The sequence below is a fragment of the Gossypium hirsutum genome, chromosome D12 (assembly GCF_007990345.1).
Source record: "Gossypium hirsutum isolate 1008001.06 chromosome D12, Gossypium_hirsutum_v2.1, whole genome shotgun sequence".
In the NCBI taxonomy this organism is placed as follows: domain Eukaryota; kingdom Viridiplantae; phylum Streptophyta; class Magnoliopsida; order Malvales; family Malvaceae; genus Gossypium; species Gossypium hirsutum.
This window is the reverse complement of record NC_053448.1, coordinates 1,486,491-1,558,579: the sequence shown is the minus strand read 5'-3', so window position 1 is coordinate 1,558,579 and position 72,089 is coordinate 1,486,491. Positions and strand designations below refer to the sequence as shown.

The following is a 72,089-nucleotide window of genomic DNA, read 5'->3' as shown; positions in this document are numbered from 1 at the left end:
ATAACAATGTCTCTAGTTTGATTACTATGTCAAGTTTTATATAGAAGTGTCCATCTAATCATATGTGAAATCCTGTATGAATTTGGTACGTGCTTCTCAAATTTTGTGAAAGAAGGGCTGGTCAACATAAAAATTAACTCAAGCACCTGTTATTTTACTGTTCTCAGAACTTCCTTTAGCTTCGTTTCACATTATTTTATTTCTCATTATCTTTTATTTATTATATGAAACTTTAGTTAAATGTATTAATGTCTAATGAAAATCATTTGTTAAATTGTATATAATTTGAAACCTTTTGCAAAAAATTGCAAAAAGCAGGTCAATGTAGTAATTAGTTATTGACCAAAAAGAACACAGGAATTAACTTGAGCACCAGTCATGTGTGATGTTCTCAGAGATTTCTTTAGCTTCTTTCCTAGTTTATATATTTTTTAAATTTCTCATTATCTTTCATTTCTTAATGTGTGCTTTAGTAAAATGTATTAAAACTCTTATAATTCCATCAGATATTTGCAGGATTGTCAATGGCCTTCTGAAAACTGCTTTAGGGCCTCCATCTGGTTCAACCACAACTTTGTCTGCAGTTCAGGATGTTACTTTTCGGCATGAATCAGTGAAGTGTTTAGTTGGCATCATTAAGTCAATGGGAGCTTGGATGGATGGACAGCTGAAGATAGGTCATTCTGACTCACCTAAGAGCTTTGAGAATGACACTTCAGCTGAGAGCCATTCAACTTCAACTGCTGAAGATGGAACTCTTGCTGATTGTGAGTTGCATCCAGAAATGAATTCTGAATATCAGATGCTGCTACAGTTGAGCAACGCCGAGCTTACAAGATTGAACTCCTGGTTAGTTATTGCTTTAAGTTTCTCAAATAGCAGAAGACTTGTTTGGTACCCAAATTGTCACAGAGAGGGCTGCCTTATAATTTAATTTGTCATATTTTTTATTGAATTCTATTCTTTTATGTATTTTTAGGCAGATAAATTAAATCTAGTTTTCTCCTTCTTCACAAGCTTAGTTTTAGTGATTATTTTACCGGGTTATATGCAGAAAGGCGTCTCATTGTTTAACAGGAAGCCATCCAAAGGCATCGAGTTTCTTATAAACACCAGGAAGGTTGGCAACACTCCAGAGGAAGTGGCATCTTTTCTAAAGAAAAACACTACTGGGCTGAATGAAACCATGATCGGCGATTATTTGGGTGAAAGGGAAAATTTGCTTTGAAAGTCATGCATGCTTATGTAGATTCTTTCAATTTCAAATCTATGGATTTTGGTGAAGCAATTAGGTTCTTCCTACGTGGCTTTAGGTTGCCAGGCGAGGCACAGAAAATTGACCGCATCATGGAAAGTTTGCTGAGCGCTATTGTAAATGCAATCCGAACTCATTTACTAGTGCAGATACTGCCTATGTACTGGCATACTCTGTCATAATGCTCAACACTGATGCTCATAATAACATGGTCAAAGATAAGGTTTGTTTGTCAAACCTATTTTGTTTCTTCAGTACATCGCTGAGTTATGAACTTTTGCTTTGCATGCTTTCTTAATATGTACTTGTCTTTTGAGGGACCTTTCTGATCTATTCTGGGGCTTGTAAGCCTTTCAGGTGCTTTTAATTTTCCTATCAATAATGGAAAATTTTCTTGTACAATTGTGATTAGGGTTTTAGTTGTACATAGATAATCTCACAATTGTTATATGTTGCTTCCACATTCAGATGACTAAGTCTGATTTCATCCGAAACAACCGAGGAATAAATGACGGCAAGGATTTACCTGAGGAGTATCTTGGTGCTCTTTATGATCAGATTGTGAAAAATGAAATTAAGATGAATGCTGATTCTTCTGTTCCTCAAAGCAAGCAAGAAAACAGCTTAAATAAGTTATTGGGTTTGGACGGTATACTGAATCTGGTTAGTTGGAAGCAAGCTGAAGATAAGCCATTGGGTGCAAATGGTCTTCTTATAAGACATATTCAAGAGCAGTTTAAGGCAAAGTCTGGAAAATCAGAGTAAGTTTTTTAATCTAAAATGTTTTGCTCTGTCGAAGATGACTGGTTGGGCAAGGAATTAGAATTATGGCTCTTGTTTGGGTTATATATTGGTTGTCTTGAATCATAATTTTCCTTCATACCATTACTGAGTGCCAGATAATTTCTTTTACATATTTTTGTATATGTTTGGAAAGTAAGTCTTTTGATCTGAGTTGATGCTAACATAAATACTTCAAAGTGAACTTGCATAATTAAACAAAGAGAATTAAGTTCTTGTACGCTTCTCTATATATGTTCTTGCCAGATTGCTTCTGTTTTAAATAGATCTTTGTTCTTTTATCATCCTAATATCCCAGAGGACCTACATAATATTTGTTAATAGAGCCTTTTTTCATTCTCTCTTGCAGGTCTGTTTATCATGTTGTTTCAGATGTATCAATCTTGAGGTTTATGGTGGAGGTCTGCTGGGGACCCATGCTGGCTGCATTTAGTGTCACTCTTGACCAAAGTGATGATAGACTTGCTACCACTCATTGCTTACTGGGCTTTCGACATGCTGTGCATGTAACTGCAGTATTGGGCATGCAGACGCAGAGAGATGCTTTTGTCACATCTGTGGCAAAGTTCACTTTTCTCCATTGCGCTGCAGATATGAAACAAAAGAATGTTGATGCTGTAAAGGTAAGTAGTATTTGTTCGCACATGATAAAAAAGAAATGGAATCTTACCCCTGGTATTCTCATATGCTACATCACAGGAAGAGTTGTAATTGCTGTATCAGCCAATCTGAATGTTTGCCCTTATGGACTCCTCCACAGATGATAAAGTTCATTTGTGTGGACTAGTCTTTTATGCATTTTAGTTCCTTTTTCTGGGTATTAACTTGTTTATGGAGCATTGATAATCTAGTAGTTTTGAAATCAAGTTCAAGGATGCCTAATGATGTTCGGTTTTTTATTGCTCTTGTGGTTTTTGTTTGACTTTATGTGTTATAATTTTTAGCTATTTGAAATCATAAGCATTACTTTTTTGTACAGTTAATATTAACCATGAGTAAATTTATCGGTCATATGCCTGATATTAGTTTTATCATTGATAAACAATAAGTTGAAGCAGGCAACTGTTGTGGCCATGGGTTAGTCATGGTATTGATTGAAAAAGGCAACCTTTTGAGGGCTGTGTTATACACGCTTATGAGACTATGCATGCAAAATAACCATTTAGCCTAAACTGTGATGGATGGATGATAGTTCCTTTTTTTCTTTTTGTTCGGCAAAATAGGTGAAAAAGAATTAATGCATTAAATTTTGTAGCCTGTTGCCTGCGTATAATATAATTTTCTTTCTGTGAAATGTTCTTTTTATATCTCACTTGTTGAAACATTTTACTTGATACAGGCAATAATCTATTGCCATTGAAGATGGTAACCATCTTCAGGAGGCCTGGGAGCATATATTGACATGCCTGTCCAGAATTGAGCATTTGCAACTGTTGGGAGAAGGTGCCCCAACTGATGCATCTTTTTTATCTGTGTCAAACACTGAAACAGATGAAAAGATGGCAAAATCTGCTGGTCTTCAATCTCTGAAGAACAAAGGAACCCTCCAGAATCTAGCTGTAATGGCAGTTGTCCGAGGAGGTTCTTATGATAGCGCCTCTGTTGGAGTCAATAATTCTGGGTTGGTATCTCCTGAGCAGATTAATCACTTCATTGCAAACTTGAATTTATTGGAGCAGATTGGAAGTTTTGAGTTGAATCATGTGTTCGCACATAGTCAAAGGTTAAACAGTGAAGCAATAGTGGCATTTGTGAAAGCCCTTTGCAAGGTTTCTATATCGGAGTTGCAGTCTCCAACAGATCCCCGTGTTTTTAGCCTGACAAAACTAGTTGAAATTGCGTAAGATTCTTACCTTTTTCTTTTAGAAATTTCCTATAATATTAGCTCCATTAAGACCATGTGTTTACCCTTACAGATAAGGTTGCTCTAGATTTCTCCTGCACATATATCTCCCTTATTCTACAATGTGCTATTGCAGGCATTACAATATGAACCGCATCAGATTAGTTTGGAGTCGCATGTGGAATGTTCTCTCTGATTTCTTTGTTTCGGTTGGATTGTCTGAGAATTTATCTGTAGCAATTTTTGTAATGGATTCATTGCGGCAACTTGCTATGAAATTCTTAGAACGTGAGGAGCTCGCAAATTACAATTTCCAGAATGAATTTTTGAGACCATTTGTGATTATTATGTGGAAAAGCAACTCTACAGAAATAAGGGAATTAATAGTTCGGTGTATTTCTCAGATGGTCCTCAGCCGCGTCAGAAACGTGAAATCAGGATGGAAAAGTGTTTTTTCGGTATGCTAGTGGCTCATCTAACATTTCTATTGTCATGCAGCTCCAATATTCTTTTCACACAATTCTGTTCTCTCAGGTGTTCACAGCTGCTGCTGCTGATGAGCATAAGAATGTTGTCTTGCTGGCTTTTGAGACAATGGAAAAAATAGTGCGAGAATACTTTCCTTATATAACTGAGACAGAGGCTGCTACATTTACTGATTGTGTTAGATGCCTCATCAAGTTCACAAATAGCAGGTTTAACAGTGATGTTAGCCTTAATGCTATTGCATTTCTGCGGTTCTGTGCCTTTAAACTTTCCGAGGGAGGACTTGTTTGCACTGATAAGAGCTCTGATGATGGTTCATCTGTTTCAACTGTAATTAAGGATAATTCAGGTGTACAAAGTTTCACGGATATTGATGATCCTGGTTCTTATTGGGGCCCTCTGCTAACAGGTAATTGGCTAGTTTAGTTCCTTGCAAATCCTCAAAAATTGTTACTACGTTATGCAGTATGGATGGAATGATAGGCTATTTGTATATCGAATTCTTAGGATCAAAACTAAGTGATATAGGTTCACATGGCTGTTGATGGAGGATACTGTTCTCTTATTACTAGCATGTTGTCACTTCTTGTTTAAGTCCATGTCAAAGATGCATTTTTGTGTTTAAATCATTGGACAATTTCTAATTTTCAGTGTTAGTCATAACCACTTCCCATTTAGGTTAGGCTCTATTGACCAGTTAAATGCAAAAGCAATTTTTAGCTGCTTTGCAATTGTTCTTTTGAAGGCAACTAATGCTATCACTGCTAGTTTTTTGACATTGCAGAAAAGCGCGGGTTGGTGTTGAAGTTATAGAATTTTTTATGTTGTTTCAGGTTTACAAAACTAACATCTCACTCGAGATTAGCTATTCGAAGAGTTCGTTGAAGTGCTTTTCACATCCTGAATGACATGTCATCTTTTCTCACAGACATTCTGGCTTGGTGTTTTGAGTTGTTTCCCATATTTGATGGGTTGTGAAAGAAGAAAGGTCTACAATGAGCAGGATTCCACTGCAGATCTCCTCATGCGATGCATACATGACTGAAATTTGCGTGCATTAAGGTTTAGTAGATTTATTATTTCTATGATGTATTGAGGCCGCTTCAATTGGTATGCATTACAGATACTTAAGAAGTTCTAGGTCCTGCAAGCACTGGGGTTGCAGCATTGTCTCATTTGACAGGAGAGTTAGGAAGCAGACTTTCAGAAGATGAATGGCAAGAAATTACTAGCATTAAAAGAAGCAGCCATGTCTACTTTGCCAGGGTTTAAGAAGCTTTTGACAACCATGGATGACATCAAGGTGCCACACAATTCTCAATCCTATTCTAATACTGAAACTAGTTCTGATCATGGATTGACCAATGATGATCTTGAGGATGATAATCTACAAAATGTGGCTTATGTGGTTTCGAGGACGAGAGTCATATTTCCGTCCAGCTATCATTTAGAGGTTCTTTACACACTATATTCTTGCATGCTAATAATAATTCATTACAATGCTATATTTATGACATAATCGTATTTGTTTTGGCTTAATCATTTCAGGTCGTGACTGATATGTACAGAACACACCTACAATTCTTGTCAGCTGCCAACATAAATATCATTGTTGAGATATTTTCCTCCATTTCATCACATGCTCTGCAACTGAACTCCGAGACAACAATGCAAAAGAAAATACAGATAGCGTGCTCAATCTTGGAGCTCTCAGAACCTCCCATGATTCACTTTGAGAAGGAGGCTTATCAAAATTACCTCGACTTCCTCCAATATTTAGTCAAAAAGAATCTGTCCATTTCCAAGGAGATGAACCTAGAATTACTGCTTGTAGCAGTGTGTGAAAAAATAATGCAAATATACCTCAACTGTACTACTGTGAACCATAATGTGCAACAGAATCGGGGGACAAGGTGGTAGTGGTGACTCATTGGACTCTTCCATTAAGTTCAGCCAAGAAGGAAGAATTGGCAGCTAGAACTCCATTACTTGTGTCAGCATTGAGGGCATTGAGTGGGTTGGAAAGAGATTCCTTTAGAAAATACATATCGAATGTCTTTCTTCTGTTGGTAGATCTTGTCCAGAGTGAGCATAGCTCGGGCGAAGTTCAACGGGTTCTGAGCAACATATTCCAGTCATGTATAGGTACAATAATAATGCAATGATTTAAGATTATATGTTTCAGAATATATAACATTTAGATATGTCACAGTTTTGATCATAGAGTTGGCTTGATGATTAGCCAAGATATATATATAAATATATATAAATATATAAATAGCTTATTCTGAGTTGTTTTCTTTTCTTCTTATAGAAAAGGAGTGTACATGTTAATGAACATCTTGATTGATCTGAATTGAGATTCCCTTCACTTACTCATCTTGGATGGTAGATATTTGTTTGTTTGTGCATCATGAATTAGGCTTAATTTAATTGCAGCAGCGGCCAATATTGCTGGCTGCGGCAGCCTTCATTTCCTTTAAATTTCTTACTTTGAATTTGAAATCCTGATATTATTATAATATAAAATTCATCTTGGTAGGCATGCCCCTGCGATCTTATACCATCTCTCATCCTTTTCCCTATGATACAAACAAATTACTATACGAAACAGGCCTATAGCTTCGAAATTATTACTTATTCGACGGAGCTTCCCGTGCTATAAATTAAACCTCATTCAAACTTTGATTAATATTAAAATGTTACAAATGATCAATGAATTATTTGAAAGATTACATTTTAGTCACTCAATTTTAAGTAGTTACAACATGATCATTAACTATTCGAAAGTTTGTGAAATCTTTAATGGATGACTAATGTGGCAGTTAAATAATTCTTTATCACCATATATATTAGCTATGTATTTTTCACTAGGCTTTTAAAAAGACTAATTCTGCTATTAATCTTTATACTTTGTGAAAGTTATGGATTTAGTCCTTATACTTTAATTTAGTCATTTTTTAGTCTTTGTATTTTTCAAATTTCAGAACTTTAGTCCCCGCCAAACAATAGTTGTTAAATTCATTCAGTTAGATTCTTTTATTTCCAAATTTGATGTGGCAAACATATTAACATATGTGTAATAACATGTCAACTTTTTATTTCCACATATTAATGGCTTAACGATAGTTCTTGTTCATCGGGACAAAAATTTCAAAATTAAAAAGTATAAGGACTTAGAATGATCCAATTAGAGATCACGAACTAAATCTACAACTGTATGCATAGTACATGTCTAGTAATTGAATTTAACAGAACATATTTAACTCCCATAGTTTGGATCGGGACTAAAATTTCAACTTTAAAAAAGTACAAAGACTAAAATTTATCATTTCAAAAAATACTAAGACCAAAATTAATCAAATTAAAGAATAGAGACTAAATTCACATTTATATAGTACAAAATTTAATCTTAAAAAAGCGTTTTAAGTGTTTTTTTATCCTTTAATGATTACATAACCTAAATTGGTATGTTTCAGATTTTCCTAGTAACATGCTTTAAGTTTAGTTTAATATTTCTAGAAAATAATAGGTTAAACATAACTGCGGAAAAACTTAAATGAAAATTTTAATAATTTAATAATTTTTTGATAATTTTTAAAATTGAATTATAAAATTTAGTTTACGTGAAATAAATTATTTGAGTGAAAGAATGAAAATTCAAGCTATATTATCTCTTCTTTTCATGCTTTCAACTTTCAATTCAAGCTTAATTTTTAACGGGGAAAGATTCAAGATTTTATTTTATGAGATGAAACTTCTAAATTTAAAGAAATTAAATATTTCTTTTAATATGTAAAAAAGAATAACTAATATTATACTAAAAATTTCATAAATATTATTATAAATCTAAAAAATTAAATTAAAAAAACTTGACCTTAGTCTTATTTCTCAATACTAAGCATCTTAAATTGCACCCTCAGCTCTTTCATAAGATCGAACTCATCAATGCTGGAATATGTTGAAAATTCTCGAGCTATCTCTTTTTTGGTGTATGCCACCAAGTAACTTGAAAGAAATCATCCTCCATTATGTTGCGAAGCCTTGTCTTCACAATTTTATTTCCTAAGATGCTCGTTCGATTGTTGCAGTAGACACAGGAAGAGTTAGCACAAGACGAATAATTCTATCGAAAAGAGGATAAATACTTGACTTATTTGTCTTAACTAGCACTTGACACAACTCGGCAACTGTAGAAGCTTTCTATAACTCCATGCTTTGATGAGCATCAAGTTGAAAATGCTCCAATTGGATAAATTGTCCAGATAAAAATAATTCATAAGCTCGCAGGTATCTTCCACCCGTGAAGCTTTGTAATTATTGCGTGGATTCAAAACAGAACTATGAACAAGTCAAATAAACAAAGAATATAATTTATGCAAAATATTTACCGAGAGGTCTTCTGCGTAATGAGCTGAGAGGAAGATAATTTGTATTTTTTTACTCCGTGCTCTCAGTCTCGACATCAATTCTTTCCTTTTTCTCTCGGCAGTGTCAGCACCTTACCAGAGAAAGATAATTCTTAAGCAAGACATATAAATCGAAATACAAGAAAGTTACTAACCTAATATGTATGGGTATAAGCCAAATAAATTAATTCAAGAATTCGGCTTTAAAGTCCGTATTGGACCTCTAAATTTAGTCTTTTAAGGCCCATCATACATTAAAGTTATATAATTAAAAACTGAAAAATATTTTGTTAATATAAAGTATAACCTTATGGCTTAAGAAGCGAATTATATAAAATACAATTTAACTAAAGGAACGGATATTATACAAGGTGAATACAAAATCTAAAATACATAATAATTTATATATAAAATTAAAATATCTGAAAATATGATCTTCTTTCTTGAATTTAATATCATGTTAGATGTCCATTTTATTTGAAAATGGGGTTTAGGGAAATCATTCTAAACGTTTTTAATTGAGTTAATAATAAAATCATTGATGTCTCTTTGTCAAAATTTATGACTAATCAAATTACTTTATTTTTTAATGAACCCTAATTGTCCTTAGTGCCTCATATAATTAATGCATTAAATATGAGAAGGAACTTTCAACTTATTGCTTCTTAATTCATTCTAATCTAAACAAAAACCTAGCATACCAAAACAAAACTAATTAATTTTTACTTTATTTTTCATTTATGAATTCTGAAGGATTGAAGTTCAGCTTAATGTGACAGTCAAGCTTACAGATTTTTAAAGTGCCTCCTCATGTTGTGTCTATGATTCTTCAACAAGACAAAACTTTTAGTGCTTATTAGCATTTGATTTGATGTATCTTTGTTCTATTTTTCATCCAAAAAAAAATGTTTCACTACTCTTTCTAGATTTAAAATATAATCTATTTTTTATTTTTAAGAATTTAGCTCATTTTATCGAATTTCAAAATTGAAGTTCAATTTGTAACATTGCTAAATTCACCGGTATGACATCTGGAAATTAAAAAAAACTTACTCGGTAATCATGTAACATAAAACAACATTGTACTGAACAAGAATTTAACAGAAGAATTTTAATACTGTTAATAATTAATCTTACATTTTTAATTCCAAAAAGTAGGAAGACCAATTCCTTGAAATAGAAGTAAAGGAACTAAATTTCAAATGTATGAAAAGTACATGGACCTAAAACATATCTTACCATTTTTAAAATCAAGTTATTTTTATTTGAAACATCACCTCGTAAAAGGGTTTCTCTATATTTGACGTACATGCATGTAGGATGTAACTATAAACCAATGTCTAGTTAAGTGTGAAAAGAAGATATTATTTGGACGGTTAAAATAATATGTTGAACAAGAGCAATCGCAAGTGAAGAATGTAAGAACATGAACACTAATAATGGTTACACAATTCAATAAACCATTTACAATTATAGAATCTTGTCCAAAGAAGGAACTATCAACTCATAATACAACCTCTAATTCGAGGATTATTTCTTACTCAACCTTTCCTACTAAAGGTTTTTATCAACTTTCACAGGAGAGGATTAAATCTTTAATGCACAAATGATAAATCCCTCTCAATGTGCGCTGAAGATGAGGATGAAAAGCTCTTTGAATAAATTCTTCAATGCAGCTTCAAATGACGATAAATCATCCTTATGAAAATAGAGATTGGTTGACTTAAATTGTCCATTGCATTATGGCCTCAATCCCCTCAATCATCTTAATCTTATATCTTTCATAATAAAAAAGTATAAACCCCACAAAATTTGGACTTTATAATATCTAGCTTCCTATAACATAAAAGCCTATCTTTATTGTTACTAAAAAACATAAATGAATCAAGATAAGTACCAAGTTAAAATTGTCAACATAGATATAAGTACCAAGTTAAAATTGTCAACATAGATACAACACCTATAATGTTACTCATAATATTGTTCAAATTGTTTCAACATTCTAATTACCAGTTTCTTTAATTTGTTCCTCTTCAAGATTTGATTCAACTAGACTATTGATCTTCTCCTTTATATCAATTGTTTGAGCATCAACAACTCTAGATTTTCTCAAGGAGTCTAAAGCTTAAGATGCTATTTCTTGAGCGCTAAAATCTTTCTCGATGACATATATTCATTCTATTATTGTATTCTCCCCAAAATTTGGTTATTTACCAAGTTTTTCAAACTCATAAATAATGTGTTTCTCGGGTTTGTTAAGAGGATTAAAACCAAATGAAGGAAACTTTAGTCTTTTATGAGTTAGAGAGAGCACTAGGATCTTGTTTCTTATGCTCTCTTTGGGATTGAGTCATTCATCAAGATCAAGATAAACTTTATTCCTCGATTCATCAATTGCAATAATAGGAGGAAAATTGACCTTTCATCATCAGACTTATCAATCTCCATTAGATTTTTGCTTGAAAAGACAATCTTTTTCAAAGAAGTTTAAGCTATTCTAGTAGATTGTTTAGAGCTAAAAGGTGTAGGTGTAAATGAATGTCTTGGACTTGGTGTTGGAGAAGGATTGGAAGTTGAAGCTTAGGTTGGAACAACAATTGTTCTCCTCTTGTTTCACTATTATAGCAAATAGAATAAAATATTGGTAGTAGACAATTTAAAGAACCTTTAAAAAACAAATTAGGTTTTTTTTTTCAAAAGTCGAGTGAATATAAAGATTTGTAGAATTAGAAATATACCCCGATTTTTAGGAATCGCATAATGTAATAAATACCAACCCAAAATTGAACACAAATTTGAATAAAATTAAGGAAAGATTAGAAGAAAAAATGATACTATTTTATTCACATCAAAGTCCCCCTTACTTTTTCCAAGCCTTATTAAACTTGACAAACCTTAAGAGCACTTCTTAGACTTTCGAACTTGTGCGTATCAAAGCTCTTGAAAATATAAAAAAGTTGTCTTTCTATTGAAACATATTCTAATACCACATTGTTAGATTCCACTAACTCCCAAATGAAGTGGTGTCTTTGTTAATGTGCTTTTTGTGAGAACAAAGCATTAGGCTTTTGAAGATATTTATAGCACTGGTGCTGCCACAAAATATTGTTGTAACATCTGTTTTAACACCATAATCTTCCAACATTTCTTATCCAAAAGAGTTGTGCACAACATCCTCTAGCAACAATATAATTGACTTTTAGAAATTGATGAGGATTAGACTTTTGCTTTTTGCTATACCAAGAAACCAAATTGTTGCCAAGATAAAAGCATGCACCTGGCTTACTCTTTCAATAATCTATTTTCCTAGCCTAGTAAACATTGGTATATCCTACTAGATTTAGATCATTTTCTTTGAAAACCAAATACCAAGACTTGGTCTCAAGAAAGACCTCCTATGTTTTCCAATTTTAGCTTCGATGTTTTCATGTCTTGAGACAAGAACCTCTTGTCTTAAGACCTGGAGCAGGGCAAAAGTTATTTAGCTTTGATGTGCCTTTGTTCAAGACATAGGCCAGTAATCTTGAGACCTAGATGAGTTTGTCCGAGACCAAATTAACATGTCTTGAGACATTAACAAATTGAATGGATAATATGGTAAGTTTTTTTCCTGACGGTCTCGAGACATGCTCTCACTGTCTCGAGACTTAATGGTCAAATGGCCTAAAATGCACATTTTCAAACATTCAAACCTCACCTAATTGTACCTAAAACATAACGCAATATTACACTAATGCAAAATCACCAATTTAACATAACACAATCAAATATCATTAAACCATAGTATCCAAAGTATTAAGATTTAATCTACCAGCTAACACATTCAGACTTATATAAACAAACATAGATAATCACATTTCAAATGATAAAACTTAACATTTCATACTTTATAGGTTACAATGCCATAAGTACTAAATATTAACTTAAGAGCATACCAACTAACCTAGGTACATGCCATGAGACTCAAAACACGTATATACATATAAAATATCGAGATGTCTTTTAAGCTGAGTTTGGAGACATTAATGGATGCTTGAGCTTGAGTCTACTAAAGCTCTCGTCCGAGACTTGCGCACGAAACAAACAAAACCGTACGTTAAGCAATTGGGCTTAGTGGTGCTAACCTGATTCAACACAATAATCATTATAACCAAAATAAACTTGTACACTTAATATGAAATTCAACTATAACATAAATCATGTTTACATTTCTTGTCTCATGGTTTTAATATAATTCTCTTATGCTTACTTTTATATCATATATCAATATTTGAATTCATCTATAATGTCATCTCAATTACATATAAATTAAGGCATATCATATGAACAATTTCACTTTCTCATTTTATATTTGAATAAATTGATTCGTTTTATAACCGTATGAGCCCTCAAGACTAGTAACAATCGTATCGCTGGTCTTTCACATGCTATTATCTATGCTATAATGCTTATATACAGATTCAAATTCAAATTCATCATTCAATATTCAATATAATTTATGTGACCACACTATAAACCACCATTCACATTGCAATATTTTCACGCATAATTAGCAATCAAACCGTGAAAGATAATCATACCAATCTTATAAAGCATGCTTATCTAACAAAATTATTCAAAAATGGCAAAACTATCATTTTGCATTCATCATACGAATCACTCAAATAAAAATTCTAGAATTACATTTCAAATCTAGACTTATGTTAAAAACAATATTGAAAGAATCACTTTAAACTGATTAGTAATCCTCAATTAATTTAAAAAAAATAAAGGTTTTAGGAACCAAATCGTAAAAACATCAAACTGTACGAAGTAACCATTTTACGAAATTGTAAGTAGTATCACAAAATTAACCATCTAAATCTCAATCATGCAAAATTTCAAAGCATTTTATAGCATTTTTGGACTCCAATTTCATTACCTAAAACTTGGGAGTAGATTGCAAAGGAAGTAAAATAAGGCATAATCACTCGATGTGCTATGTCATGACGACATGATCGCCACGCCGTGACGTAATATAGAATAGGCCCCTTGTAACACCCATTACCCGTATCCAACACCGGAATAGGGTACGAGGCATTACCAAAACACATACACTTGTAAACGTATTAAACCGAGTTATAAAATTTCATCTAAATTAAAACTTTCAAAATAATTAACATGCTTCTATAAATTTTCACAATATATCCTCAAAATATTATAATCATAATAATTAGGGCCTACGAGACCCGATACATACTCATGCAATTCAATGCTTCATTTCCATTTCATTCAATTCGCAATTTCTCATGCTCACAATTTAAATCATATCACTAGCAATTTCCATTTAATTCACATACAATTCAATGACATTAAGTTCAACACTAATACGTATTTACCATTTATCTCAATGTTTATCAATTATACCATTCAATAACACATTTATGAAATTCTCAATTTTGCAATGAAAATATCACTTTAGCTTAAATAACAACATCATCCTGTTATAAATACACAACCACTTATCCATTTGCTTTAATTCTTTTGGGCCCATTTGTCACTTACCATCCTTAATCAAATTAGGGAACGGTTACGGAAAATTGAGTACTTCACTTCCTCTTGGCCATAGTATAACTATGGTCTTACGTATGATCACTTATCACTTGTCCCTGATCAGATAAGTGTAGCTAGGCTACCACTTATCACTTTGTCACTTGATCAGATAAGTGTAGCTAAAGCTACCACTTATCACTTTGTCACTTGATCAGATAAGTGTAGCTAAAGCTACCACTTATCACTTTGTCACTTGATCAGATAAGTGTAGCTAAGTTACCACTTATCACTTTGTCACTTGATCAGAAGTACTCAAATCCGGCGTTCCGCTCAATTTGATCATTTATTCAGTTTTCGCATTTTTATTCTATTTTCATTTCAACAATAAATATATATTTCATCATACATTATATAATTCATGAAATTAACATTTAATCATTAAATTTCGGCCATATGAACTTACTATTTCATTATCTTTCCACACTTGTTCCTATGCACATCACACAAGATATAAACATATCATTCAACCATAGTTGCAAGCTAGTGTATTTAAACATAACTCTTTTTGGAACTAACCACATGATAAACCATTCATGACATTATTTCATGCCAAATCATATACCGAATATACCATACGCACATACTATGAAATTTTATTTTCACACATGAGCTTAAACCATGACCAATAATACACAAATATAAGCATCATTCATATTTCATTGTTTATCAGTTATAATCAAACATATGACCAATTATACACAAATCATTCATATATTTCCCAATTTTCCTCCACCTCCTCTCCATTCCTCATCCTTAATGTGTATAACACATTTAAACAACATTATTCGTACTTTCACTATTTTCTTGTATGTAAGATTCAAGTTGTCCGTCTGAGTTAGAGTCACTAAATTATTTTTCCCCAGAGCTACAGAACATAAAATTAAGATCCGTAAATTTTCACCAAAACTAGATTCATATATATTATTACCATAAAAAATTCAGAATTTTTGGTTTAGCCAAATAGTACATTTTATTCTTTAAAGTTTCCCCTGTTTCGCTGTCTGACAGTTCTGACCTCTCTTCACTAAAAATTAATTATCTCATTATACAGAATTCGGATGATGTTTCCATTTATTTATTTTGAAAATAGACTCATTAAGTATTCTAAGCATATAAACTATAACTCATAATTATTTTTGTATAATTTTTAACAATTTTCCAAAGTCAGAACAGGGGATTCCAAACTCATTCTGACTTGGTCTAACTAAACTTCAAATATCTCAAAATTTACAATTCTATTACTTAAACCGTTTCTTCTATGAGAAACTAGACTCAACAAGATTTAATTTCATATTTTATTAATCCTATAATTCAATTCCCACAATTTTTGGTGATTTTTCAAAGTTAGACTACTGCTGCTGTCCAAAACTGCTTTAGTGCAAAATGTTGGTTTCCATTTTACCCCAAATTTCACAGTTTATACAATTCGGTCCTTTCTCAATTAACCCCTCAATTAATCTAATTTTCTGAATTAATACTTTACCTAGACATTATAAGTTGTTACACAACTATTGAAATTCAGAATTTCCACATTTAACTCTATCTTCAAACTCTTTTACTATTAGGTCCCAAACATTCACTTTCTATTCAATTCTTTCAATAAAATCAGCATATGAACAATTTAAAGCTCTAATTCCATGCTAAATCATCATATACTTCCAGCACATATTCATAGCAACTTTCAACTTCTTTCATAGAATCAAAAACTAATGAATTCAACAAGTGGGCCTACTTGTAAAAGTCACAAAAACATAAAATTTTCAAGAAATAATCAAGAATTGAGCTTACCTGCAGTAAAAATGGGAAGAACCAGCTTAAGGAAACCCTTCTATGGTGTTTTTTCTGATGATAATGCAGAAAAATAAAGAGAAATCTAGATAATTCCACATTAGTCCTAACTTTATTAAGTAAATTTTGCAATATTCCAATTTTGTCCTTAATTCTCCTTACTTTGTTGCTGATTTCATGCCTTTTCCGTCCAGCCCAAATAGACCTTGGGTCTATTTTCCTTTTAAGCCCTCTTCCTTTTATCATTTAAGCTATTTAATCATTTCCCATAATTTTGTATTTGTTACAATTTAGTCCTTTTTGTTCAATTAATTATCGGAACTTTAAAATTTCTTAACGAAACTTTAATACTAACTTTTTAACACTACATAAATATTTATAAAAATGTTTATGGCTCAGTTTAAAATCCCCAAGGTCTCGATACCTCATTTTCGATTTTAATTATTTTAATATTTATTTCTAGTGTACTATTCACTATTTCAAAAATTTTCCTAACTTCACATTTAACTTATACTCACTAAATTAATAATATTTTCTACCCATTTGTCGAATTTAGTGATCTTGAATCACCGTTCCGACACCTCTAAAAATTCAGGCCATTACATTTTTTTCCTCGTCGGATTTGTGGTCCCAAAACCACTGTTTCGACTAGACCCAAAATCGGGCTGTTACACCCCTCATCATGATGATGTGACTTTGGACGTCCCAACGTTGATCCCTCGTTGTGACGTCATTCAAACATTGTCGCAACGTCATCTGCAATTTGTGTAGAAACGACCCAACAACTTGCATTTTTCGTTTTGACTCATTACCAAACATACCATTTCATGCGTTGAGGCTTATTTCTCTATTCTAACATGTCATATTGCAAGCATACATCACTCAAAACGTGCTCAAATACATTTTAATACACCTTAGCAAAATTTGGCACCCCAAGTAATTTGTTATGCTAACATACAAGTCCTTAACTTCACACTCAATTATACAACATGCTATAAAAGCAATTCATGCTTTCTTAAAGATTCTAAATGCACATTTTAGACCTATTTGGTCATTCAAAACATACCAAAACTTCCATGATACCGTTCAACCATTTTTATCAAATTTTCATTGAAGATTCATGCAAACTTTTAACAACAAACTTCAATCAACAATCATGCATCATCAAAATCATTATTCACAAGCAATCGAAAGATCAAAAACCAAGTTTAAATTCCTTAACAATAGTCCTTAAAGTCCATTTTACAGTACCAAAATTAAAATAATCTAGTCCCATAAAAACTACCTACATTGCTTTTATTAATGAGTTCAAAATCCTCAACATATACTCGACCAAATTGCCTTGAATGGATCACTTTGCTTGCCCACTTCCCCTCATTAGTTGAGCTATCTCTCTACAAAATATTTAAACACGAGTGTGAGCTTTACAAAGCTCAGTGAGTGCTCAAGGATGCCACAATAAAACAGAATATCTGAGGTTAAAGGAACGCATACTAAGGCAAGCAATCATTGCACTTTTAAGGATAGTTCAATCAATTCATAGTTGATATATTGGCTACTTGTGATTTGAAAAACATATATACAGACACATTTCATTGGATAAACTGATCTCCAACACACTAATGACTTAAAGAATCTAACATGGCCCATATAAGTGTAGCATAAGCTATCACTCTTCAACACATCAACATGTCCCATTGAATGGAGTCAAAGTTCAACATTCCCTTTTGTCTCCAACATATCCCAGGGCCTCAATGCCCATATACAAAACACATGTGTGAGTACTCAAATCCTATGTCATGCCAACTATATTCAATGATATCAAGAGATCAAAAGGCCAACATATCCATTTAAACGCAATCATTTATTGTTTCATGCACATTCTTGTTTGTCCACATCCACAATACATGTAATGTACTATCAAGTGCCAACACAATGCTCTTTGAGCTACAAACACTATAATCTCATATGTGTGCACAAAACCAACAAATCATAAGTCATATATTGACATAAACACATCACATTTTGCTATAAACTCATTACAAATCACATATCGCAACACACAAGCATTATTTGCAAGGTAAAACAAGATCGAGTAAGAAGGCTTACACTCGGAACTTAGGATAGGTGTTTAGGCTAACCTAAGCTCTCGATTAACTCTATGAGTGCTTACATGCAGCACTCCAGATCACTCATCAATTTAGCTTTCACTCGATTACCGAAAGCTCAAACGAGCTTCTCTTTGCCTTTTGCCTTACTCGTAGAGGGCTTTGATGGATCTCGAACTTTGCATACACATTAAACACAAGGTAAAATAATTATTAGCATCCACAATCACATCTAAACATCAACAAAAATGCAGATCCATCTTCTTCCCTCTTAAACTGAAAGTTTGACTAGATTTACCGAAATAATTGATTTCTTTAATCAATTCTTATTTCCATTACTTAAATATGATTCTAAACATCTCATATTAGAATAGATATAAACCATTTTAAATTCCTACAAACTCATATTTCAATATTCCAAAAAAATCCTCATATGTGAGGATTCAAGAGGAAAAATCATCAATTCTCTAAAATCCTTTAACGATATGTTAAATTGAGATTAAAAACCTTTTAAGTACATCAAAATAAGATGAAAATACTTTAGAAACAGAGATTTAACTTAGAAATCCAAATTTCACCATTTTCAAGCTCATTTTTGACTTAAAACTTTATATCTATAAAAATCTCATTATAAGTGATCAAATCTTAATATGTACGCCCGGAGTATAATATGGACTCTGTGCCTGATTGGTATAAATCAAAGTAAAATCCCTTGCACTAATCTTAATGCATGCCAACTATACCTGACTCAATTCAAGACTATTAATAGGGTATTCACTGTTTCAAAGCATAAATATACTCTCATATCAAGAATCATTGTAGAACAATTTCATGTCATCTTCAAATCATTTACATATGAATACTCAACATTTTATATATTCATCATATTCACATGTTCATATATACAAATTTATTCTTTCATCATATTTAGTGATTTAATCATAATATAAGTTTACTTGCCTTTCATCAGATAAGCATATAAACATCACCTTAAGCAATTTAACACTTATCAAACTATGTATTGAAAACAAATCATGAAAACACAAACCGGAATAGGTTACTCGTCTATGGCATTCGCATTTCCTTTATCTTGAAATGGCACGACGTCATCTTTAGTTACATACGAAAAAGTCAATAATAGAAATAATACTAGTTTCACACAAATGCATGAAAACACGACAGTTTAACATAATTTGCATTTTATTCATTTTAGTCTCTATATCTGAAATGCTTGTATCTTTGGATATTTAGCATTGAATCAAAATCCGATTTTATATTTAAGCACTAGGGACCCTAAGCTTTCAATCTATAAAAATAATTCTTAATAGTTTTCACTGCATTCAATTTTATCCCTAATTTCATAAAATTACTATAAGGATTAATTAAATTTCCAATCAAATTCTACACTTTTCACTACTTTCTATTTTAGTCCTAACATAATCTAAGCTTATAATCAATAATCTCACCAAAATCAATCTTAAAGCTTACTAAATCCTTTAATAACAACTTGAATAAAACTTATTGACTTAGAAATCTAAAGAATAGGAATGTAAGATCAAGCTTAGATGATCAAACATTTATAACAATCACAAAGAAAAAGCTTAATTTCCTTACCCAATTTGTTGGTTGGATGTTTGTAAAAACTTAGAAAAATTTTCTTTCTTTTCTTAAGTAAGGGACGACAACACCAAAGAGAAGGATGACCATTTATTCTCTCCCACTCACTTGGTTTTATACATAGATTAAATGTAAAGTTTAAATTTAATTAATCTTAAATTAGCTAATTAACTTAAGGTTATTTTATATATTATAAAGAATATAATAATGATGGAGGATTTACTCATAAAATGCTACTAACTAGTGGTTAAATAACCATTAGGTCCCTAGCATAATTGCTACATAAGCCTTCGTGCATTTTCTAAATTAAAAAGTCAATAGCGATTGCACCTTTGTAGTTTAGACCATATACTATAATTAACTGCTTTCTCGGTTTTATTACTTCACCATCCACTAATATATTTTCAAATTTAATGCATAAATTCTTTTATTCATAATTTCACTAACACGGTTTACAAAATTTGATTTCGAAACTACAATTTTCAACACCGACTAAAATCGGGTCGTTACAATTCTTACTAGTCAAAAGAATTATGAGGTTTTGATTCTACAAGCTTGTGAGATCTAATTGGTTTTTATTTCTTCTCTATTTTTTGGTATTTACATATCCTTTGCTTAAATTACTAAAAAATATATTTGTTTAATATCCATATTTGATATCTTAGAATATTTGCCTTATCAATTAAATTTTTTAAATCCTTAAGTGTTTAATTATTCTAATTATTTGCGAAAAATAACATGATTATGTATGTCAAAGTATGGAATTTATTTTTATGTGGGCAAGTAATATGGTTTGAATGAGAACTACTTGTGTGTGTTCATTGGTTAGAATTGGGTCTCACTAGTTCTTCAAGGTATTAATAAATTAAATATGACATGCTTCACTGTCGACACCGATTTTTGTAAGTTTTAAAAAAAACGGAGATCGACTTTTAAAAATAGAAATGGGAGTCGCCACCGATCTTTTATTAAGGTGTGACCGGGTCACCATTAAAATAAATTTTAGGTCTGCAAATTTTGAGAAAACAGGTCCGGGAGTCGGTTACGCACGAGGAAGGGTTAGCACCCTCGTAACGCCCAAAATTGGTACCGAATTGATTGTTTAGTGTCTTAATGTCGAAATTTTGAAAAGATTTTAAAATACGATCCTTTTCTTTTGGATAAAATGAATTAGACGATGAGATTCACTTATTTCAAAGAAATAAATCGTCACACTCAGTAAGTTAGAGTGCAACATTTTAAATCTTCAAAATTAAATTTATCTCTTGACCTTTAAAACTTATGCATTTTGAGAAGGGTATTTGATTATTTGGGTCAAAAGAGAAGATCAAAACCCAGTAAGTTAGGGTTCGATTTCACCAAATTCCCAAATATCGAAGATTGCCTTTACTTAAAATCCTTGTCTCGAGAAAATAACACGTCATATCCAATGCGTTAGGACACAACGTGTTGAATTCCCGAGAATGGGTTTTTATTTGAAATTTGTATGTTTGAAAATTTTCGATTATTTAGATTCGACGAGGAAAATTGGAACCCAATACATTAGGGCTCAATTCTCTCGAGGATTCCAAACTTCGAATATTTTTGAAAGTTCTTTTGAATGAAATAACTTTGTAATTTGTAATCTTTTAAATGAATAAAAACGATTGTATAATAATGTACCATGCGAATTGATTATTCGTAAATTAAGACGTATACTAATGAATATCAAAGAAACGAGATGTATGAGCAAACAATACAATCTACGTAAGAGCAATTATCTCCCATTACGTATTACAAATATTAACATTAAAAGCAAATGAATTTTAAGGAACATCAAGCAAATCAATACAAACAAAGTATAATAAGTTTTAGAGTAAAATAAAGAAACATGCAAAGGGGACGATTCCAAATTTATCAATGTACAATAAATTATATGCATAGAATTTCGTCATAATAATGTATATACATACGAGTTTGCAATGGATTTAAAGGAAAATAAAAGAAATACTATATAAAGAATATAATAACGAAGCAAATTTAAAGCAAATACATAAGGAAAATATATAATATACCAAATAATATACATACATAATAATATATAGAAAGGTTGAAACAAGTAACATATGAAGTAGGTTTTTTTATTTTATTTTTTAAAAGAAAATAATTATATGTATGTAAAAGAAAATGTTGACTTAAAAATATATTAACATATTTACAAGACAACTTTAAGATAAATAATTATAATTAAAGGAAATCTATCATATGTAGGTGAGGTAAAAATAATTTTAATGAAAGTTATATGTGTAAAATATATATATGTATAGTCTAAAATAAACAATATATCACGTATGTACATATGTATTATGAAACAGTTAAAAAAAATAATAGTATAATAAAATAATATATAAATAGGTACATAGCAGTATAATAATAAATAGTAATAAAAATAATAAAAATAGTAAAAACAATAGAATGGCTAATTTGAAATCAAGGTTGAAATTTAAGGGCCAATTCAAAATAAATATGAGGGCATGAAACACATTGAACACGCGAGCAACAAAGAGGGGTCAAAGGGAAATTAATCCCTACCCCTTAAAATGCTGCGTTTCAATAAGGGTCGAAGTGAAATCAGCAGAAAATTACACGGCCAAGATTAAAAAATAAAAAAACCAGATTGAACTACTGCATGAAATAAGAGGGACCTATCATGAAAATATCCCCTCCCCAACCAAGACGCGCGGATCAAGCCGCATTCGGGTTGGGTCACTGGGTCACAAGCACCAAACGGTGCCGTTTTACGAAGCTTTAAACTTTTAAAAACTAAAAAAACCCCTAAATCTAAGGTCTTCATTCAGTTTGGCAGAAGGAAAGGAGAGCGCCGTTTCTCATTTTCCCTTCTATGCCGTTTCAGATCCTAGCCTCCGCCCGTTCGACTCCTATTCGCAGAGGAGAAGAAGGCGTCATCGGCTCACCCGCGAAGGTAAGCTCTCCTCCCTTTTCCTTCTCTTTTCTTTTATTCAAAAAAATGAATCAAACAAAACCGAAAAGAAAACCCCAAAAGAAAAAAGAAAACAGAAGAAGCAAGAGAACGATTCAAAAATCACCTTTTTTTTGTATTGATTTCGTGTTTTTGATACAATATGCGTGGGTATTCCCCCTTTCAATTTTTCGTAATGGCTTTATATAGCCAAAAAGGAAATACAAAATCCCTATTTTTGTTTTTCTTTTTTCTCTGCTATTACAATTTTCGCTCAATTTGTTGTGCTATTTTTTTTCATCTGTTTCTGCGTGTGCTGTTGTTTTGGTCTGCCTTTGTTGCGTTGTTGCTCTGTTGTTTTGCAGGTACGGATGTGCGCGGGCGTGCGTACGGCGTGGTCCCTGGTGTGAGTACTGCTACGTGCGTGGGGAGTGGCTCGTGCGGCGCTGGAGCTAGGCAGAGGCAGGAGCGGCGGCCAGCAGTAGCTAAGGCTAGGGTTTCTGATTCTTTGTGTTGGGCTGCGGGTATTTGGGCTGATGATTAGATTAATTTTGGGTTGTAAACTGGACTGTTTAATTATTTTTTTGGGTTTTATTTTATTGACGGGCCTGGGCAAATTGGGCCTATTACATTCACTATAAGGTTGTTTGTTAATAAGGAAGATAATTTCAATGAGCTTCCTCTCGGTTATCGAAAAGGAAATGATAGATTGGTTGCTAGGTGTGACATCAGTAACTATAACCAATTTATCAAAGAAATAGAGATTATCTTTGCATTGATGATCAAATTCATGAATCAAAATTGAGATTTTACCTTTAACTAGATTTTAATTATATTGATTTCTCAAACTTTATTTTTAATTTCTCTTTTGGTAATTTTAATTTTAATTTTTTTATTTTTAATTTTAAATTTCAAAAGTCCCATTTTTTTTTATTTTGTTTTGTTTTACTAAAAAATGGCTTTTTTTTTACTAGTCTTTGTGAGTACGATTTCGACATCCTAACTCTGAGTTCCCTTCATCTATATTATTAATGAAACTCTCATATAGGCTTTCTAGTAGTAGTTTGACTTATTTAAAAAGGGTAATCAAGAAACAGAAGTTCCTTCTTTCATTGAATTAATGGCTATTAAACCAAACACAAGATTGCACCAAGTATGTTTGGTGTTAGGCTTTTATACCAGTTGAAAAAAAAAAGTTTGCTTGTGTGAAAATTGAATGTTGCAAAGAAAGAGAAAATAGAACATACAGAATTTTATGTGAAAATCCTTTTAAAAAAAACAAGAGTAGAGGAGAAGAAAATTTATTATGTCGAATTTGAATGATACAAGAGGGGTATAGACTAGGTCTATTTATAGTTTTTTAAACCATATTTTAATCAAAATCTAATAGAAGTAATGCAGTAATGTTAAAACACTTTATTCAAATCAAATATCAAATAGAGGAAGTAAACTTCTATACGGATTCCACTTCAAGCCTCGACCTTTACCCTCGCAGATCTTCCTATCTCGCCACTTGTATTTTATTTTAACAGGAATTTGGGTCACACAACTCTAACATGTTGTATAAGTGTCAAAATGAGATTCACGTATCAGATCATACACATTTAACAAGAGAAACCACAAGTGAAGAATGCAAGCACACGCACACTAGAAATGTTTACTTAGTTACCTATATACATGAGCCTTACCCAAAGAATAAATCTACTATTGATTCCCAATTCAACTTCTAATTACTACTCAATCAATCAAAGAATCATTGTAGCCATTCGTTGAACACTCGCAGGAGTGGAATTAAATCTGATAAATTTCTCTCCCCCTCTCTCTAAAGTTGAGGATGAAAAACTCTTTAAAGAAATTCGTCAATGTAACTTCAAATGACGATAAACCATTCTTAAAATATGGATGAAGTTGACTTAAATCATCCCTTGCATTACTCAATCATCTTGATTGGCAACTTTCACGAAATATGAAGTTATAATATCTTGTTTCTTATAATAAACCAAGTTGAAATTGTCAAAACATAAATACAATGCCTCACAATGTTGTTGAAATTGTTGCAACATATGACTTAACAAAAACAAAAGTAGATGCCTTAAATCAAAAGTTTGCTCACTAAATTAAGAAACCTTACCTTTTTTCTTTTATTTTTTATTTTTACAAGTTTGCTGGTAAACCTTGTATATATAATATACTAAAATTTGGAAGTCTTTAAGATATAGTCACCTTAATTTACCAGCATTAAATAATTGTGATTCAGAATTGACTGAATGGTTGTTTCTTCACGAACACTTCGACTTTGATGCATGGACTTTTGTGGAGGTTTGAATCACTTGAGCTAACTTTGCCCAATTATCGATTATTATATACAAATATATATATATTTTAGGGTTTCAACAAATTCATGTTAAGTTTTTTCAAAGATACATGCTTAAAGTAATAGCCCTTTTTTTCAAAGGATGAAGTGTACAAGAAAACAGTCAAAGTGACCATTTCCAAAATTAGAGCATTCAATAATTAAGTTGAGTAGTTCATGCACACATGTAAATTAGGGTTTTCTTTATTCAAATGGCACAACTTTGTTGAATTCTTCTTAAAATTGAAATAAACCATATGAAGTGTCGAGAAAAAAGAATATTATAGTTAGGGAAATGTTAACTGGTGTATAGTGGTATTGATTAAGTTGATTTATATTTAAAAAAAAGTATATCTAGACAATTTTTTTATTATGCCACTTTTTGATATTTTCAAATTTTGTTTAGGTTTGAAATATTATTGAGTTTAAAATTTAATATTTATTTTAAATAAAAAAAATGAGTACTTAATTATTATGAGTTCTAATAATATATATATTCAGAATAAAATTAATTTTATTCTAAAATTACTTCTATTAACAATATTTTTAAAATTAATAGAAGGCTGAAGGGTGAGAGATAGTAAAATGCATATATTAAGTTTAATAAAAGAGTAATCATAAATATAATATTTACCTTACACTCGCAAAACTCGCAAAGTAACCTTACACTCTGAAAAACACTCGACCTGAGACAAATAATCTCCACTCCAACAATACGAATAGACAATAAATAAAATTCACCACTAGGCTTTAAATAACGAATGTCTCGTTATACCTGCTTTCGCCAGAGCATCAGCCATATCATTATCTTGCCGGTGAAAAAATACGAATTGAACTCAAACCAGCTGGTTAATGCCTCAGTCTATATCAATAAATAGATTCCATAATGTCGGCCTATAATTCCTTTTCAACAATCACTCTAAAGCAACACACAAATTAAATTCAATTATTAATGGGATTTCCACATGCCAACCCAAACCAATAAACAGTTCCAACGCTGCCTTAATGGCTATTATCTCAGTCATTTTCGATCCCCTAGTCACTATCGACCCATAGAACAAAACACAAGCAACTCTTTTATCGTCTCTTAATACCCCACCACAACCCGCTTTGTCCTCTAATGCTACACTTGCCACGTTGAACTTCATCCACCCAGGAGGAGGTGGCTCCCAATGATAAACAATCTTGTTTGTTGTGCTTCTCAGAGAACTACAATTCACTGGCCAACACCACCAATATCCCTCCATAAATCGAATATCTTCATGAACTACCCTTACCCACATCAAAGATCTCATTTTAGAATGGTACAGCATTGTATCAAGAGTCGTCAATGTCTTGTCGAACACTTTATCGTTCCATGCCAACCACACTGTCCAACATGATGCCGAAATCGATATCAACCATAAGCTTTTTTGGAGCCCTGTAAATTTCAAATCACTACATAGCGAAAACAAAATTCGTAACGTAGTTCCATTTAATACCCCATCAACTAAAAATCCTTAACCAAAATCCACCAACAAATTTGCATTGAAAGAAGAGATGATTTGCGCTCTCTTTCTCTCCATCACATCAAGAATAATCATATTTTGACAGATCTAATCGTACACCTCAATTAATCAAGAAATCTCTAATTTAATTAATTATTCGTTAATGTAACTTTTTTATTTAAAAAATATGTATTTCTAATATCTTTTATATAACTATATCATTTTTAACTTTGAAAGAAGTACAAATATATAAATGTCAATCTAGTTGGCTCAAACATTTGAAAATTAAAATTTTTATTTATTTCTATTGAATAATTTAAAAGAATAAAATAAAAAACAAATACCATTGGTAATTATAAAATGAAAAATAAAAACATCCAAATTAGGGGTCGAACATGAAAGTGAGTTAAAATAATAGTGTGGTGATTTTGACCCCAAATGAAACACCCAAGAATCTTGCAACATGCATTGCCCACGTGCCCAATATTGTCTCTTTTCCCTCACGTGCCCCTTTGTCATATTTCATTTTGCTTCACGCGCTCTCACGTCTGCTCTCCACCCATGTTCCACCTTATATATACTCTTTCGCCACCTCTCCTTTCTCCACTCAACTCAGCCTCTTAAAACCGAACCGGAACCGTTTCTCACTCTCGCCGCTCCCCAGCCACAAACACCCATCCAAAATGGAGGCCGGCCGGCGATCATCGACTAAACCGGTTCAATCTCTGAAGCCAACGAAGACGGTTTCAGTAGACGAAGATCTCACCAAAGCCTCCGATGCATTACCGCTTCCTTTGCATCTATCCAATGCTGTCTTCTTCACCCTCTTCTTCTCTGCAGTTTATTTCCTTCTTTCCCATTGGCGTGAAAAGATCCGGACATCCACGCCTCTCAGCGTCGTTACCTTTTCTGAGATCATCGCCATTCTCGCCTTCGTAGCTTCCTTTATTTACCTTCTGGGGTTCTTCGGGATTGACTTTGTTCAGTCTCTGATTCTCCGACCGCAGACTGAAGTTTGGAACTCTGAGGACGATGATGAGGTAGCTGATGTTTTGCTTCGTAAAAAAGACGCCCGTAAAGTCCCTTGCGGCCAAGCTCTTGATTGCTCACTTCCTCCTTTGCCTCCTCCGGCACCGATTGTAACTGTTCAGAAAGTGTTGGATGAAAATCCTGTGACAGTTTTAACCGAGGAAGACGAAGAAATAATTAAATCCGTTGTGGCGGGAACGACCCCTTCGTACTCTTTGGAATCGAAATTAGGTGATTGTAAGAGAGCGGCAGCGATCAGGCGTGAAGCATTGCAGAGACTGACAGGGAAGTCATTAGAAGGATTGCCTTTGGATGGATTTGATTATGAGTCTATTTTAGGGCAGTGTTGCGAGATGCCGGTTGGGTACGTTCAGATTCCCGTGGGAATTGCAGGGCCTTTGTTGATTAATGGAAGAGAGTACTCAGTTCCTATGGCAACCACGGAGGGGTGCTTGGTGGCTAGCACTAATAGGGGTTGTAAAGCTATTCATTTGTCCGGTGGAGCTACAAGTACTCTATTGAGAGATGGGATGACCAGAGCTCCTGTTGTAAGGTTCGGTACAGCTAAAAGGGCAGCTGATCTGAAGTTGTACTTGGAGGATCCTGACAATTTCGACACTTTGGCTGTTGTTTTTAACAGGTTTGTTTGGATTTTATTTTTCTGGATTCCAGAACGTAATATTTAAATCAAGTTAATATTTGTATTTTGTAGTACTAGTTTGTTGAAAAATTTTGGATTTCTGGGTGTCTTGCAGATCGAGTAGATTTGGTAGGCTGCAAGGGATCAAATGTGCAATTGCAGGGAAGAATCTATATTTGAGATTCACTTGCACTACTGGTGATGCTATGGGGATGAACATGGTTTCCAAGGGAGTCCAAAATGTTTTGGATTTCCTTCAAACTGATTTCCCAGACATGGATGTCATGGGCATCTCTGGTGAGCTTACTTTTCGTAGACTTATATAAATACTATTCTTTTTTTTTTTTTTGGAACTAGATCACTGAATTTATGGACTTGTGATGGATATAGGAAACTTTTGTTCCGACAAAAAGCCAGCTGCAGTGAACTGGATTGAAGGGCGAGGCAAATCTGTTGTGTGCGAGGCCATAATTAAGGGTGATGTTGTGAGGAAGGTCTTGAAGACTACTGTTGAATCTCTGGTGGAGCTTAACATGCTTAAGAATCTGACTGGTTCAGCCATGGCTGGAGCTTTGGGTGGATTCAATGCCCATGCCAGCAACATCGTGACTGCAGTCTACATAGCTACTGGCCAAGATCCAGCTCAAAATGTCGAAAGCTCTCACTGCATCACAATGATGGAAGCTGTTAATGATGGCAAGGACCTTCACATCTCTGTCACAATGCCTTCTATTGAGGTAATTGATTGTGTAGCCGTCTGATTATTAAACATATACAAGGGATTTTGATGAGCAATATTGTCTAATTATTATCTGATTTATGTTGTTAGGTTGGTACTGTTGGTGGTGGAACTCAGCTTGCATCACAGTCAGCCTGTTTGAACCTGCTAGGGGTGAAAGGTGCGAGCAAAGAGTCAGCTGGAGCAAACTCTAGAATGCTGGCGGCCGTTGTAGCAGGCGCTGTACTTGCTGGGGAGCTATCACTTATGTCGGCACTTGCAGCTGGGCAACTAGTTAAGAGCCATATGAAGTACAATAGATCCAACAAGGATGTTTCCAAGGCTTCTTCCTAAACAACACATAATTGGACATTCAAGATAGCACAAGGCAGCTTTGTGAAACCTGAATGAAATTAGCATAAAGTTGCAGGTCCCATCAAAGCCAAGGAGACATCATTTCTTATCAATTTTCTTTATTCATTTTGTATCTTCTTTTTCTTTTAAGAAATCCATGTGATCTGAGATTTATGTAACATGATAAATTAAAATTTCTCTTCCATCATATCTTAGTGATTTTTGCAAACATAGATTGAGATCAGTGTCCAACCAGTCCATCTGACCAGTTAAGAATCGGTGTTGTGTCATGGTCTGATTCATTGCACTTGATTGTTCCTTATTACGAATTAAAGGTGTGTCTTGTCTATATTTTCTTTTAAACTATTGAAATTTAATTGAGCTAAAAAACAATATATTATTTATTACCTAAGTTTGGATTTAATTTCCAGATTTTCTTTTTTCTCAAGTTGGTACTTGAGTTTAGTTTCAGTGTTTAATTTAATGTCTAAACCAAATAACGTCATGTGACGTTATTAATATTTACCACTTGTGCTCTAGTAAAAAACCTCAAGTATCAAATTTAAAAAATCCGGGTATCAAAGTGAACATTTAACCTAAACTTAAGTACCAAATGAGGACAAAAATAGCTCAAGTACCAAATAGTATATTAACCCAAAAATAATTATAAAAAATAATAATATTAAAATAAGTAGTATAAAAAATATGTATTATGATATCATTATATTTATAAAAACATATAACTATTTTAAACAATATACAATACATAAAACAATTCTCTACCAAACACTACTACTATGAGGACCTAGTTTAATTTTGAGAAGGCATAATAATTTGTTGGCTGTCCAATTTTACCAAAAAAATGTTATTTTAGTTTTTTATTTAATTTTTTTTATTTTTTTAGTTATTGAATTTATATTTTTTTGTCAAATAACCTTAAAGTAGGTAGAAAAGTTGACGTTTTTAACTTTACTAACATGGCATACACGTGGATTGTCACATAGATGACACGTAATTATTTAATTAATTTTTAAAAATTTTTAAAATTATAAAAATATTTTTTATATATTTTTTAAAATTTTAATTTTTAAAAATAGTTTTTATATTTTTGAATTTTAAAACTTTAAAAATTAATTAAATGCTGACATGTCATCCATGTGGCAGTCATGTGTATGCAACGTCAGCAAAGTTAAGAAATGTTAATTTTCCTATTCATTTTAGGGTGATTTGACAAAAAATACAAGTTTAAGGGTTAAAAAAGGTGAAAAATTAAATGGAAGGCTAACATGACATTTTTTGTAAAGTTGAAGGGCTAAAAAATTATTATGCTTTTAGAAAAAGAAAAGAACACAATTTTTACGAATGAGTTGAAATTTATTAAGTTCACAAAATCTACCAATTTTCAAGTTTAAAAAAAATCAGTTGACACAAGTATTTCTGAATGGGTCCAAACATTTTTAAGTCAATATGTCTTCTGGCCAATTATAGAGTCGTCATTTAATTTTGAATCGCACTATGAATAACCTGATTTTAAGTTTGGGGCCTCAAGTTATGACCATTTTAATTAAGATTGTACGAACAAATTTTTTTAACAGAATTACTATGGAGAATTATGAGTTTCGATTTTAAGACTTAATTTTAAGTATACATGAAACTAATATGGTCTTTATTAATTTTTATGCAAACTCTAAGCATCACAATCATCCCAAATTTATGCAAAGCACATCATATAAGAAAGACACCATCGAAGCACACCGAAGCACAAAACCACCAAACCAAAGGTGATAATAACAATGGCAAGAAACTCCAAAGCTTAAACACCCGACCCATCAGACCATGGAAAACAGCACACGGTGCTCAAGCAAGAGGAGCGCCCATTCAAAGCCAAGCAACGGACACAATCAGATTACAAGATCTGCAGCATTGAAACTCCTATCTTCATGTTTAGAGATACAGCTAACCAACCATCGCAAGCCATATATTTGACACCTTCAGAGTTTGACAAAAGATGTTCTACTGGGAAAAGCAGTCAACTTCGCCGTTGGAAGGTAACGGTATTCCTTAAAGATCAGCTTCCTGCTCAACTTCTAATCTATCAAATTCCTTTTATCACCTCATTCTCATCTCCAATCCTTCTATTGGTGAGTTTGGATGGGTAGTACATTTACTTGCGGTCAGTGTAAAAATAATGGTGACGGTGAGATTAAATACAGTAGCGTGAGACAAAAAATAAGCTAAACGCACCACACCCAATCCTAAGTCCCAACATCTTTTCAATTCTTGTTCAAATACGATTTAGGGTCAGTTTAGTATTGCTTCTAATAAGCACTTTTGAGACAAAAAGTGTTTTTGAGACAAAAAATTATTTTGCAAATTTTTAACCAAAAGCAGAAACAGAAAAATTTAGTTTTTACTCAAAAGTGTTTGTTTAACCCAAAAACTGTGAAGCAATGCTAAATTAAGTCTTATTATCGCTTTCCAACCATTATTATAATGTATTTTGAACAAAATAAATTTACGTAGTATATTTAAATTTTATTCAATCTAATTCTTAGTTTGTATCGTTATTTAAAAATTATTTACACCAATATTTCATATACTTTACAATTAAATTAAATAATTTTTTATATATAAATAATTTGAATGATTTTTTTTTAAAAATTTGTTCAAATGTGAGTTAATATGGATTGACTGAATAGCTCAAACGTTTGAAAACATCTAATTATATTATTAGAGATGTTTATGGGCTAGATTGAGTCAAGGCCCAACCTCAAAAAAATTTTCAACATTGAGCCTTTTTGCGTAAATAACATATTTTACTGTTTAAAAATAATAAGTTATTATATATTTAAATTCATTATTAAAAATATTAATGTACAATGTTATATTTTATTATTATTTTTAAACAATAAAATAAGTCAAGTCAAGCACGGTCTATGAACAGCTCTAATAACCCTTTAAGGCATAAATAATATGTTTTTGAAATTTTTTTCATTATTTTAATTTAAAAAAATGAATTTATACTTTAAATTTTAAAGAGTTTATTTTTTTCATAAATTTTCAAATAATATATTATTTTTAAATTTTTGTTTAAAATATAAAAACTTTTAATTTCAAAATTTTGTATAACTTTTATCAAATTAACAAAAACTGTAAATTTGAAGCTAAAAAATAATTTTGTCGCTTTTTTAACTGCTATACCAAAGAATGTGTATGAGATTGAATATTTGATGGAAGTTTATACTAGAATCACGCCGATAAGTGCGGATATTTTACTTTGTCTAGTTCAGATGAAATCATTGTGGAAAAGTTCTGAGAAGAAATTGAAAATCATGCAGGAAGTGACAGGTGAATTGAAAAAATACAAGAGATGCTGTCATAGATGGTAAATAGTATAAAGAAAGAAAGAAAAATGGAAATTGAATAATTGCTATTTTTGTTGGGTAATTAAGCATCAATGCTGGCTGCTGGCCGCTGGCCGAGAAGTGGACTACACATCAAAAGAATCTCTATTATCATCTAAAATCCTAATCTATTTCCATCGATATTTGGGGTGTTATTAGCATAATTTGATTACAGTTTTTGGTTTAGAACATGAACAGCCACTATTATAATTGTACTTCCAGATGATGCAATTGAAAAATCTCTTGAATTTCAAGTCTGCTAAGTTGAAAGAAGCAACTGGTCGATGTTTGGCACCTCTGAATCACGCTGCTACAACCTAATTTCAACGCATCTATGGCCACAAACTAGTACACAAAATGATAGGAACCTTTTTGTCTTGTGTTGAAAACTAATTGACTGCACCAACCGAATGGCTGCATTAAAAATATTCTAACTCCTGTTTTGGTCAGCACCACTTGTCTTTGTACAAATGTCTTGGCAATTTCGGCTGCTAATGTATCGGTGTCTAACACATATACTAAGATATGGGTATAAATGTGATTTTCAAATATATCAATTTAAAAAAAAAAAAATCTTGACATTTTTTTCGACATGGAATTTTGATTGTTAAAAGCCCATTTTCCTGTTTTAACACCCAAAAGCTCCGGATTGCAACAGCATTAAAACTTCAGACAAATGGCATCTACTTTGATGCTTCATCAACTTATAAACTACAGGTTCCAATTGCTTTGTGATGCCAGACTTGGTTTCATACTTCAACTGTAGTATAACATATCAGGTTTCAACATGTAAACATTGATGAAAATTGCATTTACATTCTTTCATACTACAAACTAGCTTTGCTCAACTGTTTTCTCCATAATTTGGAATATGGCTACTTTCATTCTAAACTCTCAAATTTCGTGTTTCATCTTTCGACTTCACGGCTGCTTATGTCATGGTGTTAGCATCCATTACTATCCATGATTGAGAATTAAAATTAATGAAAGATTCAAACCTGAGAGATTTAGAAGATATGCTTTGAGAGACAAATTTTACACAAAAAGTAGTGGGTTTATATATATTTTTTGGGTCAAAATAATAAAAATCCCTAGGCTTTTATGCTTTTATTTAATTATAGTACTTAAATAAATTTTTAATCTTTAATTTCCATTGAATTGAGTTCAAGTAGTAGACCCTGATATCAAGGTTCGATCTACAAATTCGCCCATGTACTAGTATAGTGTGTAAGTTTTAACTTGTCTTGTATCAAAAAAAACTTTATTGAATTAACTTTAAATATATGAGTATCGGTTATAAGAGTTGAATTAACATAATTTAGTTTGTTTTCATGCTCTCCTGGAAAGACAAAATTGAAACTTGATATACAAGGTAGAAGAAGCTGGTTGAAGGGGGTTCACATAGTGTGAAAAGCCACTAGGTATTAGAGATGGAGCATATATGCTCCATGCATGAGTTTCTAAATCATCTATATACTAGTCTTTATTGTGATTTTCATCCTACCCGTTGTCCTTTAGTTGGTAAATTTGATGAGTCATGATATCTCTTAAAAACCTACTTCTAATGGTTATGGATAATCATGTGATGGGATCGGGTAAAGCTCATGTAATACAAGATTGACGAAGTATGTGGATTACACAATGTTATACATAGCTCTTTAGATAAGTATACCTAGTACGATGAGTATCCGCAATGGGTGAAAGCTAATTCCAAAAAAAAAAAAAAACCTAGAAACTTGTCCTTACCATCCAGGGAAGCTAATTCTTTTCTTTTCGATGCAATATAAATTATACTGTTTCTGTAAAAGAACCTCCTTTAGATTCATTTATAGACATGTGAGCATGATGTTATTTGTCTGAGTATCTCTTGCATATTGTACTGTTTGACCAACATGTGTGGTCATTATTATTACCTTGAATTTCCCAAAAGAATAAAGAGTTTTCTGCTTGCATTCGTCTCAGATGAACCCCATCCCGTGTCTGGTAGCACTCATCTATCTCCCAAATCCCACTGTTGCAAGCACAAACAAGCAAAGGTGTTTAATTCTGTTGGGTATGGGTCCCACTATGTGGGAAACCCATATTTTATGCCATAATGTTTTGTCTCTCTATTATTATTGAGTGTCAAATTCTCAATTTAAAAGAGAGAAAAACAGAGAGTGAGCTAAAAAAAAAATAGAGAGAAAGAGAATAGAAAAATCAGTTTTTCAAGCTTGGTGTAGCAGTGATCAACTCTTCGATCGAAGGTCCATCCGTGGTTCGATTGAGCTGATTTTTGGACAGCAGCTAGGTGATAAGGTGTTCTTGACTTTGTACGGTCGGATTTTTCATCCGAGTCTTGTAGCGTCGGAAATACCCATTTTTCAGCAGCTACGTTTTTTTGGTGATGTTCTCTCATTTTTCTCTCTTTTGCTAAAGATTACATATTGTTAGCCTTGTCGGAGTTGAATGCTTGTTGTAGACTTGATATTGTGATCTTGTAGCCGAACATTTGATGATAGTGGAGCTCTTTATCGGACTCTAAAGTCCCGTGGTTTTTTACCCTTGATTTAAAGGGGTTTTCCACGTAAAAATATCGGTGTCTCTATTTATTTTTGTTGTGGTTGCATTAGTTGATTTGTGGTTGATTAAGGTTGCTAGAGAACATATCTTGTGCTATTGTGCTTGCCATAATTTTTACAGGAGTTATAAGGAGAGAAAGAACACCGGTTGTGCTTTCGCTTTGTTTCGGTTGTTCGGTTTCTTCCCAACAAACTGGTACCAGAGCTTGGTTATTGTGTCAGATAATTATGGAAATTAATACGAGCAAGATGATTATGTTGAATGGCACAAATTATCAACTTTGACGGAATAAAATGAAGGACTTGTTGTTTGTGAAGGCTTTGCATCTTCCGGTCTTTACTACTCAAAAACCCGATTCGAAAAGTGATGAAGAATGGGAATTTGAGCATCAACAAGTGTGTGGCTTTATTCGGCAATTTGTTGAAGAAAATGTTTACAATCACATTGATCAGGAGACACATGCTCGAACATTGTGGGAGAAGCTTGAAAGCTTGTATGCTTCGAGGTCGGGCAATAACAAGTTATTTTTGCTGAAGAAAATGATGGCGCTGAAATATAAAGAAGGAATGTCTATAGCTGACCATGTTAGTGAATTTTAGAGTATGATGAATCAGTTGCTTGGTATGGGTGTCAAATTTGATGACGAGATTTTAGGACTTTGGTTGCTTGCTACTCTACCAGACTCTTGGGAGACCTTTCGAGTCTCACTCATTAATTCTGCCCCACAGGGTATTATTACTTTGGATTTGGCTAAGAGTGGTGTGTTGAATGAAGAGGTTAGAAGAAGATCTCAGGGTTCTACATCACAGTCCGAGGTGTTGGTTATCGAGAACAGGGGGAGAAACAGAGACAAAGATGGAAAGGGTAGAGATAAAAGCCGAAGCAAGTCAAGATCGAGATACAAGAATCTTGAGTGTCATCATTGTGGTAAGAAAGGCCATATCAAGAAATATTGCTTCAAGTGGAAGAAAGAGAAAAAAAGTGGTGTTGATAAACACGACCGGAATGACGATGAAAAATCCGAGCGTGTTACTACTGTTACTCGTGAAGATTTGTTAGTTATTTGTGATCAGAATTTGGTCAACCTAGCATGCGACGAGACTAGTTGGGTGATTGATACTGGTGCATCACTTCATGTCACGTCGAGGAAGGAATTCTTCACATCTTATACTCCTGGTGATTTTGGGGTATTGAAGATGGGTAATGATGGTTTGGTTTCGGTTATTGGTATGGGAGATGTTAGCTTGGTAAGTAACAATGGAACAAAGTTAACTCTCAAGGATGTCAGACATGCACCGGATGTCCGTTTGAATTTGATTTCTGCAGGAAAACTTGATGATGAGGGATTCTGTAACACTTTCAGTGAAGGGCAGTGGAAGCTGACTAAAGGCTCCTTGGTTGTGGCTCGAGGAAAGAAGAGCTCAAATTTGTACTTGATGCAAGCTTTGACTTCTCGAGAGACGGTGAATGTGACACTGAATGACAACTCAACTGAGTTGTGGCATAAACGACTCAGTCACATGAGTGAGAAGGGGCTTAGCTGTTTAGCGAAGAAGAATCAACTTTCGGGTTTAAAGAATGCTACACTGAAGAATTGTGCTCATTGTCTAGCAGGAAAGCAGAAAAGAGTTTCATTTAGAAGCCATCCTCCTCATAGGAAATCAGAGTTGCTAGAGTTGGTCCATTCAGATGTTTGTGGTCCGATAAAAGTAAGATCACATGGTGGTGCACTTTACTTTGTGACTTTCATTGATGATTGTTCAAGAAAGCTATGGGTTTACACTTTGAAGTCTAAAAATCAAGTCTTTGAGGTGTTTAAACAGTTTCAAGCATCAGTTGAAAGGAAAACTGGGAAGAAGTTGAAGTGCATTCGTACTGATAATGGTGGCGAGTACACAGGGTCGTTTCATGAGTATTGTCTGCGACAGGGAATCAGACATCAGAGAACACCACCAAAGACTCCACAGTTAAATGGGTTAGCTGAAAGAATGAACCGAACATTGATTGAGAGAGTCAGATGTTTGTTGTCAGATGCAAAGTTACCAAGATCGTTTTGGGCTGAAGCTTTGAATACAGTGACACATGTGATAAATCTGTCTCCTAGTGTTCCTTTGAAAGGTGATGTGCCAGATAGAGTTTGGTTTGGTAAAGACGTGTCATATGATCACCTACGTGTGTTCGGTTGTAAAGCATTTGTTCATGTTCCAAAGGATGAAAGATCCAAGTTGGATGCCAAGGCTCGACAATGCATTTTTATTGGTTATGGTCTAGATGGTGAGTTTGGTTATAGACTCTATGATCCAGTTCAGAAGAAACTCGTGAGAAGCAGAGATGTTGTCTTCATTGAGGATCAGACCATTGATGACATTGATAAGACGGAGAAAGTGGATTCACAAGGTAGTGGTGACTTGATCGATGTGAATCCGGTTCCCCTAGACTCTTCACCAGATCCTATCCAGGATGATGTGCATGGTGATGTTAGTGGTGACCATCAGACTATAGGTGACTTTGATACTCCCATGGATGATGTTGTGAATGATCAACAACAAGCACCTATAGCTCCACCAGCAGTTCCACTTCGAAGGTCTTCCAGAGATCGACGATCTTCTGTCAGGTATTCTCCTGATGAATATGTTCTTTTGACTGACGGGGGAGAACCTGAATGTTATGAAGAGGCTATGGAGAGTGAATGCAAAGATCAGTGGGTTGAAGCGATGAAAGACGAACTTCAATCCTTGCATGAGAACCATACTTTTGAATTGGTGAAACTGCCTAAAGGCAAAAGAGCTTTGAATAATCGGTGGGTTTACAGGTTGAAGCAAGAAGAGAAGTCTTCATCTCCACGATACAAAGCTAGATTGGTCGTTAAGGGTTATACTCAGAAAAAAGGGGTTGATTTTGAAGAAATATTTTCTCCGGTTGTGAAGATGTCCTCTATCAGAACTATACTGAGTTTGGTAGCTTGTTATGACCTAGAGGTTGAACAAATGGATGTGAAAACTGCTTTTCTTCATGGTGACTTGGAAGAAGAGCTTTACATGGAGCAGCCAGAGGGTTTTGTTGCACAAGGGAAAGAGGACTATGTGTGCAGATTGAAGAAGAGCTTGTATGGTTTGAAGCAAGCTCCAAGGCAATGGTACAAGAAGTTTGAGTCTGTTATGGGGGAGCAAGGCTACAAGAAGACTACTTCTGATCATTGTGTGTTTGTTAAGAGATTCCCTAGTGATGATTTTATTATTCTTTTGCTCTATGTTGATGATATGCTTATTGTTGGTCAGAATGCTTCTAGAATTGAGAAGTTGAAACAAGAGTTGAGTAAATCCTTTGCAATGAAGGATTTGGGGCCAGCAAAGCAAATTCTTGGCATAAGACTGACACGTGATAGAAAGGCCAAGAAATTATGGTTATCACAAGAGAGGTACATTGAGAAAGTACTTCAAAGGTTTAGTATGGACAAAGCTAAAGCGGTGAATACTCCCTTTGCTATGCACTTTAGATTGAGTGTTAAGCATAGTCCTTCTACAGAAAAGGAGAAGGAAGAGATGCAGAAAATTCCTTACTCTTCAGCCGTGGGTAGTTTAATGTACGCAATGGTTTGCACGAGACCAGACTTGGCTTATGCCGTTGGTACAGTTAGTCGGTTTCTTTCTAATCCAGGCAGAGAGCATTGGAATGCAGTGAAGTGGATTATGAGATATCTTCGTGGCACTTCCAACATGAAACTTTGTTTCGGCAATGAGAAACCTGTTCTTGTTGGGTATACAGATTCAGACATGGCCGGAGACATTGACTCGAGGAGATCTACTTCAGGTTACTTAATCACTTATGCAGGGGGAGCTGTGGCATGGCAATCGAGACTGCAAAAGTGTGTTGCATTGTCCACCACCGAATCAGAGTTCATTGCAGCAACCGAAGCGTGTAAGGAGATACTTTGGATGAAGAAGTTTGTGCATGAGCTTGGTTTTACTCAGGAGAAGTATGTCCTGTACTGTGATAGCCAGAGTGCTATTCATCTTGGTAAGAACTCAACTTTTCATGCTAGATCTAAGCATATTGATGTGAGGTACCATTGGATACGAGATGTTCTTGAAGCTAAGCTGTTAGAGCTTGAGAAGATACACACTAATGATAATGGTGCTGATATGTTGACGAAGGCCTTACCAAGAGGAAAGTTTGAAGCATGTTGTTTGACCTCCGGTATGGAGGCATTCCCCACATAGTTGGAGGGGGAGATTTGTTGGGTATGGGTCCCACTATGTGGGAAACCCATATTTTATGCCATAATGTTTTGTCTCTCTATTATTATTGAGTGTTAAATTCTCAATTTAAAAGAAAGAAAAACAGAGAGTGAGCTAAAAAAAAAATAGAGAGAAAGAGAATAGAAAAATCAGTTTTTCAAGCTTGGTGCAGCAGTGATCAACTCTTCGATCGAAGGTCCATCCGTGGTTCGATTGAGCTGATTTTTGGACAGCAGCTAGGTGATAAGGTGTTCTTGACTTTGTACGGTCGGATTTTTCATCCGAGTCTTGTAGCGTCGGAAATACCCATTTTTCAGCAGCTACGTTTTTTTGGTGATGTTCTCTCATTTTTCTCTCTTTTGCTAAAGATTACATATTGTTAGCCTTGTCAGAGTTGAATGCTTGTTGTAGGCTTGATATTGTGATCTTGTAGCCGAACATTTGATGATAGTGGAGCTCTTTATCGGACTCTAAAGTCCCGTGGTTTTTTACCCTTGATTTAAAGGGGTTTTCCACGTAAAAATATCGGTGTCTCTATTTATTTTTGTTGTGGTTGCATTAGTTGATTTGTGGTTGATTAAGGTTGCTAGAGAACATATCTTGTGCTATTGTGCTTGCCATAATTTTTACAGGAGTTATAAGGAGAGAAAGAACACCGGTTGTGCTTTCGCTTTGTTTCGGTTGTTCGGTTTCTTCCCAACAAATTCCTCGTCCATGTTATTAGCTAACAGACTAAAAACACAATAAAAATCCCTACGCATTTCAACAGGCTTAAGTCCCGACTCACCGTCTAAACCTACTCAAGCGTCCAGGTTCTCTACTATTGGTCCTGAATGAATTAGTAGTTATAATACGGAAATTTGGTCATCCTAAAATGTCATCATAATTCTGTTATTGAAAAAGTTTTTAGAATGTAGTAAAAGCAAGATTTAGCATTCGAGGCTCAATTGCCATCTCCATAAATACTCCGCTATTGCTAATATTCATAACCAAAACATTGTCTGCCTTTCTTACATATTTTTTGCACAACAAATTTCTAAAAAAATGGCAGGGTTGGACATAAATGATTTTGTTGGGAAAATTGTTATTGCTCGTTTAATGTATTGTTATAATGAAATTGTTTTTCTACTTAGGGTCATCGACTTGGACCATGAATACATTTCATTTGTGTTGAGTTTGGTCCACTTAAGTGTGGCATAACACCTTTAGCTCGTTTTCGTCACCGAATTAGGGTTACAGAGTATTACGACATTTAACAAATCAAATAACAACACAAACAATTCAAATATTACTTTAAATACCAAATATTCAAAATCAATCATCATTCATAGTATATATACAAATATAGCTTTCTATCGAGCTTACAGAATCTAAAAATCGATTTGAAAACAATTAAGGACTAATTTAAAATAAACAGAAAATGTAGAAAAATTTCAAAACAGGGGTCACATGGTTACATAAAATTTATTTACAAGATTTAGATCTCCCTACCCTATCTCAGTTGGTAGAGCGAAGGACGGTAGTGAGTTGACTCTAAATAACTATGTGTAACTTGTAAACAATACTGGATGATGGCAAATCAAGATGTATTTAAAAGTAATTATGTAATAAATTTATTAAAATTTGATATAAAAATTAAATGTGTTTTAGTTGAACTGATACAGTTAAAGCACAAAAACATTATGTTATCATAGATTCAAACCTTGTCATATGAATATATCATTTTAGATTTATTAAAATATCAAAATAATGTTTGTTGCTTTGTAAAATAAATGGACTCGATTGATGGGTGATACCAACTCAGTCAAACACATTATAATAGTAAGTATAGATTTTATTTTTTTACTTTGTAAAAGAATGGGCTTTTGGTAAATTCACAATTGAATTGAGATTCGATTATTTGATAATATGATAAAATAGTTAATAATATAATGTTTAATAATACAATATTTAAAAATGAAATAATTTTTTATTGGATAAGTCAGTTCTTTAAATAGATATATTAGTGTAGGAATAAAGAATATGATCCTAAAAACTTTGCAAGAATACGTGAGAAATTGGTAAGTCAAATTATAATATCGAAGGACTAAAAAAGTAAATACTTTTAACTTTATTTAAATATAATTATTTTATTTTTCTTTCGAGTTTCGAGTTTTAAGTTTTGGATTTGACGTTTTTATATTTAAATTAAACATAATTAATATTTATTTTTAAACCCTTGAATATTTTTTTACACCAATATGATTATATATCATCTTATTATTAATTGATGGTGTATAAAATCTATATACCAATGATGCATCAAATAATCTTATGATAAATTTTATTTTATTTATTTTTTATCATTTCAATTTATTATTAAATATCGTATTAAATATGATATCATGCAATGCATGGGTTTCTATTTAGTTCAATTTTTAAAAAATATACATCAATTTCTTTTATTTTTTATGAATTTTTAAATCATGATTTTAACTGCATATTTTAAAGATTTTTATGAAATTAAAATGTTTACATTTATAATTAAACATAAATATTGCGCCAACCTATAGCTTTGAATATCACTTTAATGGTTTCTAATGTTATTGGGTTTGAAAGAGAATCGGATGCCCAGCTTGTTTTGTACGTACGAAACACTTCAACAAAGCAAACATCTTCTCTTCTTCTTTGGCGATACTTACATACTTGAAAGAGTATTTGAAAGAGTATTCAAGTATACCTGCCTGGCTGACAGGCCCACCCGAGAATTTTGGAAAAAGTATGGGCCTGAAAAATGGGTTTAGACAAAAAATAAAGCCCGTTTAAACAACTAGCCAGGCCTTGAGTAAGATATTTTTGGCCCGGCCCCGGCCTAAATTCATTAAATAACAAAAAAAATCTGCTTTTTATATTTTTTTGGTTATTTTAACGATATATTCTTGTTGTTTTCTTCTTATTTTACTACAATTTCACTATTATGTTACTACTATTTTGTTGTTATTGTTTGAATATTGTATAACACTTGTTTTATTGTTAGTTTTGTTATTATTGTAGTTAGTATTTTCGTTAAAAAATCAATTTGACTCTTTCTGGAAGGTTGATGGTTAAATTTGACTATTTTAAAAAGTTAAGGGTCAAATTTAACTAAATTGAACAAAAATATAAATATTAAGGACTAAATTTATCACTATACCAAATATACACTAAATTCCTTTGGATTTTTTTTTTGTTTTTAAAGATATTTAAACAAGTTATTCTATATAATTACTAATGAATTTTCATTTATTATGATTTGGTTGACATTATTTAAATATATCGAATAAATCATATATTTATAATTTCGTTTTCATTTTTTTTTTCGTGTTTTATTTTTTTCACAATATTTTTATTGTGTTTTAGTTTATCACAATAATCTGAGTGCAATACTAAATTATATATATATTTCTTGTATATCAATTTATCTGAACTCATTTGAATGTAATTTTAATATTTAAATAAAAACTAGAAATCCTATTAGAGGTGCTCATGGGCCGGGCCGGGCTCGGAAAAATTTTTAGCCCGCGTCCTAGGCCCGGGCCCGGCCCTACCTGAAATATGGGCCTGAAATTTTGTCTAGACCTGGTCTAGAAAAAAAATCCTAAGCCCAAGCCCGGCCCGGCCCATTTTTTAAAAAAACCAAAAATTTATTTTAAAAATAAAAAAATAAAAAAAGTATTTTAAAAATATTTTAAAATTAAAAAAATAAAATATATATTTATTATATTTGGGCCGGGCCGGGCCCAGGCTAAAAAAGTGGTGCCTGAGGCTCGACCTGTTTTCTAAACGGGCCTCATTTTTTTTCCCAAACCTATATTTCGGGCCTATATTTTACCTGAACCCTCTCATATTTCGGGCGGACCATCGGGAAGGGCCAGGCCGCCCGGCCCATGAGCACCTCTAAATCCTATTGCGTATGATGAATTTTTATTAATTTATAAAAAGATAAAAGATAAAAATACTCATATAATTATATAACTTATTTAGCAAATAAAATAATATTTTGATAATTCTCTCGTTGATTTGGACCTGGTTGAGGAATTCAGTAAAAATAATAATAAATAATATAGTTAATTAATATAATTAAAATTAAATTTAATTATAATAAATTTTAAGCCCGGTCATAGCCGGCCGGTAGAAATTTGGCAAGTGTAAATCTAGTCCTAGTAGTCTGACGAAGACACGTATACGAATACGAGTGTGTTTGACTCATGTTCTTTTTAAAATCCTCAATAATCTTTGTCTTCTTACAAGGCAATTTTGGGTTTTTTCCTTCATTTAAACTGTGAAAAGATTACTATATATATTTAAAGAAGGAAAAGGACAAAAAGAAACTAAAGCTAAAGCGAAAAACAAGCTTAAAGAGAAGTGGAATAGAAGGGGTTTCTTAGGGAAGGCTATAGCTATTAGGTGGTGGTGTTGTGAATCAATGAAATTATGATGCACCAACTTGATGGAGATTATAGCTCCATGTCATGCTGATAACACATACATTAGCTTTTTGTCGGTAATCAAGTTCCAAAGAGCTGTGATATGACATCCGAATAATCCACGCTGCTACTTTTTTGTGTTATTATGATGTTGAATTCCTTGTAATCATTAAAGAGAAGAGTGGGGCAATTTACGATACATGAAAATCATTTTGTTGAGGTCAGGGAACAGTCGTCCCCTTTAATCAAAGCTATCATTTCCCAAATTAGAATCTTTTGAATTCATTCATGCTCTAAACCAAAAAAGAAAGAAGAAGAAATCATCATAAACTTACATTTCATCCTTTTCAATTTTGCTTTGTTAACTCGTAATTTTTCAAATTAAGGTCAATACGAAAATCATATTCGAAAGATAGAAAAAAACAGTACGGATGCTAAGATTCAAGCTTCAAAATTATTGTATATTATCCTATAAAGAAAATTAGCCCTAAATGGACCAATTGGATCAGCTTAATGTAGTTATATTCTCAACTAGTGAAACTTAAGCAAAGAATCTACCTATAAGACCGTTCAAAGCCAAGCCAAATCAGCCTATCTGCTCCCTAGTATATAAGCGATGCCTGTCTTCCTTGCACCACAACTCATTCAAGTGAAGTGATAAAACACAATGAAGATCGACGAAGGAACCTCAAACCCCATCCATCCACACCACAAACTTAAGCTCGAATATACAGAGATACCCTTCAATTGTGATGGTTGTAAGGAAGCCGGCATTGGCCTCAAATACAGCTGCCGGCGATGTGAGTTCGACCTACACAAGGCCTGCGCTATGCCATCCCCTACCATCACTCATCCATTTTATAAAAAATGTGAGTTCCAGTTCAATTATAGACCCCCAGGGCAACATATGAGGATATGCGATGCGTGTAGAAACGACGTTCTCGGCTTCGTCTACCACTGCAAACGGTGCGATTTCGATCTTCATCCTTGTTGTGCCAACCTTCCCCAAGTCCTGGACGATGGTGAACATAATCTTTACTTGTGCTTCAAGCTATCGAGCTCGTGCCATCACTGCGGCGGAAAAGGGCCCGGCTGGTCTTACAGGTCTCAATGCAAGAGCTATAATCTTCATGTGGCGTGTGTTAAGGAGTTGCTGGTTGAAAGCTGGCAAGCCATGTACTTGAATGCTGATAAGAACAGGGTTAGAGAGATACAGACCAGGATCCCCAGCCTCAGTGGGAAACTGCGAAACCATCATGGAGGAAGAGGGGGAAAAGTGAAGAAATGTTGTCAAATGGCTGGTGGGGCTGTTCGTCTTATTGTCTCCGCCATTCTTGGCGATCCTACAGCTATAATTGGTGCGGCGGTGGCTGGTTTTATGTCCATGTCCAAATAATATAAAATCCAGAAGACAAAATTAAGCCGTATAGTTACTAATCAAATATAGGAAGTTTTGTCATTTCGATGTTCTACAAATTATAAGCCCAAGTCTGAGTGTCGAGGGTTTTCTTGTTTGGAATTTATAAGTTTGAATCATAATATGGATAATGCATTTTATATGAATGATTTGAAGAATAATAATTTCATATTAAAATTACAAAAGTATAAAACATAAATATATACCTTAAAGAAACATTTATGGATCTCTAGTGGTTCTCCAGGAAATTAGATAGTAGGCTAAAGAAGAAATATCTAAAATTAGCAATTTTCAATCTTACTTTTCATAAATATTTTTGCCCTGTTGGGTTTATTATATAATATGTATAAAACATGTATTTTAATATAAATATAAAAATTTCATCTTCTATACATAAAAAAACATTAAATACCTCCATGTTAACATACCAGCTCACTTAAATTGGGTAAAGTTATCGATAAGCACAGCCTCCTATAGTCCCTCTGAACACTTTATACCAGGCAAAGGATTTCAGCCAAACTGGGATGCTAGTATTTCATTTTTACTTAAATTGTTGAAATAACCCACTATCTCATTTAATAGGATTAAGGGATTTAAAAATAAAATAGGATATGCTTTTTTTTTTATTTCCATAAAATCTATTTTAACCCATTTTATTAAATATAGTAAATCGATTTCTTTTTGGTAAGAAAAAACTAAGGAAATCGGTAAATAGATTTTTTTTATACAATATGTAAATTCATTACGGGTGATTTTAAAATAATGTTGCTATTTTATTTTCTTTAATTTAGTCACTGTAATTAAAATAATTGTTCGAATTAATTATTGTCGTTAAAAGTTCTGTTAATTCACTAATGAATTATCGATGTGGCACATCAACCCATTGCATGATTGACATGTGACAATTTTTAGCTTTGACTAAAGCTAAGGACCTCTCTATAATTATTCCAATTTTTTTTTTTGTTTATTTGCAACATGAAGATTTCAATGATGACAACATGAAATTTTGAATAATCTTTAAGAAGAGGGAATCCGACGACGACGACGACGAACCATAACCTTATCTTCTCTGATTATCCCAACTACTAGCACAACAACACCAGCCACCCTACCACCACCAACGACGACGACTCTGTCTCTACGGTTACTTGTGGGCCAAAACTGTTTATAAGGGCTACTTTTAAGTTTTAATTTTTTAATAATTTCGTTACAGGTTCTGATCATATATATATATATGCTCTTTTTGACACAATGTCTAGAACTACCCATATCCCTCCCCAACCCATAAATAAGAGGATAATGTGGTTCAATGCACTCGAACCCACATCCTCCTACATTGGCAATAATGTCCATACAGATTAAAAGACTCAATCAATACTTTAAAGTATTTTTAAATTTGAGATAATCTTGATTACTAAAATTTAGGGAAAACAAAATAAATTAAATGCCCATGTTATTGGTTTCTTTTCCCTCAAAAGTGCTTATTGCAATTTACGGGAAAGATTGTGGAACCCAAGGGATGCGAAATGGAATATACCGTGGAAATTCCAGGGACCCTAGATAGTTAGATTTTTCATCTGGTTAGTTTTAAAGCAGCGCGTGCTCACTAATGTGGAGCAAGTAAAGCAGGGTATGGGGTATGATAGTTCTTGTGATTTGTATGGGTATCATTTTGAAGATATCTTGAATGTTATCATAAATTGTCCTTCAACTAAAGAAGTTTGGAGGCAGGTCATACCGGATGAACTTTGTGGGCGTTTTTATGCAGGAGATCTCCATAAATGAATAGAGTCCAATTTGCTCAGTTCTTCTAAACCAAGATCTGGCGAGGTTGTTTGGTCGAGCTTGTTCGGATTGCTTGCCAGACGAATTTGGAAGAACCAAAAACATTTTATCTTTCAGGGATTCCATGGAGCGCTGACAAGATAGTAAAACTTTCCTTCTCCTGGGCAAAGCAGTACACTGCCTCTTATAGGAGGATTCCGCCTAAACAACAATTGCTGAGGTCAGTAGTCCTAGAAAATTGGTTTAGTTTATGTTCTGATGGTGCGATCCAGGTAGGTTCTGCAAATGCTATAGGTAAAGGAGTCTTACTAAATGGAAAAGGCAAGTGGATCATGGGCTACATCATATTATTAGGTGAATGTTATGTTTTTTTATACTGAATTGTGGGGCATCCTTGATGGGTTGGCTCTCATCCAAGATAAGCAATTTGCTAGGTGATGATTCAAACAGACTATTTGGAGGCGGTCAAGGCCATTCAAGTTTCTTCCTTCGATGCTTCGAATTATGCTCTGATTAGAAGAGTTCACCAACTTTTAGCCAATATTGGAGTTTGGGGCATGCAACAAATATCTAGGGAGTTCAATAAAATTGCTGATTGTATGGCCAAAATGGTTTTTGATACAGGACAAAACCTGAAGGTTTTTGAAGAGATTCCAAGGGAGGTTCTAGCAATCACTCTTGTTGTTAAAGCAAGCAACAGTTAGAGGTGATCATGGGCCGGGCTAGGCTGGGTTCGGGTCTCGATTCTATTTAAAAACGACTGCAGTGTGTTTTCCAACATCAAGTAGACCATATTTAACCCCCACTTCCATTTCAATAGGTCCCTCAAAAGATGGACTATAATGCATAGAATTCACATTTAGAGTATGGGGAAGAAGGCCCCCCGCTTTTCGCATTTACAACAGCCTTCGAATGTGAACTCCCCCCACAATCCATTTCACCAGCTGCCTTCCCATTCAAAGAATTTGTTTTTCCTCTTTGGATCTTCGTCGGGCCTGAAAAGCCTGTTTTCCTATTACCATGTTCATTCGGCTAGAGGGGTTTTTTTCCCTTGGGCCTTAGTTGACAAAACATTCCCCTCCATAATGTCATGAGCCTGTCCACCATTAAGACCTCTATTTGGCCCAATCGGCCCACAATTTATGCCTTTGTCCAGCATGCCATTGGGTCCCAACTTTAGCCCACCTTTCCTCCCTTTATTAAAAACCCCAGAAACTCCTCCAACCATATCATCTTCCTGCTGTCCTTTTAATTTCTCCCCTACATCTTCAATAATGACATTACCCCTAAGACAGGATTCTAAACCGAGATTGATGATGTGTCTCACATCACTAACTAAAAATACGACTAAGGTAAGTGCACCTATCGTTAAATAATATAGCTATGGTGAGTAGAGATATCGTATCCACGAGGACAAGAGGTGCTCATGGCCGGCCCGACGGCCCGCCCGAAATATGGGAGGGTTTGGGTAAAAATATAGGCCTGAAATATGGGCTTGGGAAAAAACGAGGCCCGTTTAGAAAACGGGCCGGGCCTCGGACACCACTTTTTTGGCCCCGGCTCGGCCCGGCCCGATATAATAAATATATTTATTTTTTAAATTTTTTAATTTTAAAATATTTTTAAAATACTTTTTTTATTATTTTTTAATTTTAAAATATTTTTACTTTTTAAATTTTTTTTAATTTTAAAATATTTTTAAAATACTTTTTTTAATTTCTAAAATAAATTTTTGGTATTTATTAAAAAATGGGACGGGCCGGGCTGGGCCCGGGCTTATGATTTTTTCCCGGGCCGGGACTGGACAAAATTTCAGGCCCATATTTCGGGTCGGACCGAAATTTTTTTATGGGTCCTGCCCGGCCCATGAGCACCTCTAACGAGGACTAAAAGTATTAGTAATTACTATTTTTCTATTATTTAGCCGGCAATTTAGAGTAATAGGTTTTAAACTAAAATTACTAATCTAATTTAACTAAAAACTCAATAGAAAATAAATCAGAAAAATAATCGAATAGTAACCAATGAGAGAGATAATACCCTGGAAAAAAATTCACCTAAACTTCATCTATTATTAAGAATCTGAATTAAACGATTTATTCACTTGGTGTCTTTATCCGTAAAAATCCCTAAATTATGCTAATATCTCTTTCGAGAGTAAGAGCAACTGACTCTATATTGATTAATTGAAATCTCTTTCTAATTAAAACCCCTATCGCCGTATTAACTCGATCTATGGATTCCCTTATTAGATTTGACTCTAATCCAGTATATTTATGTCATCATATTTCTAGTATTGCATGCAACTCCACTCAATTATGCTAGATTTACTCTTAAGTAAGGACTTTTCCTCTACTGAATTAAGCACATTAAACATGAATTACTATCCCGGAAATATTAAAACAAGAAACAAACACATATAATTGAGAACAAAAATTAAGTATTTATTGTGTAAAACAGAAATTAAATAATAAAATTCATCATAGATTTCACCTTCCCTAGGTATCTAGGGAATTAGTTCATAATCCTGAATAAAAACATCTCAAAGTAAATAAATAAATTAAAAAAAAAACCACAAGAAACAAAGAAACTCATAAAAACTTCAAAAGAAGTTGAAAGGAGGTTTTCGATCTTAATGGAAATCTGCTTTAGAGTTGGCTCCAATAGTGTTCTTCAAGTTGTTTCTTTGATTTTCTATGATGGCTCCCCTATCTCGTCTTTTATTTGGTATTTATAGACTTTAGAATAGTCAGAAAGCCTAAACATTATGTTTTTTCGCGTGTTTGGGAAGCAGGTTGTGAAATCGACACGGCTTGGCACATGGTCGTATGTTTAGCCTGTGTGGCTCACACGGTCGTGTGTCCAACCCGTGTGGCTCTGGTAATCTGTTCTTTTTGACCAATTTTCACTCGTTTCTCGCTCCTTTTTCTCCCAAATGCTCACCTAAGTATAGGAACATGAATCCAAAGGATTAGGAGCATTAAATTTACCAATTTGCATAAATAATCATCCAAAAACGCATTAAGAACGAGATTAAAATATGTTAGTTTTATCATTTATCGATCCACTAGATCTATTCCCCCAATTTTCGCTTCTAAAACCTCGATCTTCCTTTGATTTTTTTCTTAAATTTCTTCTCCACCAACATCCAAGGACCGTAGTTCGTCGAGTCAACTCCCCTCTCCATTGACTCTGTTGTCGTGTTGGATTCTCCGACTTCGACTTTAGCAGATTGCTTCTCTTCTTCCACCACAACCATTCTAGCAGTTGGACACAACTCTTTCCCATAGCCATACTGTCCACAAGAAAAGCACACTACCGGCAATGACTCGTACTCAATACATTGGAGGACGTCATTAATCAAGATTTGAGAAATCAGAGGTTTATCTGAGCAAATTTGCCCCTAGCTCTATTGTCGGTATTAAAATCCAATCTCACTACCTTCCCCACCAACTCTCCAATCTCCCATAGTACTTTGTGATTGTATAAATGACCCTGGAGAGCAGGGAGGCGAATCCACGACTTAACCAGGCTTGGGTACAGATTTGCAGGGTCAAAATTCATAGACCAAGGCTGGACCATTAGATACTGGCCAAAAATAATCCAAGCCCCCTAGGATAAAACTCTGTTGTAATCGTCTTTGCTCTAGAATTTAACAAGGTAATATCTATTCTCAGTGTCCATTAGATGGAATAGCATCGTGGGTCTCCATAAATTGGATATCCTATTTTGGAGAGCTGTAAAACCAATATTTCGGCCAAGAAGCTTAATCACAACTTTCAAATCCATACCCTTTTAGAAAAGTCAATTGATGAAATTTCATTAACAGTTGATTTCTTGATATCCCATCAACAGTTATACTTTTAAGTTATTATTTTTTATGTGTAATGCAACAAAATTAGGATATTTATTAGTATTATTTATTAAAGAAAACTAGATTGTATTAGAGTTTACAATTTCAAGGATTAACTTTCCTTATTTGTATCTATAAGCATTTGAAAAAGATATGTGTTTTAATATCACATATATATTATTTTAAGGATAATTTGGAACATCAAAACTTATATTTTGAGGTTGTATTCATGTGTGATAGCTAGTTGGTGATAAAAAAAAGAAGAAGATAAAATTGAATAATTAAATGATCATTTTATAATTTTTTTATAATTAGGTGGCCGAAAAAGAAATTTACGCTAACAGTACAATTTATCTTAAAGTTATTGAAAAGGCCAATATTTTATTTTATTTGTCTAAACATTACCATTTTTAATAGGATTGAAGTTAAATAAGATTATACATAAATGGTTTACTTGTTCTAAACATACACATGCATATTTTAATTAAAATAATTTTCTTTAATATTCAGAGTTCAACTCTTTTTACAACTCTTTACATATGCAAGATCGACTAATAATATTTGAAATTAAATATATTATTTTATTATAACAGAATTATATTAGTTTATAATTATAATATTATATGTAATATTTAAACAAGCTCGAATAATAAGAAGAAATAATTGTTTTCTTGTTATCTAATCCAACTTGTTTAGTCTTTAAAACTGGTTGAGTGTTTGTGCGTCTGTATCATTCAAAATGGTTAAATTCTCTATTTATATGATATTGTTACTGCTTATGAATGTCACATCATAGGTAGGTATCCATACATGTCAACACGTATCTTATTCTATGATTAACATGTGTTCCCTAAGTACGGATTCGCTTGCATGGTGGTGCGATCCTGCCCCATGTGGGATCATGAGAGGATATGAACTCATAGCGTACGAACCCCTAGACACGAACTATGTAAGTTGTGGGTCGGTTTCAATCGGGTAATCGAGTAGCGGGTAGTGAGTCGGTAATAACGAACACCATAACAAAATCGATTTTATATTAACTTTTTATTTTTAAAAAAAAATACATAATATTTAAAATTAAAGAAATTAAAATAGAGTAAAGCGAACACATCGAATATAAAATTATGAATACACTATTTAAAATATAGGGAAAATAATTGTATGAAACAATCACACCACGTTATCTATATCTCTTTCTAATAGAGGATAAAATTCCTCCATTTTAGCATCTTCTACGAAGCATGGGAATTGGAGTCTCCTACGGTAGAAGATTGGTTGTGAGGGGATGCCGTATTTCCCTACCTAACTACTCCGTTCGCATGCTTGGAAGCTTCTTTTTCTTTTTTTTTTTTCTGAAAACCGTTAATCTAGAAGTAAATTGGAATAAAATAACTTCATTTAACCAATGACTTCACATTTATTTATTTATTATTATTCACAGTTGACTTGCAAATTCCAATATTGCAGCATTTCAATTCTTCAAGCCATTACAAAAAGTGATTTAAATTCTTTCTAGAGAGAAAATTAGTGGTGATAAAAATTGGTATTTGATTGATCATAAAATCAGGTCGAAGTCAGTTTTTAGGGGCGGAACGAAATTTTAATTTTTTATAATTTATATCTTTATAATTTTTAAAGGATTAAATCAAATTTTTATAATTTTAAGAAGAGGAACCGGGCCCCTGCCCCTAGATTCGCCTCTGCATAAAATTATGATGCATAAAATATATATAATTATAAAAAGAAATTATTAAATTCTAAACTTTTAATTTTACTAATTACTTTTAACATCAATATCAATGTTTTTGGATGATAGATTTTAAAATTTTGAATAAATTAAAATGTTAGTGTTTTTGGTTACATATTTTTTTAAAAATATTTAGACAACTGGAGTTAAATAATGATAAAAGAATAATATTTGTATTAAAAATAAATAATGGGATATGATTTAGATTTGCAAAAAGAAAAGGCCTTCAAAAAATGGAAATTGGGTTAAGTGTAGAGAACCGGATCAACCAAGGGAAAGTTTACTTGTTTATATATATACGTAAGATATATAGATATCAACTAGATCTGTTGTCTACTTTCCTTCCCGCCTACGAAAACCCTTCTCACTCGTATGAAATAGCTAGCTAAAGCTTAGAAGAAGATGAGGTTGTTATATCATAATTCCATCCCAATCATCGTAATCTTGTTAACCCTTCTACATATAGCCCCTGCAACAGCAGCAGCCTCTTTCATCAAGGAAAGAGTGTTCGATTTTGATAGCTTCCACGACAGCCACCGATCATCCCTCACCCTCTTGGGAACGGATTCATCCAGCATCCATGGCGGAGCTCTTCAGCTAACCCCCGATACCACCAACGACGACATGCTCGAAATCCACTACAACAAGTCTGGTCGTATTATGTACAATAAACCCTTCAGGCTTTGGTCCAACGACGACACTTTGGGTTCTTTCTCCACTGCCTTTCTCATCAATATCTTCAGGGAGAAAAGCTGGACCCCCGGTCATGGCCTTGCTTTTCTCATTGCTCCCAATATTTCAGCCATGCCGCGCAACAGTTTTGGTCAATGGCTTGGTCTCACAAATGCCTCCACCGATGGTAGTCGAGACAACCACATCGTGGCCATCGAGTTTGATACCCTAAGACAGCCAGATTTCGAAACAGATGGCAACCATATCGGGCTCGACATCAACTCCGTGGAGTCCAAGAAAGTCGCTTCTCTCGATGAATATAATATTACATTATCACCGAATGAAGGCACCAGTTACTCAGTCTGGGTTGACTACAATGGTACCTCGAAGATGATGGAGGTTTTCATGGTGAAACAAGGGGAAGATAAACCCTCCGATCCCATTCTCAGTGACATCATCGACCTGAAAGAATACGTGAAACAAGATTCCTACTTCGGTTTCTCTGGTTCAACAGGTTATCCACAGATCCAGCTGAATTGCGTGTTGAAATGGAGCTTGGACATAGATATCCTGCCCAAGGATGAAGGAGGGAATTGGTTGAACATTGGTCTCGCCATAGGCGTCCCTTTGGTGACAATCACGATCTCGGTACTGGCCATAGGCATCGTATGTATTGTTAAGCACAGGAGGAGAAGAAGAAAAGGATCGATTGAAGGCGGGGATGATCGGTTCGGGAAGTTGAAATGGTTGCCTGGGATGCCGAGGGAGTTCAAGTACAAGGAACTGAAGAAGGCGACCAATAAGTTTGATGAGAGCATGAAGCTTGGGGAAGGTGGGTTTGGAATAGTCTACAAAGGCGTCCTCCATCTCCATGACAACAAGAACATGAATAACAATGTGAGTGGTAGAAGTAAGAATCACAATCAGGACATCCAAGTAGTGGCTGTCAAAAAGTTCTTACGGGACAGTATCAAAGGCAAGGATGATTTCTTGGCTGAGCTCGCCATCATTCATCGTCTCCGCCATAAAAATCTCGTCCGCTTAGTCGGTAATTTCCTTCTTTATTCTTTCATTTATACATTAATTATTAACCTTTCATAAACTTCAATATCACAGATAAAGTTCGAGATTAAATGATTCTTCCATAATTTTTGAAATCCGATTACATGATTGTCAGTCTTCTTTTAAATCAATTATTAATAATTAATATTTTTTTTTCCTTACACCAAACTATGTTGACCGATTAACTATTCTAATAAATTAATACCTTGATTATATTTATTAAAAAAAGAACATCCTCGTTTATCACGTAAGTCAATTTTTACATATGAGCAGTACGGAATATAATTTTAAAAAATTTCCGAAGGGTTCAATGTGAAATGTGGGGTACAAGTTCAATGGATTAGGAATAGTCTTTTTTATTCTTTATTTTTTCTTCCTTTTTTGGTGAGATAAGGAATGGTCCACCACTTTACCTGGTCAGATCAACGTTCATTCCGTTGATTTTTTAATTCATTTTTAAGGAAAATTCGTTTATAATTATTCCAATTTTAGATATTGGGATTTGTTTTTTTATGTATATTGTTTTGTTGACTTTCATTATTACAAGTAGTGATGAGATGCAAGTTGCTATATACAAACATGTTTATCCCAATCTCTATCCATGTACAAAAATGACGAAACAATCTTTATCTAAGTCGTAGCCTCACCCCTCTTCCTACTCCTATCCAACCAAAAAAAAAAAATAATTAAAAGATGAAAATTTTAAAAATATTAAAAAGATAAATATTAAAAGTATACAGTTTATAATATTAAAAAAAATCAGGTGATATTATTTTATTAAAATTTGGTTTTGAATGGGTTGGAATCATCTATTCCATTAACATCAAATATAAAATTTTATAACAGACGCATGTCTATCGGATTTTCTTTTACTTTTTTCTTTTGGGGTATTTCTTAATTTTGATTGATGTTTGTATTGCATTTTCAGGTTGGTGCTACGAAAAAGGGAAGCTTCTACTAGTGTACGATTTCATGCCAAATGGCAGCTTGGATGATCACCTCTATGGGGATTCCAGCCATGGAACCCTGAATTGGAGTCATCGTTACAAGATTCTAACCGGAATTGCATCAGCTTTGCATTACTTGCACAATGAGTATGATCAAAAGGTGGTGCATCGAGACCTCAAGCCTAGCAACGTCTTGCTTGATGTCGACTACAATGCTCGGCTCGGTGATTTTGGTCTCGCCCGTGCCCTTGAAAACGAAAGGCATTCCTATTCTGAGCTTGGATTAGCTGGTGTCCCTGGTACGATAGGATATGTTGCTCCAGAGTGCTTTCATACAGGGAAAGCCACTGTTGAATCCGACGTTTTCGGGTTCGGGGCAGTTGTGCTCGAAGCTGTTTGTGGCAGAAGTCCTGGAATCAAAATCCCACACCAGCAAGATCTTTACACTTTAGTTGATTGGGTTTGGATGTTGCATCGCGAAAGGACAATCATAGAAGCTGTCGACGAGCGCCTCAACAATGAATTCGAAGTTAATGAAGCAAAGAGGTTGTTGCTGTTGGGGTTGGCATGTTCACATCCTACTGCTAGCGAAAGGCCTCAAACTCAAGACATCTTCCAAATTATGAATGGAACCTTGCCAGTCCCTCATGTACCTCCATTCAAACCAGTCTTTCAATGGCCCTCTGGTGTTCCATCACCTATTAGCTCCATTGACAATTCGCTTTCCAGCTTGGCATTGTCTTCACAAGATAGTGCTGGAATGTCAACATCGCAGAAGAACTCGATGCGTGCATAGTTTAAACTCCTTCAGCTTTATATGAATGTCTAGCCCACAAGGATCAGCTAAAAGTATTGACTTTAATGAGCCCTGGAAAATTTAAGGCATTCCCAGTCAGAGCTTAGTTCTCTAGGGTCCTCGATACGATACGAAAACAGAGTAGTACCTAAGAGAGGTACCAGCAACAAGATCCCACATTACAACATCTTTGTAATAGGTTGATGTTGAATATTAATTAATCATTTGTTTATTAACAAGACGATAATGCTATGATTTTAATCTGAGCTTACATTTGTTAATTAAACGGTTACGCTCATACAAATGCTTAGAAAAATATACAAAAGACGCATTTCATGTACCAAGGTGACAATCAAGCTACAGTACATAAAATGATAGATCAAGTGAACTGGAATGTGGTCTAGTATATCATCAGGCTAACCCTTTAAACAAACCAAACTTCCGTAAAAACTTCTTCTGATTGCAGCCCACCATTTCACTTGACCTACAGCTGACACCCTTCTTGTTCAAAAGCCTGTGCAGCAACTCCGGTCGCTTCTTTAAACCGTGCTGAAAAAAATCCGGGTAATTAGCTACTTCATCAATTGGTCTCCCCATCACCTCAACCAAGAACCTAATCCTAGGTTCTAAAGAATTCTTGTTGCTCTTGATAAGAATAGGGGGATAGCCAGTCACCAAAGTAGCTATTTCTTTAGCTGAATAACCAATGAGTTAGGCTTAAACTGCAAGAAAAGGAACAAAAGGGAAGCATGGAACACATGGTGATTTGTTTTATTTTTGCTTGCTTTAGCAATTAGGAATGTTGACAAAGATGGAAGGAGTCTCCTGTTCCTGAAAATTATGTGGAATTATGCAATTTGTCACAACCACCAAAATTGAAAATCTACATACAGGTTTTGCATTTCACGTATGTTGATATTGTGATAAGAAAGCCCAATTATGGTCAGTCACTTCCGAATTCTCTTTACTGTTTAAGCCATTAGAAATGGAGATCCTAACCTTGTTCCTGCATAAGCGTGTAGTACTAGATTGCGAGTGTTGTTGATGTAATTAGATGAAAGGTGCTTGTGTGGTTTCAACAAACAGTAGCAAGACATAAGTTTTTAGGTCAGGCTCGGTGAAGTGATGTGTTTCTGTAGTCTTGTAACAGGTGTTGGCAATATTTACTAATTTCAGATAAACCAACTTTTGGTATTGTAAGGTGTTGTGTGTAAAGTGACAAGATTCCTATAGTGGAGGTGGGTTAGGCGCTTAGCTATTAGCTCTAGCAGCAGATGAGTTAATGATTCAGAAAAAGGAGTAAGGCCTAATTTGTTGGAAAGAAAAGGAGATGGCAATGCCGTAGTTTAGGTCCTTCACAAGCACTTACTGCAAATGAGTTAATGGTGGTTTTAGAGTCGAAGCAGGGGGAGGTCTGAATCATAGTTTCAGTTGCAGAAATTTTCAACTCTACCATGACTTGTGGGGTTTGAACTTGTTGCAGGGTTTACAACCATGAATTTAGAATTGAAAATGCTTTGGAATAATTATACAGAAATTTCTAAGTTTTACCAAAAATCTAAAAAAGATGTGATGCTTCTTCATTCATTAGCACACTCGAACCAACGAGTTCCTATCTTGACAATAATACACATATGAATCGAGTTAAGACTCCATTCACATCGATTCTTTTTATTTCGAGTTTGATTATCCGAATATAATTTACGCTGATGTGGTTAATGTTTAGCTTAATAAAATTGATTTTTTAATATTAAATTATGAATGAGAAAGAAAAGCAGAAAAGTATGGGCTACGCAAATATTGGGCCATGAGTTGCTTCTCATTATGGGTTGGCTCAACTAATCGATGCTGATCTTAGGATTAAATATTATTGTTTAATAAATCTAAAAAATAAAATTTCAAATAACTATAAAATCAGTTCAGCTGCACTACTTGGCAGGGGAAACCGTTTTCTGAGCTTTTTGTTTTGAACCCCCAGAGCTGCCTATCCTCAACCATGGTAACCAATCTCTCCTTTTCAATCCTCTTCTTATGATTTGTTCGCTGAATTGTAGTCGAATTCCTTCCTCATTTTCTAATCCTAATTATGGATCTGCTTTTCCGTCTTGGCGCTGTTTACATTCATCATTCATTTGGCTTATCATGAATTTTATTATATATACTATGTTTGTGTGTTTGTTTCTGTGACCTTCAATTTCCTTTTCCTTTTTCATAGTTGATTGATTCTATGTTTCGCTCCTCTTCTTATCTCTTTGGATCTGCAACTTGGTAGCTGTTTTTTTTTTCACCCGTAGTTTACGTATTGTAATTGCTTCATTTTGATGCTACTACCGGTTTATTGCTAGGTCCAGCTTACTTATTTTCTTCAAAATTGTTTCTGATTTCTTATGATATTTGATCATACTCAAACATTTCAATTTGTGCTTTTGTTGTTAGTTCTATTGATTCCTTCGAAAGTTTTCTGTTTGCTATTGTTACGATGATTATTTATGGCGCATTAACTTGTTATGCCTATTTGTTCTTCTTTTGTACTAGTAGTGGGATGAAACTACTGTTGATATATATAACTGATATTGTCATGATGTATACGTTAATTATTGAAATAATTGTCAATGAAGCACAGACTAGAGGATGAATAAGCCAAATGTTTTAATTGTAATGTTGTCTAGGAAGTACAAGTTCACATAGTTCAGATTTGGAGCTGAAATTAGGGCTTCATCAAGATCTGGTAGGAACTAGAAATCTTTTATGTTAATACAGCCAAGTTACACGATATATAGGGTGACTCAGCTCTCATGGTGCTGGCAAAATGCGATCTTCATTTTACCTTTGGATTATTACAGCTAGTATTATCCGTTTCAATTGTTGAATTTTACTTTAGAAACTTAAAATCAAGCTTCACTTTTAAGTTGCTGTATTGCCTCTATCTGGAAGACTGGAATCAATGAGCCTTTTTGTGTTGCAGATTCACTTTGTACTTCTAATTAGTCGACAAGGGAAAGTTAGATTGACGAAATGGTATTCTCCTTATTCTCAGAAGGAAAGAACAAAGGTATGGCTAATACATTTGTTTCAATTCAGTGTTATTTATGCAAATTGCAACGTTTGCACATAAAGGACAAAAGTCTTTTTAAGTATTCAGTTCTTTGTCCTTTTAGTACCTTTGTTGATGCTTTTTTGAAGCTGCTCTTGTCTCATTGTATTAATGCTTTTTGACAATGCATTTTGAGAAGGTTATCCGTGAGCTTAGTGGACTGATTCTCACAAGAGGGCCCAAACTCTGTAATTTTGTGGAATGGAGAGGACTCCGAGTCGTTTATAAAAGGTAATGCTGCTATATGTTTTTAGCAATTTTACCTTTTCAAAGATTATCAACTAAGCTGGGATAAATTTGGCAGATATGCTAGTCTTTACTTCTGCATGTGCATTGATGAGGATGACAATGAATTAGAAATTCTAGAAATTATTCATCACTATGTGGAGGTTCTTGATCGATACTTTGGCAGTGTGAGTGAACATTAAACCTGACTTTTCATGGGAGTATTAATGGCCCCTTCATATTTTCAACTGACTGCAGTTTAATTTTATATCCAGGTTTGTGAATTGGACTTGATCTACAACTTTCATAAGGTATGTACAGTGTCGTTAAGAGCACATGGTGTACTCTAGGTGCTAGATTATATGGTCCAAGGCAAAAGATGTAAAAAGAGCTCTCGTGGAGTAAAGTTTAATATGCGTGTGTATGTGTTCTTTTATAAAATTTTCTTGTGTAAAAATATATTACTTTTATGTTTTGGAATCTGTCCTTCATGTTGCGGTGGACTGATAATTATGTGTGGGTTTTTTGGGTCTTCCAAATAAGTTCCGTGTTATATCAACTCGTGAATTTAAGTTCTGTGCTATATCAACTGGTGAATTTTGATCATGATGTCAACAAAAGTATTGGTGTCCGAATAATTGCATCCATCAGGAAAATACGGTTGATGAAAATAGGAGGTACATGTGTAATTTTGACATAGATTCAAGGGTATTGGTGATTTCTTTTTAACCCTTTTTCTTATAGATAATTTATAAATGCTTTAACTTTTGGTCCTGTTTGACATTGAAGGCCTACTTTATATTGGATGAACTCTTGATTGCCGGTGAACTTCAAGAGCCGAGCAAGAGAACAGTTACACGTTTAGTAGCTGCACAGGTAAAATTTAATTTTTACTGTCAAACTGTCTTGGCTTTGATATAATTTGGAATTTTTCTGAGGGAATTTGGGTTTGTTGAGTTATAGGATTCACTGGTGGAGACTGCAAAAGAGCAGACCAGTTCCATTACCAATATAATTGCACAGGCCGCGAAGTAAGTTTTGACGACTCCCCCTGCCTTTTTGTTTTTATTGATTTTTAAATTTTGCTCTGAATTTTGGAATATCTACGAAATACTTCTCGAGTTCTGTCTTTGAGAAATGAATTTTTGTGTTAGGAAAGTATACTGTAAATTGACTGACGGCGTTTCATATACAGATACTATATTATGTATATGGTCATACATTTTGGTTTCAATTATGAATTTGTTGGCTACAACATTGAAAATGACAATTTTGAATACAACACACTATTTACACGAATATATAAATACGGTTATAATAAAATATAATATAAACATGACATGAATACTGTGGAATGTTTTATTGATTTTGCATGAGTTTAACCAGAATTTTCAACAGACTTGTATATTTTTTTAAAGTAAACGTATTTCTCATTTTTTCATGTCATTTAAGTTTAAAAACTTGGGAGATTAAGATTATGTTACAAATATGGATGGGATTGAAGAGTGCTGATATTGTTAGTCCTAAACAGAAATATTTACATGCAGAGTCGGGCCTAGTTTGGATTAAGAAAAGCTTAACATTGTTTTAAACTCTAAATTAATAAGGATATTTGATACAATAAATTGATTGGAATTCATATAATATCGACAAGGATTACTATTTTTTTCATTAATCAAAATCTCATAAAACTTTTTATTTATAGCACAGCTTCACTATAAAAATGGGGCTCCAATGCGCTTCATCTTGAATCCCTCTTTTTGGTCGATGTCTGTACCCGCTTAGTCGATCAACATTAATCAGTACACTATAATCTATCCTCTTTCCTGTTTCCAAAATATTGCAAGCAAATGAGGTCAATCTCCATCTACATCCGTATCTGTTTTTCGTTTTATATTAAAAATAATAATAACTTCAACTACTTTTTTTACATATGTTTCATGAAAAATAGGAATATCGATTTCTATTGTAAATTCTTTTGTGAGACTATCAAATAATCAGCAACACTTAAGGTAGAATTATTCAAGCAACATAAAATATGAACATTTAACCCTTTTTTTTCTTTTAAAAAAATGTTTATTTTTCGAAACCCATTATTGGAAACAAATAAGACCAATGAAAATATCTACCTAACAATATTGGTGACACAAAATTTAATTGTAAAAAACTTTTTATACGAACCTTTAAAAAATATCCATGTCAATAGAACTAAGGAGCACTCCATCATCTTCCCAATTTACTTCTTTGGCGTCACTGTCTTTCCCGGTAAATTCAAGAGGCACCTCTAATGGCGGTGGGCTCTGACAAGCGAAAATGTCAATCGTTATGGCAAAAAGCTTTGGCCCATCATTAGTATAATAGACAAGTTTCCAATCCTCCAATGTAAGAAAGGAAATTGTATGTATTACCATGCAGCGTATAAGAGGCCAATGGATGCCACGGAAGAAAGGGTGTTCTTTGATTTCATTGGCACCAGTAGTCGACCCCAGTCGGCTGGCCGGGTCTCGGTTCAACAACGCATTAATCAACTGCCTAGCTGCAAGACTAACCTGCATTCACCAACATAGCTGTGTTTTCAGACAACGAAATGAGTCCATGATACTAGCCACCCTTTTTTTTTCTACTTCCACCTTATGCTAGTTACCCGAACAGATACTTTCTAAATATATGAAAATCTTGAAAAAGAATTAACCATCAACCAAGTAAAGATTTAGTTAGGGTAGCTAGCATTCATGCTGAGCAATCTCGTTCGAACATCAAATCTAATGAATGTTACCTCTTAAAGAACTAAACTGAGGTTGTAAGTTATGTCATGTGTTTCCTATAGTGAGCTAGAACTTGGTAGAAATTATTACCGGAAGGCTACTGGGGAAGGAGAGATCCTTGTGCAAGATGTTGGAGAATGTCTTCTGCCTGTTTTTACCCCTGAAAGGCGTACGCCCATACAGCATCTCATACAGCAAAATACCTGAAACTCCAAACATAGTTCCATGAATGTTATGTTTAACACAATATTAACATCTTTAGAATAATTAAAATGCAATTGGGGAAAAAGAGAGAATGAAGAATCTACTTACCGAGTGCCCACCAATCAATTGCACTACTGTGTCCTGCACCTGTAATAATTTCCTGAAACCAAGTAAATTACAACCATGTTTAATATATACTAAGAGTAGACATTATTTTCTAGCATCCTATCTCACTCCCACTCCTTTTTTTTTTACTTGAAGTACTGATATCCGATTCATTTCTGAACCATAACATTCTAAATATATGAAAATCTTGAAAAAGAATCGATTATATTCGTATTGAATACATATTCATATCCAACACTCACATCCGAGCCTAAATAACATAGGAAGCATCTAATAATTATTTGAGTTGACCCAACTGAGCATTGTTTTTTTCAGATGACATGCATGTTGGACAAACTCTTGAAGGTTTAAAAATATTATTGATTGCCAACATTAAGCATGAGAAGAGTGGGTGTAATGTATACAGGAGCAATGTATTCTTCAGTTCCAACAAATGAATTTGACTGTGTAGATGGTTCAGCAACAAATGTAGGAGGAGGTTGATTCCTGGATCTCCTTCTCTTGTTAGGCAAGGGATGCTTTAAAACCTGTACATTTCATTTTTCAAACTTTAATCTCATGCAAAACTATATCATATTTTTGTCAAGATCATCCATATGTATTTAAATTCTCTAAAATCAAAACTACGTACTTGGGGTTTACAGGGAGCCATAAATGATAAATCAAAGTCCGTTAAGACAACATGTCCATCTTTCTGGAGTAGAATGTTTTCTGGCTTCAGGTCTCTGTATATTATTCCTACCATACACCATTGAATAATGAAAAGCATAGTCAGCAGTTGTATATATGAACCCTTTGGATATCCGTTATTTGAATTATATTGAAGCAATGGTTAGCATGTAGCAATCACATGTTTTATTATTATTATTATTATTATTATTATTATTATTATTATTTGGATGTAATGATGTAACTTAGTTGTATTCCAACTAAGTTTGTTAGTGTAGTAGGTGGTGATTTATTTTAAGTGGATGTAATGATGTAACTTAGTTGTATTCCAACTAAGTTTGTTAGTGTAGTAGGTGGTGATTTATTTTAAGTGGATGTAATGATGAAACTTAGTTGTATTCCAACTAAGTTGTCAAGTTGTAAGCTTGTATAAATAGGCTTTATGCCATTTTAAAAAAATATGAATGAATTCAATCAAGATTTCATCCATATACTCTCTATTTTAGCTTTGCTTAAAATTTATTTCATTTTTCTTCTTTGTTTCTGCACAAGTCTCGATTCTTGCTCGGCAAGCTTTTTGTTGAACCTTGCTATTTGTTGCACTTAGCTCCAACAATTGGTATCAAGAGCCTATTTCTTAAGGGATCTGTTATACAAATTCATGGCTTCATCAAGCTTTTCACCAGCTGCACCTCAAGTCTTCAATGGAGAAGGCTACCACATATGGGTGGTTAAAATGAAGACCTACCTACAAGCTTTCGATCTGTGGGAGGTAGTCAACTCAGATGTTGAACCAGAGCCACTTAGAGGCAATCCAACAGTAGCTCAAATCAGGCAGCATGCTGATGAGAGGACCAAGAGGCACAAAGCCATGTCTTGCATCCAGAACTCAGTGTCAGATGTGATTTTCACAAGGATTATGGCCTGTGAATCACCAAAACAAGCCTGGGACAAGTTGCAAGAGGAGTTTCAAGGGACAGAGAGGACAAGGCAGCAACAGTTGCTGAACTTAAGGAGAGATTTCGAGAATTTGAAGATGAAGGAAGAAGAAACTATCAAGCAGTACTCTGACAGGATTATGGCTGTGGTTAACAGCATTAGGCTCCTTGGAGAGCAGCTCAAGGAAGCTAGGATAGTGGAGAAGGTTATTGCAACTCTGCCCGAGAGGTATGAGGCAAAAATCTCATCTCTCGAGGACTCAAGGGACCTGTACACCATCTCCCTGACAGAGTTGATCAATGCTTTATATGCTCAAGAGCAAAGAAGAGCAAGCAGACTGGAGGAGCATCAAGAAGGTGCCTTTCAGGCAAGAACAAACACTGCCTACAAAGGCAAGAAGGCCTGGAGAGACAAGCCAAGGACTGATGTTGCAAGAAAAGAGGGTCAGACTTGCAAGCACTGCAGAAGGGCTGGTCATCCAAAAGAAAAATGCTGGTTCAATCCAGATGCTGTATGTCAGCATTGTAAAAAGAAGGGTCATGTTGAGAGAGTCTGCAAGAGCAAGGCCAAATCAAGGCAGAATCAGTTTCAACAGATGAAAGCTGAGGCTCGAGTAGCTAAGGAGGACAGTGACCAAGAGGAGCAAGTCTTTGCTGTGTTATGCTCAGCTGCTCAAGAAAAGTTCTCATCTGGTTGGCTTCTAGACAGTGGATGCACCAACCACATGACACCTGATGCTGCAATCTTCAAGTCTTTAGACAGAAGCTGCAGAACTAAAGTCAAGATAGGAAATGGACATTTTATTCAAGCTGAAGGCAAGGGTGATGTGCTGATATGCACCCCCACAGGTGCCAAAGTGATTTCAAATGTGCTTTTGGTGCCTGAAATTGACAGAAACCTGCTCAGCATAGCTCAGTTGCTGGAGAAAGGTTATTCTGTTGTGTTCAAAGACAACCAATGCCAAATCAATGATCCAAGTGGATCCAAGTTGATGGCAGTTCCTATGGCTAATAACAGCTTTGTAGTTGACTGGACCAGGGAGTCAAACATTGCCTACACAGTTACATCAGATGAATCCAAGCTTTGGCATCAAAGACTGGGACATGCCAACTTCAGATCGATGGCTCGAATGGTCAGAGAGGACTTGGCTGAAAACTTCATCAACTCAGTGGATCATGATGATGTGTGTGAAGTGTGTCAGCTAGGAAAGCAGGCCAGACTCCCATTTCCCTCGAATCAAGCCTGGAGAGCCTCTGAAAAACTCCAACTGGTGCACACTGATGTGTGTGGCCCTATGAGGACTGAGTCATTAAGTGGAAACAGGTACTTCATACTGTTCATTGATGATTTTTCAAGATATTGCTGGCTTTACTTCCTAAAACAGAAATCAGAGGCGGCCTCAGTGTTTTGGAAGTTCAAGACTGCTGCTGAGACTGAAACAGGTTGCAAGCTGAAGTCCATAAGGTCTGATAATGGGACTGAGTACACCTCAGCTCAGTTCCAAGCCTTCTGTGATAAGGCAGGCATCAAACATCAACTTACCAACACATATACACCTCAGCAAAATGGTGTAAGTGAAAGGAAGAATAGGAGTTTGATGGATATGGCCAGGTGCTTGATGATTCAGAAGAATCTGCCTAAAGCACTATGGGCAGAGGCAGTTAACACTGCAAACTACATTCAAAATAGGCTTCCAACCAAGGCCTTGGATCAGAAGACTCCATTCGAAGCCTGGTTTGGATTCAAGCCATCACTGGCTCATCTGAAGGTCTTTGGATGCATCTGTTATGCTCATGTACCTGCTGTCAAAAGGGACAAATTGTCTGAAAGGGCTCGACCTGGTATTTTGGTGGGCTACAGCACTGTTAAGAAGGGCTATAGGATCTTGGATCCTTCAACAAAGAAAGTGTCAGTCAGTAGGGATGTGGTATTTGATGAAAAGTCATGTTGGAACTGGGAAAAACATGAACCTGAGAAAGTTTCAGAAGGACTTGCAGCAGATCAAGCTGAGCCAGATCAAAATGTTCCTGAAATGGACATTGATGATGAACCAGTTAGAGGAACAAGACCATTGACTGAGATTTATGAAAGAGCTCATGTAGCCATAGCTGAACCAAGCAATTTTGAAGAGGCTGAAGCTCAGCAAGAGTGGAAGCAGGCAATGGCTGAGGAGATTAGCATGATTGAGAAGAACCAGACCTGGGAATTAGTTGAAAGGCCAGTCAAAAGGAAGATAATTGGGGTGAAATGGGTGTACAAAGCCAAGCAAAATGCTGATGGTACCTTGAACAAACTGAAAGCAAGGCTAGTTGTCAAGGGTTCAGCCAGAGGTATGGCCTGGACTACCTGGAGACCTTTGCACCAGTGGCCAGGCTAGACACCATCAGATTACTGATTGCCTTAGCAGCACAGCTCGAGTGGAAGATCCATCAACTCGATGTGAAATCAGCCTTTCTGAATGGTTTCTTAGATGAAGAGATCTATGTTGAACAACCACAAGGGTTTGAGATAGCTGGCAGAGAGCATATGGTCTACAAACTGAAGAAGGCCCTATATGGCTTAAAACAGGCTCCAAGGGCCTGGTACAGCAGAATCGATGGCTACTTGACTAATTTGGGATTCGATCGAAGCAAGAGTGAGCCAACACTGTATGTCAAGAAGCAAGGGACACAAACACAGCTCATTGTATCCCTATATGTTGATGACCTGCTGGTGACAGGAGGAGATCGAGCAGTGCTGGTCGATTTCAAGACCAAGATGCAAGAAGTATTTGAAATGTCTGATCTAGGGGAAATGTCTTATTTCCTTGGAATGGAGGTGACTCAAGCACAAAATGGGATATTTCTAAGTCAGAGAAACTTTGCCACAAAGATTCTGACCAAGTTCTCCATGCAAAACAGTAAAGCAACTAAAACACCTGTTGCTGTTGGAGAAAAACTATCGAGCCAAGGTGATTTTGAGAAGGTTTGTGAAACAACCTACAGAAGTCTAGTTGGTTGTCTGTTATATTTAACTGCCACTAGACCAGACATAATGTATGCTGTAGGATTACTCTCAAGGTTCTTGCATTGTTGTAATAAAAAGCATTTACAAGCTGCTAAGAGAGTGCTTAGATATGTCAAAGGCACTTTGAGCTATGGTTTAAAGTACAGCAAGGAAGGAAATCTGAAGCTGGTTGGCTACACTGATAGTGACTGGGCTGGCTCGATAGATGACATGAAAAGCACCTCAGGGTATGCTTTCAACCTTGGTTCAGCCATGTTTTGCTGGAGCTCGAAGAAGCAAAGTCTGGTGGCTCAATCTACTGCTGAAGCAGAATATGTGGCAGCTGCAAGTGCTGTCAACCAAGCCATTTGGCTAAGGAAAATCTTAGCTGATTTGAAAGTGCATCAAAAGGAAGCTACTGAGATCTTCTGTGACAACCAATCTTCAGTTGCAATTGCTAAAAATCCAGTGTTCCATGGAAGAACAAAGCATTTCAGCATCAAGTTGCATGTTGTTCGAGAAATGGAGCAAGCTCAGGAAGTGAAGCTGATCCATTGTAATTCTGAGGATCAACTTGCAGACATTTTGACTAAAGCCCTTAATGTCACAAGGTTCGAATGTCTAAGAAGGATGCTAGGTGTTTGCTCCATGCAAACCAAGGAGGAGTATTGAAGCAATGGTTAGCATGTAGCAATCACATGTTTTATTATTATTATTATTATTATTATTATTTGGATGTAATGATGTAACTTAGTTGTATTCCAACTAAGTTTGTTAGTGTAGTAGGTGGTGATTTATTTTAAGTGGATGTAATGATGTAACTTAGTTGTATTCCAACTAAGTTTGTTAGTGTAGTAGGTGGTGATTTATTTTAAGTGGATGTAATGATGAAACTTAGTTGTATTCCAACTAAGTTGTCAAGTTGTAAGCTTGTATAAATAGGCTTTATGCCATTTTAAAAAAATATGAATGAATTCAATCAAGATTTCATCCATATACTCTCTATTTTAGCTTTGCTTAAAATTTATTTCATTTTTCTTCTTTGTTTCTGCACAAGTCTCGATTCTTGCTCGGCAAGCTTTTTGTTGAACCTTGCTATTTGTTGCACTTAGCTCCAACAAATTAGGAGTTTTATCAAACATACCTAGACAATGAAGATATTCCAAACCAATGACAACCTCTGCTGCATAAAACCTGAAGCATACATGAAATGTCAGATATCCAAGTGATTTAAACATCATTCAGTCATATTCACTTGTAAGATACTAGGATTCGGTCATAGTAGCCGAGTGATACCTTGCAGATTCTTCCTTGAAAAGTTTCATAGGCTGCTTATCAAGCAAGTTAAATAACTCACCACCAGGACAAAAGTCTGTTATCAAACAAACGTGGGTGGGAGTCTGTGGAGATATAGGGAATCATTAGTACAGAACTTCGATACCAGACAATCATGTATTTAACTAGATTCAAATGAGATTGGTTTTGAAGTTTTTGTTAAAAAAAAAATTGTTGTTTGAAACTTGCAGACAAAATTGGGTTTGAAAGTTTTTCTTAAGATTTTCTGATGGCGAAAAAATAAAGAGAAAAGTGTATATATATAGCAACTTGTATAGGGGAAACTAAGAGTTTGAGAAAAAAAAACCTGAAAAGAACTGTATAATGAGGGAAGAAATGGATGATCCAGGAGTGAGCTGATTTCCCTTTCAACGCATGCTCGATGAACCTGCACAATTTACTCAGCGAGTCAGTTCTTGAACACTCAAATGTTGTCTGTTTTATACACAAACAAACAATGTGCATTATCAATGCCAAAAGCTTCCATCAACATTCATATACATAATCCACAATGTAAACACAAGAACACAAGACAACATGAGTTATTATAGCAAATTTTTATAGATTTTAAATACGTCTATATCTGAATCCACATACAATAAGCAGACCTTGTTTCGATTCAACATCATTGACTTCTCCATTGCCTTCATAGCAAATAATTCCCCAGTACCTTTCAGTTCCACCAGATGAACACTGCAACCCAGTAGTTTTAGACATGGAAATCAACTAAGAATTCACCCCATAAATAATGATTTGAGGGTTAGAAAACAATATGCACTTCTAACACTACCTTCCAGTGTCACCACAGCCCAAGGGTTTTATGGGTTTAAAATGATGCAACCCAATTTTTTCACCACGAGAAGTGATCTGTTAAAACAAAACCAAAACCCCCAAATCATTTATCAGAGACTTCATCCAAGAAGAAATAATGAGTTAAGAAAATTTTCAATTTGGAAAAAGGGTACCTTCTGAATTGCTAGCCAAGAAGAACTATGTCTTTTATGAGGCCTTGGAAAGACTGGCTGAGAATGGAGAGCCCACAAATCTTCTGGTCTCTGAATATATATATATATAATATCATTTTTACATGGATGACTAAGGCAATGAATGCTATTAATATTCCTATGAGAAAGAAATAAATACCTTACCAAATTGGCATCAGGAAGTTCTCTAACTGCTTCATCTACATTTTCTGCTGTGGCTTTCACCTGATATCAGAACATCAAATCACTACAAGTTATTACCTACCTTACCTAACTCCCGGGTATGTGTTTGACATGATTATGTTCAATGATTACATACCAACTTAGCACTTTGTAGCTCCGTCTGCTCAGAGAGGCGGTTTTGTAGGGGTTCAACATGACCACTTCCATCAAGTTGGACGCCTATGAAATATTGAAGCTCTCCCTGTAAGCCACCAAGAGTTTCACACAAAAATACATTAGAAGAATAACACTAAAATAATAACACCAACATCTCAAAATCTGCATACATATCAGATGTAACTTTTAACCACCTTATGATCACGCATAGGTTGCAAATGAAATAAGTTCCAGAATTTCTTGCCTGCAAGTCATATCATACAAACTGTAACAATTCAGTCAAATGATGTTTCTTAATAGTATGCATATATGTATATATTTGTACGAACCGCTCTTTGTGTAGTTGATCAACTGAACGGTGATTTCCTTTAATTCTCTAATAGCATCTCTTATCCTTGAGACAGTCGCTTGATCAGTTTCAGGTCCTTGAAGAAACCTGTAAAAAGAAAAAGTCATGTAGTTGTTTTAATATGTTCCTCTGACAATGGAAACCAACATATATCTGACAGTTGATTGAAGTAGGTAGATGATGAAATTAACGTAGTACAAATTATATACCTGCAGTTCCTTCCCAAGATTTCCTCCCGTGTATATTCAGTCAATTCAAGAAAGCTATCGGATGCAAATATCTGCAAACATTGTAGTGGTTTTTCAGATACTATATATATAGACTAAGAGCTTTGATATGTGAATTGAAACTAAGTTTTCGGATGAGAAAAATGGTACTGAAAAAGTCTTCCTTACAATGGGATTATCAGGGAGTCTAGGATCTGTGATAACAAAGTTCTTTTCAATACGTTCCAGGGTGGTTGCTAGATCGATCCCTTGGCGTATGTCCCTTTCTCTTTCAGCACATTCCCAACTGTCAGTGCGTTCAATGTCTTTGGTCATTAGCTCCTCTGGTTCAACAATAGGTTGTTTTTCTTGATTGGCTGCAGAGCTGGAAGTCCTGCCTTTAAGCCTACAGGAAGATATCATGTATCAGATATACTGATTTATGATTCACCATGGAGCTAATTGTTAAATGTGAGTAGCAAAGCTCAAAGCATATCATAGCATGCTTCAAGATAAACAGAATATGAGTAGGCATAATAATGAATATGTTGCGGAAAGGATCGTTTCGAGAACTCCGATATGACTACAAGTAAATTGACCGGAACGAAAAATAAAGTGAACACAAGGATTTACGTGGTTCGGCTTTAATGCCTACGTCCACGGGCAGAGGCGAAAAGAAATTTCACTATAACAAGATGAAGATTACAAGTGTTTTACACTCAAGACACAACCCGAGAACCTCACAACTCTCAACCCCTATAGAAAACCCGAAAGCTAAAATCCTAGCTTTCAAAGAACAAGCTTTGCTCTCTCTTGGTTTGGGATGATGAATATGGCTAATGAACCTCTCTATTTATAAGAGAGTTCAAGGACATAATTGTCCAAAACTTTGGCAAAGATTTGTGGTTGAAAATGGACACCAACAACCATCCACTAATCCACTACCACCAACAACCCACTACCAACAACAACAATCCACTACCAATTTTAAGCCATTTCTTAACAAATCTCCACCTTGGCTTGAAATTTACCAAGCTGAACATCATAGTGAATTCCTCGAACTGGATCACCTCTTCCAAACGCCTCTCTGGCGCTAATCAATCCCGAATACCTATCAAGTCCAAGCAATGCTTGAACTTATATGCAGGGATCACCTTAGTTAACATATCTGCAGGATTCTTCTCGGTAGCAACCTTGCTGATAACAATGTCACCTTGCGTAACATGTTCCCGAACAAAATGATATCTGACATCAATGTGTTTGGTCCGTTCATGAAACATCTGATTTTTAGTCAGATGTATGGCACTCTGGCTATCGCAAAATACAACAGTGAAATCCTGTTGTAAACCCAAACTGCTTACTAGACCTTTCATCCACAATGCTTCTTTCACTGCTTCTGCTAACGCCATATATTCCGCCTCAGTCGTAGATAAGGCTACGGTAGACTGTAACACAGCTTTCCAACAAATGGCTCCTCCAGAATAAGTGAAAACATAACCCGTC

General features: G+C 34.4%; 5 protein-coding genes, 1 long non-coding RNA gene and 1 pseudogene across 9 annotated transcripts in view; 6 read left to right on the top strand and 1 right to left on the bottom strand.

The window, feature by feature from the left end:
- LOC121224471 (brefeldin A-inhibited guanine nucleotide-exchange protein 1-like) overlaps positions 1–6,764 on the top strand; it is an 11,309-nt pseudogene extending 4,545 nt beyond the window's left edge.
- Positions 6,765–22,720: 15,956 nt separating this feature from the next.
- Positions 22,721–23,533, top strand: LOC107942374 (uncharacterized). Its single transcript, XR_001695827.2, has 2 exons — positions 22,721–22,861; positions 23,224–23,533. It is a non-coding gene; the product is annotated as an uncharacterized lncRNA (long non-coding RNA).
- A 3,765-nt stretch (positions 23,534–27,298) lies between these two features.
- On the top strand, positions 27,299–29,647 carry LOC107942380 (3-hydroxy-3-methylglutaryl-coenzyme A reductase 1-like). The gene is made up of 4 exons (XM_016876035.2): positions 27,299–28,367; positions 28,483–28,664; positions 28,758–29,104; positions 29,197–29,647. Exons 1-4 carry the CDS (start codon positions 27,382–27,384, stop codon positions 29,437–29,439), a joined length of 1,758 nt encoding a protein of 585 aa, XP_016731524.1. The 5' UTR covers positions 27,299–27,381; the 3' UTR covers positions 29,440–29,647.
- Positions 29,648–44,622: 14,975 nt separating this feature from the next.
- LOC107940986 (uncharacterized) lies at positions 44,623–45,658 on the top strand. Its single transcript, XM_016874464.2, has one exon. The coding sequence runs from the start codon at positions 44,756–44,758 to the stop codon at positions 45,482–45,484; it is 729 nt and encodes a 242-aa protein (XP_016729953.1). The 5' UTR covers positions 44,623–44,755; the 3' UTR covers positions 45,485–45,658.
- Positions 45,659–53,167: 7,509 nt separating this feature from the next.
- Positions 53,168–56,603, top strand: LOC107940984 (probable L-type lectin-domain containing receptor kinase S.5). The gene is made up of 2 exons (XM_016874462.2): positions 53,168–54,610; positions 55,553–56,603. The coding sequence occupies exons 1-2, from the start codon at positions 53,293–53,295 to the stop codon at positions 56,365–56,367; spliced, it is 2,133 nt and encodes a 710-aa protein (XP_016729951.2). The 5' UTR covers positions 53,168–53,292; the 3' UTR covers positions 56,368–56,603.
- A 1,642-nt stretch (positions 56,604–58,245) lies between these two features.
- LOC107940997 (AP-1 complex subunit sigma-1) lies at positions 58,246–60,956 on the top strand. Of its 2 annotated transcripts, XM_016874489.2 has the most exons (7): positions 58,246–58,366; positions 59,333–59,419; positions 59,601–59,692; positions 59,766–59,874; positions 59,962–59,997; positions 60,476–60,562; positions 60,650–60,956. In XM_016874489.2, exons 1-7 carry the CDS (start codon positions 58,364–58,366, stop codon positions 60,719–60,721), a joined length of 486 nt encoding a protein of 161 aa, XP_016729978.1. In that variant the 5' UTR covers positions 58,246–58,363; the 3' UTR covers positions 60,722–60,956. The 2 variants fall into 2 exon arrangements, 1 of the variants encoding a protein (XP_016729978.1); XR_005922194.1 differs by lacking the exon at positions 60,650–60,956 and having other exon boundaries at positions 59,962–60,363; positions 60,476–60,552.
- Positions 60,957–61,251: 295 nt separating this feature from the next.
- LOC107940996 (phototropin-2) overlaps positions 61,252–72,089 on the bottom strand; it is a 17,604-nt gene continuing 6,766 nt past the window's right edge. For 2 of the 3 annotated variants that reach the window (XM_041108139.1, XM_041108141.1), the window contains exons 6-24: positions 70,776–70,992; positions 70,590–70,660; positions 70,361–70,467; positions 70,226–70,275; positions 70,012–70,116; positions 69,858–69,917; positions 69,675–69,764; positions 69,500–69,576; positions 69,318–69,402; positions 69,017–69,097; positions 68,671–68,774; positions 68,519–68,568; positions 63,413–63,519; positions 63,186–63,308; positions 62,764–62,815; positions 62,542–62,654; positions 62,095–62,235; positions 61,868–61,986; positions 61,252–61,512 (exon numbers count right to left, since the gene is read on the bottom strand). In XM_041108139.1, the coding sequence (XP_040964073.1) occupies positions 61,870–61,986; positions 62,095–62,235; positions 62,542–62,654; positions 62,764–62,815; positions 63,186–63,308; positions 63,413–63,519; positions 68,519–68,568; positions 68,671–68,774; positions 69,017–69,097; positions 69,318–69,402; positions 69,500–69,576; positions 69,675–69,764; positions 69,858–69,917; positions 70,012–70,116; positions 70,226–70,275; positions 70,361–70,467; positions 70,590–70,660; positions 70,776–70,992 (1,750 nt within the window). In that variant the 3' untranslated portion in view covers positions 61,252–61,512; positions 61,868–61,869. Of the gene's footprint in view, positions 61,513–61,866; positions 61,987–62,094; positions 62,236–62,541; positions 62,655–62,763; positions 62,816–63,185; positions 63,309–63,412; positions 63,520–68,518; positions 68,569–68,670; positions 68,775–69,016; positions 69,098–69,317; positions 69,403–69,499; positions 69,577–69,674; positions 69,765–69,857; positions 69,918–70,011; positions 70,117–70,225; positions 70,276–70,360; positions 70,468–70,589; positions 70,661–70,775; positions 70,993–72,089 lie in introns of those variants that run through there. The other variant, XM_041108140.1, reaches the window with a different exon arrangement.

Excerpts from the sequence above, each read along its gene's own strand:
- LOC107940986 (XM_016874464.2), top strand. The coding sequence starts at position 44,756 with ATGAAGATCGACGAAGGAACCTCAAACCCCATCCATCCACACCACAAA.
- LOC107942380 (XM_016876035.2), top strand. The coding sequence starts at position 27,382 with ATGGAGGCCGGCCGGCGATCATCGACTAAACCGGTTCAATCTCTGAAG. Across the intron at positions 28,368-28,482 it reads TTGGCTGTTGTTTTTAACAG|ATCGAGTAGATTTGGTAGGC; the intron begins GTTTGTTTGGAT and ends GGTGTCTTGCAG. Across the intron at positions 29,105-29,196 it reads TCACAATGCCTTCTATTGAG|GTTGGTACTGTTGGTGGTGG; the intron begins GTAATTGATTGT and ends TTATGTTGTTAG.
- LOC107940997 (XM_016874489.2), top strand. Across the intron at positions 59,875-59,961 it reads TTGATCGATACTTTGGCAGT|GTTTGTGAATTGGACTTGAT; the intron begins GTGAGTGAACAT and ends TTTTATATCCAG. Across the intron at positions 59,998-60,475 it reads TGATCTACAACTTTCATAAG|GCCTACTTTATATTGGATGA; the intron begins GTATGTACAGTG and ends TTGACATTGAAG.
- LOC107940984 (XM_016874462.2), top strand. The coding sequence starts at position 53,293 with ATGAGGTTGTTATATCATAATTCCATCCCAATCATCGTAATCTTGTTA. Across the intron at positions 54,611-55,552 it reads AAATCTCGTCCGCTTAGTCG|GTTGGTGCTACGAAAAAGGG; the intron begins GTAATTTCCTTC and ends TTGCATTTTCAG.